General features: G+C 38.4%; 1 protein-coding gene across 1 annotated transcript; it reads right to left on the minus strand.

The window, feature by feature from the left end:
* Window positions 1-8855: 8855 nt before the first annotated feature.
* On the minus strand, window positions 8856-38856 carry LOC149141719 (peroxidase 66-like). Its single transcript, XM_089451312.1, has 4 exons — window positions 38647-38856; window positions 38337-38531; window positions 37967-38211; window positions 8856-8964 (listed from the first exon to the last, which is right to left on the minus strand). The coding sequence occupies exons 1-4, from the start codon at window positions 38854-38856 to the stop codon at window positions 8856-8858; spliced, it is 759 nt and encodes a 252-aa protein (XP_089307438.1).
* Window positions 38857-72089: the final 33233 nt, after the last annotated feature.

The raw sequence follows: 72089 nt of genomic DNA on the forward strand, positions 1-72089 counted from the left end.
CCTAGGAAACTTAAGCAATTTGATACTTATATCTTAGAAAAGCGCAACAAACAATCATTTCATGATTCTCATTCTAGAACACATAGAATGCTTGAACTCATGCATTCTAATTTGTGTGGTACAAGGCTTGTTCCTTTTTCAAATCGTAATAAACATGGGATGACAGTTATTGATGACTACACCAGAATGTGTTGGGTATATTTATTAAAGAACAAATCTAAAGCTTTTGAAACATTCAATAAATTTCATGCATGGATTTAAAATGTTTCACGGTCTCATATTGGGTCTATTTGTACTAATAATGGAAAATAATATACTTAAAAATAATTTGAAAGCTATATTCGCCAGCATGGGATCAAACATCAAACAACCATGCCTTATAATTCCCAACAGAACATAGTAGCTGAAAGAATGAACAGGACAATCTTAAATATGGTACGTCTAATGATGTTTTTCAAGAATGTTAAGTTGATGTGTTTAGAAAATGTAGTTCTATGTGTTGTGTATATAAAGAATAGGTGTCCATATCATGTTATAAAAAACAAAACTCCCTATGAATTATGGTATGGCCACATTCCTTTGGTGAGGCATCTCAAGGTTTTTGGTTCCACCTGTTATGCCTTGATACCTAAGGAACAAAGAAACAAACTTGGTGCAAGGAGTCATAAATGTATCTTCTTGGGGTACTGAGATACCTCCAAATCATACCATCTCTATGATGAAGTAAATATGAAGTTTATAATATCTAGAGATGTGTTCTTTCTTAAATCCTCCAATATTGCCAATGTTGTTGAGCAGCAACTTAATCGCTTGGACAAATTTGAGCATGCAAAGTCCTTTCAAGAGTTTGATGATGAGATTCCACATCTTCAAGGGGGAATCTCTATATTGGAACAATCTACAGAATCTCCTTCTGAGGCACTCTCTCCCCCTCATGAAGCTCTAGACACTAATCAATAAGACACTTTAAGTGATGTGATTGAGAGAATTGGGATGCTAAATCTTGATTCAAGCCCATCTCAGTCAACTGAGCAGCTTGCGCCATCTCAGAAAGGTCCTCCAAAATGGATCACAAAGACACTTGAAAGTGTTCTTTCTAATTAGGTTGGAAAGATGGGAATGCGAAGCTCAACTAGATAGAATGGAGGTGATGTAGACAATTCTGATTCACCCGTTGATATGGATGTTTCTTATGATTGTGAACTAAATTTTCCTATAGATTTCGAACCAACTTCCTTCAAAGAATTTGCTTCTCATGATGAATGGAAAGAAGTGTTATAGAAATAATATGATGCTTTGATGAAGAATTGCACCTAGAAGTTGGGTGATCCTCGATTGGGAACCAAACCAATAAGATGCAACTGGGTCTTCAAGAACAAGTATAAGTAGATGACTCACTTGACAAGTATAAACGCATGCTTGTGGAGAAAGGTTTTGCATAGAAGGAATGGGTCGATTATGAGGATACCTTTTCCCCCACAGCAAAATGGGCTACCATCTGGACTCTTTTTGCCTTGGAAGCTTAGAACATTTGGAAATTCCATCAAATGTATGTAAAAATTTCTTTCTTGAATGGAGATCTAAAAGAGAATGTTTTTATGTCGCAACCATAAGGACTTTGTGTGAAGGGTCGAGAACACAAAGTATGCAAGCTTGTCAAATCCTTGTATGGCCTCAAACAAACACTGTGTTCTCGGTACGAGAAATTGACTGAGCATCTTCTAAAACTCAATTTCAAACATTATGATCTTGATGATGAAACTTTGTTTATCAAGAAAGTTGGAAAAATAGTTGTATATCTTGTGCTGTATGTAGATCATATTCTGACGACAGGGAACAATGCGAATTACATTCCATCCATAAAGAAAGAACCAAGGAAAGGTTTTGAGGTGACATATTTGGGATATGTTCACTACTATATTGGTATTGAAGTAACCTAACATCGAAAGTTTATATTCCTCTCTCAGAAGAAGTACATCGGGGATCTGTTGAATAGGTTTGGCATGGTTGAGTGAAATCTTTTGACTAATCCAATGGAACAAAATTTAAAGCTCACATCCACAGAAAGAAAAGAATTTTAGGATGCAATGAAGTATAGATAACTCATAGGAAGTCTCAACTACTTGACTACTACCAAACCATACATTTCATTTGTTATTGGAATCCTCACTAGGTTTATGCAAAATCCTTGTGAGGGTCATTGGTATGTTGCAAAAAGAGTCATAAAGTACTTGAAGGGAACACAAGACTTTGGAATCAAGTATATATACATAGGTGGATGACTTATGTTATGAGCCTTAGATTAGGAGATATCTCCTGGAGGTCACACAAACAGTCAGTTCCAGCAGATTCCACAACTGAGTCAAAATATGTGGCAGCAACTAAAGCAACGAAGGAAATTATGTAGGTCGAGAAAATTATGGAGGATTTGGAGGAGAAACAAGTGCATTCAACTCCTCTTTTGATTGATAACACTTCTACAATAAAACTGGCCAAGAACCCAAAGTTCCATGATCAAAGCAAACACATTAATACAAAGTATCATGTGATTCGTTATCATGTTGAGGCCAAGACAATCCACCTAGGACATTATTTCATAAATGAGTAGATTGCAAACATATTCACCAAATCACTTGGAAGAGAAAAGTTTGAAAGATTCAGAATGACGCTTATACTCACCAACATCTGTTCAGATTAAGGGGAGGGAATGTTGACAACTAATCTTTGGGATTACAAAAAATCATGTAAATATTGTAAATACAAAATAAAGGATGTTGGAAGACGAAGAGACATTGGGAGATGAATCCTAATAGTCTCCCTCTCCTTGTATATATCCATGTTTTCTCTTGTTCCAAAAACACAATTCATTTGTGGAGGTACTCTCATGGCCTAACATCATTAACCAATCACGTCAATTTTAATTGATCCAGGATATAACCTTAGTTATATTAGCCCTAAATTTGTAAAATACTACATCATGCAAAAGAAAAAGCATACCAGGCCATGGAAGGTCCTGTTGCCCATGGGGGCTAGGAAGAAAGTAACAAAATTAGTGGAATCATGCCACCTAGAACTGGATGGCATGGCTACAACAATGAATTTCAATGTTCTTTCATTGGGTTCGTATGATGTATTTATTGGTATGAACTGGTTGGTGGCCCATAGAACCAAGGTGGATTGTTACAATAAATCGTGAGAATGCCTTGGTAATGAAGGCGAGGGAGGAGCATGGCAAGGAAAGAAGAAGCATATTTCTATAAGACATATTTGAGCATTATAGGAAAAGAAGTGTAGTTAGAAAGGGTGTACTCTATTCATGATTCAGGTTTATAGTATACCAGAGGACAACAAAATTAAACTTCAAAATTTCCCCATTCTATAATAGTAAAATAATGTATTCCCAGATGAAATATCAATATTACCACCTAAGAGAGACATTGATTTTCTATCGAGCTAATTCCTAGTTTTTCTTTACTATCTAAGACACCTTATCATATGAGCACCCACAAATTGATGGAATTGAAATTGCAGCTAAAGAATTTGTTGGATAATGGGTGCATTATACCTAGTGTGTCACCTTGGGGAGCACCGGTTCTATTTTTGAAGAAGAAGGATGGCACACTACGACTATGCGTCGACTACTAGAAGTTGAGAAAAGAAACAATAAAGACTAAATATCTACTACCAAGAATTGATGACTTATATGACCAACTAAGAGGAGATACTATGTTTTCAAATTTTTACTTAAGGTTTGGCTACAACTAAGTGAGGATAAAGGATGAATACATTCATAAGATAACTTTCACAAGAAGATACATGCAGTACGAGTTCTTTTTGGTGCCATTCATACTTACAAATGTGTCAGCCACATTTATGTGCTTAATGAACAATGTGCTCAACCAATACCTGGACAATTTTGTTTTAGTATTTGTGGATGATATTCTGGTCTACTCAAAAACCAAAGAGGAGCACAAAGAGCACTTGAAAGTAGTATTACAGTTATTGAGGTAACACAAGTTATATGCCAAGCTTAGTAAGTTTGATTTCTTTAAGACTTAGATTCAATATTTAGGGCACTTGATCTCAAAAGGAGTGGTTATGGACCCCGAGAAGATCAAGGCCATCATGGAATGGCCCAACCCCAAAAAATTCACATAAGTCAGATCATTTATGGGGTTGGAAGGATATTATTGGAGATTCATCTAAGAGTTTTTGAAAATTGGACATCCAATCAAAACTCTGCATACGAAAGGGGTAAATTTTCAATGGACATCAAAGTGCGCAGTCAGCTTTGAGAAAGTCAAGTATCTATTCACGCATGCACCGATCTTAATGATTTCATATCCAAAGAAAGACGTCTTTGTTTGCATGAATGCTTATAAGGAAGGATTGGGTGGAGTACTAAAGTAAAAGGGACATGTAATTTTCTATGAATCAAGGAAGTTAAATGAGAACGAAAGAAATTATGTCATCCATGACTTAGAACTCAAAGTAATCAATCATGCATTAAAAATATGGAGACATTCCTTGATTGGGCAGAAGTTTGTGTTGATGTCAGACCATGTGGGAATGAAAAATTTATTTGAGCAGCGTAAATTTAATGCAATATAGGCCACATGGTTAGCCCTCATTAGTGAATTTGACTTCGATATCAAGTACATCAACAATAAGGAGAGCAGGTTGGTTAATGCACTTAACAAAAATTCGTAAGTAAATGACTTGTCAGTGTTGGGTATGTGTTATATTCTTTGCACGACTAGCCCCATGTGCGATACAGATGCATTGGGCATGACAGGGGGTTGGGGCGTAGGGGGGTCATGAGGGGGATGGTGGCCCACCTTGTTCAGGTGGTTTTAGGAGGGCATATTTTTTTGTGACTATGGATTTTCGAGCGCATGGTGGTTTTGTCCATGTTTTTGTAGATCTGGTCAAAGGAGCTATGATTATATTCTAATCCAAGGTAAATGGATTGGGGGCTTATCAATGCTTCAACATGTATATAATGTAATGAAAGATTGAAAGGAATATAATGAAAAATCAATCTAGTTTTCCCGGTTTTTGGTTCCAGGAAAAAACTTTGTGTATATTATCTGTGATCACCATTATATGCTTTCTATTATTTTTTTGATAATTTGTTTGCAGGTGTTATATGTGTAGGGTTAAAACCTACAAGCAACGATAATTTCTTGTAATTATAGCATTAGGGAAAAGATCAAAGAGGCATTGGTACATAATGAACACTTCCAGTATGTGCAATATTGCTTGCGAAAAGTGCTATAAGGACCTTTGAGTAAGAACTACACATTCATAGATGATGGGACTCAAAATTTCAAAGCTTGGTGCTATATACAGGTAGCGTGGATGACTTGAAGAAGCTAATTCTAGATGAGTTTTATAAGATACCTTATTCAGTTCATCACGAATTTCAGAAATGATTACTACTCTCAAGAAGTATTAAAAATGAATTCATGGAGTACATTTCCAAGTGTCTGTAGTGTCAATAATTTAATGTAGAATGTAGGCACCCTGTTGGACTATTACAACCAATATCAATCCTGAAGTAGAAGTGGGAAGTCATATCCATGGACTTCATCAAAGGATTGTGCAAGACGACATGAAAACAAGACGCCATCATGGTGGTGGTAGACATGTTAAGCAAGGAATCTCACTTCATACCTATTAATTTAACTCACAAGGCTACACAAATATTCATGAAGGAAATATTCAGGCTACACAACATACCTAAGATGATAATCTCATATCAGAATGCCAAATTCAAATCCAAATTTTGGAAGGCACTATTCATTGGATTTGGAACTCAGTTGGCATTCAATACAACATACCATCATCCTCAAATGGATGGGAAAACCAAGAGAGTGAATAGGGTGTTGGAGAACATGCTTGAGAATGTATATTATGCACCAACAAAAAAAGTGGGAAGAATTCCTTCCCTTAGTTGAATTTGCATATAATAATGGTTATTAGGAATCATTAAACATGAGTCCCTTCAAAGCTCTATATGGAAGAAAGTGCAATACACCCATTAGTTGCGATGACCCAGTAAACAAAGTAACTCCAAGACTTTATATGTTAAGGGAAATGGAATAGGAAGTTATTAGTATCAGGCAAAAGCTTAAGGCAGCCAATGATAGACAAAAGAGTTATGTAGATTAATAGAGAATGCATAGAAAGTTTCAATTAGGGGATTACATGTATCTCAGAATTAAATGAGGGAGGAGCTCACTAAAAGTGGGGTCATGCGCTATGTTAGCACCTAGATTTTGAGAACCATTTCATATTTTGGAGCAAGTGGGACTAGTGGCCTAAAGAGTAGCCATACCTACCACCATAAAGGCACACAATGTGTTCCACATATCCTTATTCTAAAAGTATGTGCATGATTCTAATAATGTGATCGATTGATTTGTGATATAGGTGGAGGTTGAGGTAGAGTTCAAAATTGAACTTGTGTATCCTAGACAAGAGGTAGACGACACTTTGTAACTGAGTGATAGAACAGTTTAAGGTGAAATGGAAGCACTTTGGACCCAATGAGGTGACATAGGAGCATGCATATCATGTGAAATTATTGTACCCTCCTTTGTATATGTAATGGATGTAAAAAAAAAATAACAAAGCTTAAATGTTTTGTTGTCATTTTTTTTAGATTTTGTAAGAACACCAAGGATAATGTTCCTTTAAGGGGGTGGGGTTTGTGACACCCCGTCATTGATTATGACCTTCATAAATATTTTTTGTGTAATTAAGTATCTCAATGCAATATTTGATTGCTAGTAGAAACTTCGATTCTATATAATGAAAAATGGTGAACTTCACGTTTTTTTTATCATGGTGCCAAATTGCATGAATACTTTGTTTAATGATTAATCATGATTTAACACTCTAATCACTATCAAAGTTAAAATAAGCATATATTAATGCTCAAAATATATTAACTATGGATTAGTGTTTAATTAAACTACAATTAATTAATAACTCTATTGTTAATAATTAACTATTTAATGGATTATTATTAAAAATCCAAGGAGAAGGGACACAGGCCAAAGTCTGAGGGGATGGTGTTTGACGTGAAGTGACATAACTATCCCATATAATTTAATGTCAAATTTTCCCAGGAATGCAAGGGCCTCTTTAACCTGGTAAGAGCATTAATGCAAGGCGATGACATTTCAAATGGGTGCCCTTCTCATAAATCTAAAGCGTGGCATGTCCAAGAAGGCAATGCAGGGACAAAGAGTGCCCTCTCAACCATACTTTGGAGGCAACTCGAAATACCATAAGTACACAAGTAGATTAATCCAGGGGTTTGATTTGGATTATTGAAGAAGAATTCTTGAGTAAAATGGAAACAATGTGAATAGCTCACATGGAGCATCCGCCACACTAGATTGTTGTTACACATTTCTCAATTTATATCTAGTATCACCAAGCCTGAGCATGGAGTGGGGTTGAATTAACGTACTTGATGCTTGTTGGGGGTTGAAAAACCACTAGTGCTTGCTACGACTATTAAACCATTGTGCTTGTCTCCAGCTTAAAAATCCACCTGTAAAACAAGTCATTAGTGCTTTCTGAGACAAATAAATCATTGGTGCTTACTACAACTGATAAACCATTGCAAGTGACATCATTCTTATAGCTCAATGAGTGAATTGCCAAAAAATGCTAATGCTCAAATGAAATTGGCACAGGGGTGGCAAGTTATGAGATTGAGCAATGTAACTTCATATGCTTTCGCAGAAAAAGTGAAGTCCCTATCCAATCACCAATGAAATTTAATTTATACATATAAGTAACTTGACCTCACAATACTTTATTACATCAAATTCTAATGTAATTTTTTTGGTTTTTGAACACTATATGAAATATGTTATGTTGAGTATGTAAATATCTTAAGTTTTGGTCACGTTGATTTGTTTGTACAAAAACCAATCTTTATCTATCAGAATTTTGTCTATTGTTATAAATTTCTTATTAGTCCTTGCCTAGGACTATAGCATTAGATAGAACATTGACTGTCTATTAATCTAGGCATTGAATTTTAATATTATATGTCCATCGATGTTTTAACCTAAGCCGATAATATATTTAAAAAAAAAAAACCGTTTTATTGTAAAGGTGATTGGGCAATAAGGTTTGAGGTCTTATTGTGGATACTTTGGTAGAGAATTTTGGATAAATGAACTTTTATAAAGGACTTTCCTCGATCATTCATTCTCCAATGTTGAATGCATATCCAAAGTTTATCCCGGTATTGATTTTTTCTCTCTGATTACATATATCCTAAGGTTATATCCAATGCATCAAATAACTTTTTCTATTTTAAAGTTTAGACCATATTCACTTTTAAGTTTAATAGATTTCATATATGATTGGCACTTGTTGGCACTTAGCATGATTTGTTGATGTCGAATATTGTCCACACGTCTTCACAATAATTTTCCCTATATCACACTACCTCTTCCTCTACCCACAGAAATATTTCATTCACCTTCTGCCTCTTCCTGAAAAAATCATTCTTCCTATTCCCACAAAAATATTTCATTCGCCTTCCTCCTTTTCCTTCAAAAATAATTCTTTCACAGGAGAAGATACAGAAATATTTCATTCCCCTTCTAACTCTTCATCCAAAAATAAAAATAGTTTATTCCCTAGAGAAAATTAAAAATTCAGATGTGTTTTCATGCATCTCGCCTCTTTTTTCCAGATATGAGGAAACCCTGCTTATGGAAGCGGTATCTAGAATATTTTTCAGATATAACAACATAATCATGTCATGTGACTAAAACCTGAGTGAGGAGGTTATCATTAAACCCTCTCAACCACAAAGGATATCAACTACCCAGGATATACATCATTGACTGATACATCCTGCCTTTTCTTGCCTCTTCCTCTTCCCTTTTAGGCTGAAATAATTCATACGCCTCCTGCCTCTTCCTCTTCCTGCAAAAATAATTCATAAATTTTGATAAAGACATACAAATTGAGAGTAAGACAGACAAAGCAGGTAAACTAGCAAATTGACTCACCAAATTGAGATGCCAGACACATACAGGTCAGTAAACGAAAATCTGTCTGGGTAAAATTATATGGTTTCTTAGTATCGTATTATATTAAATAAAAATGTTCTATGAAAATTCTATTCATAGTTGTTGAGCAAGAAAAAAATGTTATATGAAAATGCTATTCATATCTATTTGTCACATTGCTAAATTTATGGTCACTGGATGGAGTAGTTACGTAGAAGATTTCTGACCATCTTTTCATTTTATTTATGCTATCCATGAAGCCATAATGTGCACATTGGTTACTCCCAAGCTTGACGCATAGTCCAAATACAAGCTCTAACGTAAGCCTCTAACTAAACTTCATTAGCTTGTATTGTTTCGTTACAAGGCCAAGCCTCCGCCAGATGGGAAATTACTTAGAAAATTACTTGGAATTAACAAGACCATTTATTTTTATAAAATGTCTCAATTATGCTTGTTTCGAAGAGATAAGATAAAAAGCATAATGAGTATGTTAGTTTTGACTCTCAATAAGTGAAACCATATAAATTATAGCTTCCCTTTAGTACTTTTTATATGAAGACATTCTAAATCCCACAAAGGAAAGAGGAAATAGTTTGGTTTTTCTCGTAAAGTTATTTTTTGTATTTAGATTTTTTTGTATTCTGCTAGCTATCAACATGTGCTCCAAATATGATAGTTCTGTCATATGATTTTATAATAAATACATATGGAGTTTTGCCAATTCTTCATATTGAGTATCTTTATGAGGAATTTCTATCTATTTATTTTGGATATGATGGATATTTCTCTCCATAAAGATAGCTAAATATAAGTTTGTCAAACCATGTTTTATTGCTTATGCTCCCACATGTTAATATGGAGCAAGAAGATGACTAATTCAACTCATAATTAGACCAAAGGCCTGATCAAGGAGGGAAATGCATGGGCATGTTGGACAAAGATTTATTATGTTTGAATCTGGGCATGAGTCTCAGCACAATTTTTGGCCCACTGTTAAACAAAATGCAAAGGGAGTAATGAATGTGACTCACCTTAGAGAAGAAGCCTCTAGTAGAAGACCCTGCCCAAGAAGGTTGCACATGGAGTATGAACTTGTGGTTTTGGAGAAGCTCATGAATAAAAAATAACCTACAAATAGTAAAGCTCTAGTTTGTAATTATAAGTTGTGCCTGCATAAGGAGTAGTCCAAGAGGTTAGTAGCACAGATATTTCCTACTAAATCTTCTGGTTTGGTTCCCAATTCCTTTTGATGAGATGTATTAAATTTTACATATGAGTTTATTAGAGGGACCAGTGTACTAAAATATCATTCACTAGTGAAAAAAATTCACTTGAGTTGTGCACATTCTAATGTGGGAAAAAATCACTCAGTTTCCAGTGAAATTTTATTTAGAAAAAAATTAACAAGATCTCCAAAGTGGAGTAGAACCCAACCTATGTGGCATGAGGTGATTGAATTCCATTCATCGCACAATCAAATATAATTCTTCTTCACAACATTGTAACTACATATGTGCTTGGATGCTTTACAGAATCTGCAAAAGTTGAAATCCTCGGGCATAGAAAAGTTGAGCTGAATCCCATATGACCATTCCCTAGGGTTAGTGATGGGAACCGAATTGTAAGCAGTGGCGTAAGAGTAGCACTAAGGCACGGGTGATTGAGGGAGCCAATGGAGGAATAAGGGATCCCACAACAGGGCGTGGGCCTTGGTAGCTCTGTTCTTCCTTCCAACTAAATCCAAGAATGAATGGTAGCAACACAGGTACGGGGACACGAAGTGAGAGGATATCGTCTCACTGTGGACAAGTGGTCAGAGGATGGACCCATGTCGTGGTGTAGTTGTGAACGTGTTCGTCTAGAGTACCATGTGTCCAAGTTGTGCCACCTAAAATAACATTTGTCACCTAAATAATGTCTAAAAGTAATCTAAGATTTTGTAATTTATGTTTAAAAGTGATTTAGCGGTCCTTGGAGAAGTCACTACCCCACGACTCATCAGTGATAAGCCACAACATTTAGCTCTATTGATATTGTCTCTTGTATGCAACATAAATTTGTGACAATGACACAAAGCTCTCTCTAATCACTACTGCTCTTGGAATGTCATCATGGTTGTATCTAGATGATTTCGTAGATTTGTAATTCCATTGCACCTTGAGTTGCTTGTTCATAGGTTATATCTATAAATGTGGGCCATTCAAATTTGTAAAATTGTTTCTTATGACAGCATTGCATGCCCCTCCTTGTGTTGACTGCTTGTAACTGGTTACAAAACAGAAGTAATAGCCTAATGTAGCTAGGAAATTGTTTATTTTTAATGGTGACTTGTATTTATCTTCCCTACATAAGATTCATCCTTGGGAAGTTGATACAGAGTTAACTAAAGAAAGAACATATTTAAATGGTGGATAGAAAAAAAAAATCCCTTGTTCTGTAATCATAGGTGTGTTTGAATTTTTTTTATTTTATGCAGATGATGCATGATGTTTATTTCTATGCATGCATAGTCATTTTTCTCTTGAAAGTGTTAGAATTAGTTTTAATGTTTATGAAGTAGAAATATTACTATTAGGCATTGGGTTCCAGAGTTGGAGGATTAGCATCAATAACCTTGTTGCTAAACTACTTGTATTATGTCATCTCTCTTGCTTTCTAATATTTTATCAGTATACAATCCTTTGGTGAGTTTTAGCTCCATATCGAGCAAAGAAATAATTGACCATCTGCAAAAAATAATCCCCTTGCAGAACTCTATAATCTGAGTTGTTGCAGAAACCATGCCATCAACAATATTTCCCAATTTGTATGGCTCTCGTGTTTTAATGAGTTTCCATCGCAAGGACTCGCTCTCTAGGAGACCGATGACTGAGAACTAGAGGGGATCGATGTGATGGTTGGGGCACCACATAAACCTAGGCGTTGGAGCCTATAGGATTAACACTAAACCATATCAGATTCACATCATATTTTTATGTGATTCAACCCTAACAAAATGGAGGTGTTCCCCTTGTTTAGCCATATTCTCAGTTATTGCACCTGAAAGATTGTCCACTGTGCACAATATGCCTAGTCTTATTCTCTTTTGAAATCATCAGTTATTGGAGAATCTTCTATTAAAATCAATAATCAATTCAATGCTAAACATGATGCCCACTGTTTTATTTCATTGACAACTACATTCGAAGCAATCGACTCACAGAAGAGATACCTACAACATTTGTCAATTTAAAGATGATGGGGGCATTGTAAGAAGCTTTATTAATTTTTTGTTGCATGTATGTTACAAATTCAAGATAGCTATAATCAACTAGATGGAGTTTTACAAACTTGGTATATGGTATCTACAAGGATTGTTAAAAACCCATGGAGGCATCCATGTGTGCATCTCATCAAAAGTTGGTATTGCCTATTTTTTGAAAGATTCTTCCCAGATATATTTCTTGGCTCATGGCCTTACATTTTCTGCCTCAAATCAATACCAATTGAACACCTCAATCTCAGGAACATAAATATGCCTCCTTGGACCAAAGAACTTTTGAGATTTCTACACTATTATATTTTGCAGGAATTTTCCATCTTTCTAGTAAAGAAACTCGAAGAAACAAACTTTGAAACTTGAACCCAAAAACAAACTAACCTCTTATGTCCTACTTGGAATTATTTTTTATGAACAAGAGTTATCATTTTACACTATTCTTGCCTCTTAGACTATGCTCCTCAACTCCAACAATGACTTATGTCACCTAGCAATATTTCCCATCCAAAAAAATCTTCCCAATACCATGGTTTTCCCTCACAATCCCAACTGAAACATGGACATCATGTCCTGCACCATTTTAGCTTAGAAATCATTTTGTTGTTTTGTTTGTACAATTAGCAAATCTATTAGGAACTTGTTATGAACAAGAGTTATCATTTTGCACTATTCCTGCCTCTTAGACTATGCTCCTCACCTCCAACAATGACTTATGTCACCTGGCGATATTTCCCATCCAGAAAAATCTTCCCAATACCATGGTTTTCTCTCACAATCCCAGCTGAAACATGGACATCATGTCTTGCATCATTTTAGCTTAGAAATCATTTTTTTGTTTTGTTTGTACAATTAGCAAATCTATTAGGAACTTGTTGTCTTGGCACTATCTTTCTTGCATCTTATTTTCTAGGATCTAAATGATATTGTAGACTTGGGAAGAGAGTTTCAACTTTGAAAATTTGCAAATGGTTTGGTCAAAATTTGAAAATTTGAAAATGTCTGTAGTTTTTTAATATCAAAATTAATCTACAGCTCAACTGTATATTGTGGTTTTGTTGTATACTACAGGTTTTGATCCACGGTAGAAAATCTCTCTAGAAATTATGTAGGTGCATGGTATCGTGGCCGAGATTCTATGGATCAGACGAGCAATAGAATCCATGTGTTAACAGTGTAATCATCATAATCATAATGTACACTAGAATCCATGTGTTGACAGTGTAATCACCATAATCATAATCTATGGACTAGTTTAATAGTCCAATCAACATGGCCATTATGTTTGGGAAAGAAATTTGTTTTTGATTTCTTGTCCATACTATGATCACTAACAATCTTAACATTCATCTTGCAACTTTGTGGGCTTTTGGGCTTGGGTAGATATTGTGAAGCATTGTTTGAGTGGGATATTGTGAAGCATTGTTGGATAGCGATCATGTATCTTCCTTTTGGTGTTGCACTTCATTACTTATAAAATGGAGCGTTTTCAGTGGTCCACACATATATTTCCTTGAGTGCCACTTTGACTGCTTTTCTCCCATCTATGGTTTAAAAAATATTTACCCCAAGTAACACACGATTTTTTTATGCATTTCTCAATAACTCATTGTCCTTTCATTTATTTTCATATCAAGTCCATGCAAATTCAATGCTATTGCCTATGCTACTAGCAAGCCTTTTGATTCTTGAAGAACCTTTTCTTTTCAAGTGTCTGACAATCAATTCCATGTTGTCCATGTACCCTCCTCTTCATCATGACGGATTGAACACGTGTTATATAGCTTTGCTATATCTATAACAAAATGTAGGTCTATGGCATCCATGGCTATGATCTGCCTCATTGTCCATTTTGGGCATGCCCTGCAAGTGTAACATTCCATGACACCACATCCTTTATTGGAAAACCATCAAATAATTCACATGTAATCTCCATACACCTTCATTTTGTAGACATGGCCACAAGGGCAGTTTTGACACATACATCTGATTCCAATGAACTTGTTACCACATAGTTATAAACGTCCTTCTCCAGTTACAGAGCCACTAGGTTAGTACATGCAGAAAGAACACTCAAAATGGTTACCTTATTGGGTTTAACATTTGTCAATTGCATTTCATGGAAAAGTTTCAAATCCTCATTGGCCTCTCCATTTCGCATATACCCTACAATTATTGTAGTCCATGAAACCATATTTCTCTGATGAATTTTTTCAAATAGTATGCATGCAATATCTATGCTTTTGCCTCTAAAATACATGTCAATGAGGGCAGTTTGTACAGCAATGTTCATTTCAAATCCAATTTTAATTATGTAGGCATGTATCCATTTACCTTGTTGCAGATCTGATAAATTGGAATACCCTGAAAGTAAGCTCACAATGTTAGTTGTGTCAGATTTGGTACCTGTCACTTGAATTTTATGAAAGAGATCCCATGTGTTTTCTACCCATCCAATCTACCCATACTTCCATCATACTCCATGTCACAAAAATTCTTTCAAGCATTTCATCACATAGCTACTGTGTGATCTCTATATTGCACATAAACAAGGAATCACTATAGTTTTACCCCTCGTCATTGTGCTCTTGTATCTGTTACAGCTAAAAAAGGAACTGATTTTCTCCTTGAAAATTCTAATCTAAACATATATCCTCTTTGTCATCTCAGTGAAACTTGGTCCATGCATTGGGGAAGACTAAATACCCTGATTCATACATATATTGGAAAAACTTTGAAGAAGAATACCATTTCTTTTGTCAGTTTACTGCAAATCTAATTGCAATGAATCATGCAGATTTCATTATCACTAGCACATATCAAGAGATTGCAAGATGGTCTGAGCACATATCAAGGGATTTCAGGAAGATCTGATATTTTCCTCCTATAAAGAGCGTCTAGAAACTTTTATTTAGTTTCTGATTTTGAATCTGCTCAATTATTATGGTGTTTCTCAAGGTTGTATTTTGAGTATGGAAAATCTGAAGAAAAAAAATATCGATATTTATTTAAAAAAAATTGAATCAATTGGAAGTAATCACTATTGTTAATACACACTATAACTATATAACTTTGTTGCTGCAACAAGGATACTATTGGACAGGATGAAAGAAAGAACATTGTTTCTCCTGGAGCAGGCAGGTAGATTAATTTCCCCTACATAGAAAAAGCAGCATCGCCTTTATTTCCCTTACCCTTATATAGAGAAGCAACAGCACCTTACTACTTTACATGTTTCAATTGAGGAACTGTTGTAGGTGCGTTATTTGTATTGGGCAAAGATAAAACTATTTATTCATTAACCCAATGATGATAATTCATATCCCATTTATGGTCTTCTTTGGAAGCTTAACTTTGACCACAATTTATTGATCTTTTAGTGTATTGAAATTAATCTTTTCTAGTAAGAATGTCTAAGATATTAGTAGATTTCCCATTTCTGTGCATTCACTATTTGTGACAGGTCCATAACAGGTACTTGGGTCCGTAAGGCTAAGTTTCTGGTTCAACAGGATTAATCATGAAGTCCCGACTTCTAAGTATATCACTACATGTACAAAGTTGGAGGAGGTTTTTTTTCTTTATATGAAGTAGTCATTTGTTTCATGCTTGCAATGTTTCTTCATATTGGGAAAAGGAGGCAGTAGAGAGTACAATTTCATATGATTGAGTAGAAATAACTGGTATTGTCTCATCAAAGACTGAATTGATAACTCTTATTGTGGATGCTAGGTTTAGTTATCTGCTACATATCTCTCCTTGCCTTTATGTTCTCATTGTTGCTCCTATTTTTGAAACATAAACAATTCTTATTTTCTTCTGCTATTGTTTCTCAAAGGTTATCAAGATATTTTAATGCTTTTATTCACTTTGATACATGGAATATCTCTACCAGTAAAATTCATAATAAAAGTGGAAAATTGATAATAGAAATGGAGAAAGTTTTTCAAACTTCTAAAGTATTATCTAGCAATTGTTGAGAGGGAGAAACTGGCTAGGGGGGCACTTCAAAAATCAAACAAATTGGGTGTTCATTCATAATCATAAGTCATTGTAGCTCTTTGAAGTAGTTTTGAAAAGATTCCCAAAAATGAGTGGTTTCTGATATTTTTGGGATTCCCACACAACATAAGAACTCATAGTCAAGACAATTAATTTGATCACACAAGGTTGCTGATTTGAAAAAATTGAAATTCATGCATTTTTTAATGTTTGCCTGGTCTTTATTGAATCCGTCTATGTTTTCCTTACTTGTTCCTTTATTTAGATTTTATTTTTTACCCTAATCAATTTATTCCCAGATCCATGATTTGCAACAATGGTTTGAATTTGCAATCACCATATCTTTTGGAAGCTTTAGGTTTTTATTTAGGCATATTATGAGCTTATATTACATTTGATTCTTGAATTAAGGCCTCTTTTTCTCAATTTTTCATAAGGGGGTTTTCTATAACCATAGGTTTTTACTTGGCCATTTGGTTTTTAAAGTGAATTGATTTTGGATGGGTATCTAATCTATTTTAAGAAACAATTTAGTGTCTTTCACTGAAAAGATATTGTTTCCTAGATGTGAACAAGCATAATGGCAAAAACGATGTTGTCTAGAAGCTTAAAATTAAGAAAACAAAATGGCCATAAAGGAGTGGGGGTTGTATGGATATAATGCACATTGTTCAGTTTCCACTTTGAATACAAGGGAAGTGAATAAAAGATCTATTGACGGGCAATTTGATCGATCTTTAACTAGCCAAAAGATTCTCAGTAGTGATCCTTGTTGGAAAGGCAGAGGAGACAAAACACAATTCACACATAAAACATGAGTTGTTTCTCTTCTATTGATCACACAAAACATGATGATTACAATGAACCCGGTGAAGGGTATTTAAACCTTTTTGACTAGCTAACTGCCTAAAATATCTTGACATGCAACTACATGCAATCACACACTCAAAGTTGTTTATCACTTAACTTGACTTGACTCAACATTCAAACACTCAATCATGCAATCACTTAGTTAACTGACTCTTTATGTTTATCTAACTCCCCATGCAGGAGTAATTATCTTATTTTAACACTGCCCCTTAATTACGACTGCTAAACTAAAACATGACTCATGACAACTCAAACATGCTTGCTGGTCTATGTCTTATCTATGCTTACAACACCCAAGTTTCTTCTATGAAACTCAAACACATCTTCTTCTAATGACTTAGTAAATATATCAGCCAATTGATCACTAGATTTACAAGGCTTCAAGTGAACTTCTCCATTGCTCACAATTTCTCTAATAAAGTGATATCTAGTATAAATATGCTTGCTCTTCTGATGAAACACACTATTCTTGGATAGTGCAATCGTTGAGGTGTTGTCACACTATATTGTTGTTGATCCTTGTTGTTTCTGCTTGATTCCATCAAGTACTCTTCTTAACCACACTGCTTGACATGCTACTAATGTTGCTGCTACATATTCTTCTTCTGCTGACGAAAGTGTCACAATGGTCTGCTTCTTAGATGCCCATGAAATCACACCTGAACCAAGGTGGAACACAAAACCAGAAGTGCTCTTCCTATCATCCAAACTGCCTGCAAAATCGCTATCTGTGTATCCAATCAAATCCTTCTTTTCTGTGCTTGCATACATTATGCCACAATCTCTAGTTCCTGCTATGTATCTCAGAATTCATTTTCCTGCACTCTAATGTGTGTCTTTTGGAGTCTCCATAAATCTGGAAATCAAACTCACTCCTTGCATGATATCTGGTCTTGTAGCTGTGAGATACATGAGGCTACCAACCAATCTTTTGAATAAAGTTGGATTGACATCTAATCCTTCATCATCCTTGCTTAACTTTGTACCTGTTGCAATTGGTGTAGGGACAGGTTTGCAATTTTCCATCCTGAATCTTTTCAACAAATCTTTGGAATATTTATTTTGACAAATAAAAATTCCTTTTTCAGATTGCTCAACTTCTATGCCAAGAAAATATTTCATGAGACCAAGATCTGTCATCTCAAATTCTTTCATCATGGCTGCTTTAAATTCATCTATGTCAAAATCACCTGTAAAAATCATGTCATCAACATATAAGCAAACAATCAAAATCTGTCCATGCTCATTTACCTTTGTGTACAAGGTAGGCTCAATGTTGCTTCTGCAAAATCCATTCTTGATCATGTAACTGTCAATTCTGCTATACCAAGCTCTAGGCACTTGCTTCAGTCCATAGAGCGCTTTCTTCAACCTATAAAATTTGTCTTCATTACTTTCAACTTCATATCCTGGAGGTTGCTGCACATAAATTTCTTCTTCTAGAATTCCATTCAAGAAGGTTGATTTCACATCCATCTGATATACTTTCCACTTGTTCTGAGCTACTGTGGCTAGAACTGCTCTTACAGTATCCAATCTAGCTACCGGAGCAAACGTTTCTCCAAAGTCTATTCCTAGTTGCTGCGAGAATCCTTTTGCTACAAGTCTTGCTTTAAATCTGTCAATTTCACCTTTCTCATTCAACTTTGTCTTGTACACCCACTTCACACCAATGAGATTTTTGTCCTTTGGTAAATCAACCAAATCCCATGTATCATTCTTTTCAATAGCTTCAATTTCTTCATCCATGGCTTGCACCCAATTTTCATCTCTGATTGCTTCTTCAAACGAAGAAGGTTGGAATGACAACAATGCAAAATTTGAACTAACATCCAAATCATCATAAATATCTTTCAAACTTCTCATCTTTCTCTTACCATTGCTTGATTCATCACCTGATTGATTGCTGGGAGAATCTTGATCTGTTGATCTGCTTGAGGATCCATGCTGCTCTGAAAATCTTGGAGTCCTTATTGGTGTGTCTCTGTTTGGTGTCTTCACCTGTGATTCTTGCTGCTCCTTTTCTGCTACATCATCTTCTTCCATCAGTGGCACTTGTGCATCAACTGTTTTGTCTACAGTTCCATTCCATGACTTGTGTTCCTTGAACACAACATCTCTGCTAATTATGGTCTTCTTTGTGATAGGGTTATACAATTTGTAATCTTTTGATTGCTCGCTATAACCAATGACTATGCATTTTTCACTTTTATCATCCAATTTTCCTCTTCACTCCTTAGGCACATATGCATAAGCTACACATCCAAATAATCTAAGATGAGATACGTTGCAATACATACCTGACCATGCTTGTTATGGTACTCTATTCATTACACTCTTTGTAGGAGATCTGTAGATCACATAAATATTACATGCAACTGCTTCTGCCCAATACTCATTAGACAATTTTCTTCCCTTCAACATGCTTCTTACCATGTTCATAATTGTCCTGTTTTTTCTCTCTGCTACACCATTCTACTGCGGTGTGTACCTAGCTGTAAACTGTCTTCTGATCCCATGTTGTTTGCAGTAATCATGAAATTCCTTTGAGTCATATTCTCCACCACGATCTGACCTCAATACCATGATCTATCGATCACTTTGGTTCTCTACTAAAGATTTGAATTCTTTGAACTTTGCAAAAGTTTTATACTTATGCTTCAAGAAGTAAACCCAAGTCTTTCTATTGTAGTCATCAATGAAAGTGAGGAAGTAGCAACTTCCACCAATCAACTGTGTCCTCATAGGTCCACACAAGTCTGTATGCACTAGCTCAAGAGGTTTCTTTGCTCTGTATGCAACTCCCTTTGGAAAACTTTCATAGTGTTGTTTTCCCAAGATGCAACACTCACAAGTACTAGTAGGCTCTTTGATGGGAGGTAATCCTCTAACCATCTGTTTCTGTTGCAACAATCTTAAACCAGAAAAGTGCAAGTGTCCAAATCGAAAGTTCCATAACCAATAATCATCAGAACATGCAACTGTAAAAGAACTCACCTGACCACTGTAATTCAAAATGAGAGGAAAGAGTCTGTTCCTCGTCATCTGCACCTTTGCTATCAGTTGCTTTCTTGGGGGCTTGTCATATATAACAACTTCTTGACCTTGAAAGATAACTCTGTATCCTTTCTGTGTCAATTGACCAACACTTAACAAATTATGTTTGAGACTAGGAACATAATATACCTCTGAGATTGTCTTCGGCTCCCCCTGCTTGGTCAGAATGTTGACCACTCCTTTGCCATCTACTTCCATAGTCTTGTCAGTCCCCAACTTTACCTCTGTTTTCACAGATTGATCGAAATTTGCAACCAAATCCTTGTTGCCTGTCATGTGGTTACTGCAACCACTGTCTAATAGCCACACACTAGCAAAAGGTTCATGCATGGTATGGCAAGCTAGGAACATGGAGTTAGTACTCTCTGTAGTGACATTAGCTCTCTGGTTCCCTTGATCAACTATTTTCTTCCTGCAATCACGAGCATAATGACCAAATTGTTGTTGGGAAAAGTATCTACTCAGAACGCCCCTATCCCACTCTAAGGTGTGACAGTGCCTTAGCAACAAACAAGGAAAACTATTTTCGTATTCTTCTTTATGAAATGTAAACGAAGAGGAAGGATGAACTAACCTGTGTCTTGCGCTAGTTTGTTGATCCAATCGCTCTCCTCTTTGTTTGCTTCCTGCTACCTACTCCCTTACTTGCCCAGCTTCACCAAGTTCCTGCAAGATCACAGAAGAGGAAAACTACACAAAGACATAGATTTACATTCATAAATAGCTTAGGATCAAATTTAAGCTAAACATGCAAATATAACAAAACATCATTGATACACAAGCATGTAGGAGAAACTCAAATAGTTTTATTGATATAATAAGAAGATCCAGGAGGAGATACAACCAAGTGAGTCCCGATCCAGCATCTACCTCCCAGCAAAGGAATCCCTTCTTCACCTCCAACAAAGCATAAATCACCCAATGCACTAATCTCAATCTCAAAACCAACAACGATTCTCTGCAAAGTACAAAATTCCAGCCTCCTAGATCTCTGGGATGAGGGATCCATATATAGATGTAAGCAGAGAGGATGAGTCAGCTTATGTTTTGACTTGTGGCTTCTCTCTGTCAGTTCTTGCTTCCACTTGGAGGTTGAGAGCCTCTTACTCATCCTTGGTCGAACTCAGTGAGGCAAGTGTCATTGAGGAAGATTCTGGAAGCTTCCATTGTCTGTCCACCTCGCGGAATGACACTGCCATTTGGCATTTCCCGCTCAGCGCACCCTGGTAGTGCATTTAGGTGCGTTGCAACGCACCTAGCTAGTGTACTGGGGTGCTATGCAACGCAGGCAGCTAGTGGAGCACTTGAAATGATCCTATTTTGACTGATTCTGAGTAGTTTTTGGTGGAGAACTTCTGGGAGAAGCTGTCATTGGTTGACCTTGTTCCTTTAGGGGTAGGAACAACACTTTTAGGGACTTTGGATCCCTTGGATTATGGACATTTCATGCTTAAAGCTTGTAAGGCACAAAAATGTCTATAACAGTTGCCCCCTAAAGTATGAGGCCGTTTATCGGGTGAAATGCTTTATTAGGAGGATCTGAAGTTCTTTCAATGCTGGGAGGAGACCTGTAATAAGATACAATACAATACATCATCTTCATACTATTTTCATGATCTAGCTGAGGCGGGCATTCCCATGCTCAGCTTTATAAATTCATTTTGATGTGCATAGGACAGACAATCATCTGATGGTAGACTGATGATTCTGATGAAGTCATCATCCTTTTGGTAGGATGATTATCTGTGCTGCAATGCTGTACATGTCAATGTTTTTATTTTTCCTGAATATATATCGCAGCCCGGATGGATGAAACTAGATCCGGGGTCTTCAATCTCGTCCGATCTTCACTCGAAGTACAAGTCGATCCATGTGAGAAATGTTTTGAAGTCGAACATGGAAAGACATCGCTTGATTACCAGTCAATGATGTAAACTGTTAACAAGCGCGAGAGGAATCACCGATAATGATAATGACCCTCAAGGTACTGGAGTACAATTCACATGGTGTGAATAAAGGACTTTCGGTCGAAGGTCATTGATGTATACCTGTCGCCAGAAGTGAGAAACTTGCCATTGAGGCATGCAAGCTTCAAAGTACTGAAGGGGTGTTCCTAGATCAACTTCTTCGATAATGAGCTGATGTCAACAAGAAGCGATCCATCAAAGGAGGGCCTTGATGAATCCCACATCAATGACACGGAACGGAGCAAATGATTTTGATGGAGGTGGAAACGATCTGATGATATATGGTTCAGGGTGGCGGTCATAAAGAATGAAGTATAATGTATGGTAGTGGATGGGACACGGGTGACTTCTCTGGATGACTTCTCTTGAACATGTCGGTGACACTTATATGATGGATTGGTAGCATTTACCCCAAAGGTGGATGGTATGGCGAGACCATGGTGATGTGACCGGTGAATGAAACAACCCAACCCGACTCAGGCACGGAGTGGAAGTGTCATGTTCAAGAGCGACTTGCTACCAATAAAGATTCTTTGAGTTTCTTCCCAATTTTTCCCCAGTCATTACTGACTAGTACCTCTTTATTTTTGTCAAGCTTGAGGAGGATAACATATGCTTGTTCTATAATTTGCCCTTCGGGCAAACCCATCGCTATGTTTTAACGAGCCTAGCGATAGTGAAACTCGTTCTCGTCTAAAGACAAGTTTGTCACTATTAATGTTTTTAACGAGTTTAACGACAAAGACAACTCGGTCATTTTCATTTTTAGAGAGTCTGAAAAGGAACGTAAAGGTAACTCCGGAAGTCCTTTTTCATCATCTAATCCCTTAAGTCCGAAAAAGTATAAAACAATACAGAAGAGATGAATTTTCGATAGTTTTAACGAGCCGAACAAAACAAGCGCTCGATCTTTTTGTGCAATAATCCCTCAGGTCCAAAAAGATTAAAATCTAGAGGAGGGATAGCACTTCCGGTCGCTTTAACGAGCTGGAAGGCCAAAACTCGGCAATCTTTTCATATTTTACGAGTCAGATGAAAAGAGCTTAAAGAAGACTCGTCTTTTGAGGAACGAGTGATACAAGGGGTAGCAGCTGATTCCAGGTAAGGGTTGGAATTTTCCAAGCACGGCAGTGTCACGAGGATGGCTAGTGAAATCACTCTTCGCAGCTGTTCCTCAAAATGGGTAAACAATCAAATGGAGGTGAATGATTGGCCAAATGAAAAGTGGAGGTGATGGTGTAAACACGACCAAGGCTTTAATGGCTGATAATGTTACATTCACGGTGGTTATTTACCGGAGGATAGTTCATTTTTTAACGAGCTTAAACGCGGATTGAAACACTTGCTCGGTCTTATGTTTATTTTTTAACGAGCATGAACTATGTGCTAAAACTGCTCGATCTTATGTTTATTTTTTAACGAGCATGAACTATGTGCTAAAACTGCTCGATAACATGGTCTAATTTTGATTCTTTACCATAAATAGCTTCGTCCTTTCAAAGATAGTACTGTACTTTCAATTGCTTCATCAAACTAGTTAGAAATGAACAACATTTGCTTGAAAATGAGATTAAAACGCTAATATTTTACTTTGAACTACGTAAAAAGCAATTAAAAAGTGTTTTTACCTCTCATTTTACCATTTCATTTGAACTTGGTTTGTTGGAGCTTTGGAGGTGCCTCTTCCCCCTTGATTTTCATCAGCTGATTCCAGGAGATTCTGTGGACGATTCTCGGCGCCGTCTGGACCAGGTAGGAGCTATACCTGAGCTCTTTCATTTCATGGTTTCCTTTCTGCATTCTGTGCTTCATTCTCTGTTTTTCTGAGCCCCTGGGGTTTGATGGGTTCGTTCTGCCATCAACGCACCCTGGGCATATCGAAACCTACGCTGAATGTTGACCATTATGAAGGCAGTTTGACATTCAACGCAGGTGGAACACTGTGCAGGTGCGTTGGGCGCAGAAAAGGAATTTGTTGCACAGTTTTTGATGAAAATTTTTGCCTGTTTCTCATCAAAATCAGGATCTAACTCCTCTCTTGTTTGTTTTTCAGAGATCTCGGAGCAAAATGACCCTTACATGGCGAGAATGAGAACATGAAGAAGAGGACATGATTGCCCTACATGATCCGGTTACAGTGAACGCGCTGCGGAACTGTGGCTTGCTGAAGTTCTTCCGCATCTCTAGCATGAGACAGCAGATCAACCTACTGCAGTATTTGCTCGATGCTTGGGATCCTATCAATCAAGTTTTCCAGATTAGGGGAAAATCTATCCCCTTGACTGCAGTAGACATTTACTTCTTGACTGGCTTGTCGAGGTGGGGTGCCCCCATCTCTTTGTCAGGTTCGGCCCGAGGGAGTGACTCTGTGAGAGATTATGTCTGCCAGTATTGCAGGGAAGGATCTCAGCCTAGTAAAGACGGCAAGATCATCATCTGTGATGTCACTGACAGGTCCCTTAGGTCTATCCTGTTTACTTTTGGTAGGATGGCCGGTAGTGCGTCTCTTCATGTAGCCAACAGATCCTATATGCAGCATGCCTTGGAATGCCTCCAACCGAAAATATTCAACTGGTGTGATGCAGTACTTCTTGTGATGAAAAGTCAGTTGACCAAGATAAAGGACGGGAGGTTGAAGAACTTTGGGTTCGGTTCTATTTTGACCGCCTTTGCCTTGGAGAAGATACCACTGATGCAGCCGCAGTACATTGCACTTGACTTACCTTCTCCTACTGAACCACGCATGCAGAGATGGGTTGACCATATGTCTAGGCATGCTGGTCAATCTCAGATTTCTTTTTCTGATACCTTCTTCAGGTGGTTTGATCGTCAGGAGATGGTCTATTCCGAGTATCCATATGTTGGCATGGACTTCCGGGGTGATCCGGATTTAGTACTGCCGGATGGCGAGCAGTGGGGCGCTATTGGTAAAATCTTTGACCATATCACTGTTTATTGTTTTTATTTATAATGTCCTTGTGCTTTATTCTATCAAGACTTTAATCAAACTCATATGTGCATGCAGATGTTGGTCCTGTTCGTCCAGTAGTTCGCTTGAGAGTGCCAGCCGTTGCCCCAGCAGGAGAGGCCGCCGGGAGGGTTATCCTTCGTGACCTTGATGTGGCCGAGACTCTCACAGCTGTGCAGGAGCAGGTTGAGAGCCTTACTCTCGGTATTCCAGATGTGAGGATCGACGAGCTACCTTTGTAGTTACAGCGGCATACTACTGGTGTGCCTAGACGATGGACTCGTCTCTTACGCATGATCGCACAGGCTGTGACTTGCTATCATGAGCATCATTAGACTAGGGTGCCCCCTAGCATTTTGAGTTTTTGGGTCATGTGACCGATTTTGTCTTGGTTACAGAACATTATATGTAAACCATAAACAGCTATATATATATATATATTTTGATTTTCGGGGTTTTATTCTGGTTGAGCTATATGATCCACATGTAAAACATTGATGATGTGTTTCTTTTTATAAATGTTGCAAATGTCTATCTAACACATAGTTTGCTAATGAGTCGGTTAATGTGTTTAAGTTTCTGGAAATATGTTGGTATTGAATCAAATCAAATTGTCTTTCCAAAATCTTAACCCTTAGGAACATGCGATAAATGGCTGGGTTTCGGACAGAATATATACCATTGAGTTGTAGTATTACGAGTTGTGAGTCTAGCCTGACGATTAGTCGGCGTATACCATGGGTAATGGCATCAGAGAGAAGTTCTATCAATGCGCTATACTCAGCGATGTTATTCGTTGATTGACCAATACATACACCTCTGAAACTTACTAACTCGTTGCTTGGATCAAAAATGGCCCAGGCTGCGGAGGACAGGTTCCGCGAACTACGACTCGCTCCGTCGGCATATCCGACACATGTCTCCAAAAAGTTTGACATCTGCAATAAATGTAAAAAGGTGGATTACTCGACCAAAACGAACACTTTAGCGAAAACAAAATACAACAAAAGCATATTGGTCACTATTTAAGCATAGTAACGCTTGAGGTACAACCCATTACGAGGTTGCGCCAGTGGAATTCCGTCATAATCCATTAACTCGTAGGCTCCTTTTGCTAACACTCGTTTAACAATAGAGGGGCCCATCCATAAAGAATTAAATTTACCTGCTCCCAATTTATCGGATTCTTGGTCGCAAAGCAAGACCAAGTCACCTTCTGAGAAGACACGGGGTTTGACATTTTTGTCGTACTGCGCCTTGACTCGTTTCTTATGGGCTTCGTTAGCCAAAGCGGCATCACGACGGGTTTCATCCAATTGGATTAATTCCAAGAAACGGGCCTCTTCTTCTGAAGTTCCGGGGAGGAGATCGATTGCGAGTTTAAGAGACGAGATTTCGCACTGGACTGGTAAGACTGCTTCCAGGCCATATACCAGTTGGAAGGGTGTGAACCCGATCGCATTCCTTACCGATGTTTGGTAAGCCCACAAGGCTGAGTACAGGATTAGGTGCCACCTTCTTTTGTGAACTCCGATCATCCTTTGCAACATACGCTTCAGGATCTTGTTGATCGCTTCAACTTGTCCGTTGGCTTGCGGATAATACGGAGTAGAGCTGTCGTGAGACAATCCTAGTTTGGCAGCTAATTCGAGCATCATGTGATTGCGAAAATGCGATCCATGATCCGTGACTATAGCCCGTGGTACGCTGAATCTGGCGACTACATGATTGAAAAAGAAAAGGGCAGCTGTTTCACCAGTGTTATCTAATGTAGGCATCGCCTCGGCCCATTTGGTAAAATAGTCCACGGCGACTATAATATACCCATGCCCCCCGGTCGAGGTGGGGTTACATGTCATGAAATCGATGCCCCATTTGGCGAACGGCCCAACAGCAATTATTGGTTGTAGAGGTGCGGGTGGTCTTCTGGTTTTGCTATCAAAAATTTGACAAGCATGGCAACTTCTGACTGCGGTTATGCAATCTTTGAACATTGTTGGCCAGAAGTATCCTGCTCGTAAGATTTTTTGTGTTGTAGCATATCCAGATTGATGCCCCCCACAGGCCCCTGAATGACACTCATTCAGGACTTTTTCGGCCTCCTCATGGGTGAGGCACCTTCTCAGAACTGTATCGATACCACGACGGTAAAGTGTATCACCGATGATCATGTAGTCTTTTGCTTGGTATCGTATACGTTTCTGTTCAGAGTGAGAGGTGTTAGGCCTAAACTTTTGGGTTTGGAGATAAATTATTATATCTCCATACCACTCATTGCTTGTAGATATCATAAACAAATTCTCATCCACGATTGATTCTTCGGATGTTTCAGCGTTGGACGACGATGGGAGATCACATAATAATTCTGCAAAAACTAGAGCTTTCTTTGATTTGGATTTTACAAATTCCAGATCAAACTCTTGAAGGATTGCTATCCATTTTGAATATTTGCCCCCCAGCAACTGTCGCGACAATATATAAGTCATGGGTTTGCAATCTGACAAAATGGTAGTTTTCCGGAAGAGGACATAGTGTCGAAATCTTTGTATCGCTTGAACAGCTGCAAGCGCTAGTTTTTCAACATAAGAATATTTGCTTTCTGTATCATTTAAGTTTTTACTTAAATAATATATAGGGTGTTCAATTCCATCGACTTTCTTGAACTAAAACCATTGTGATGGTTGTATCTGTTGCAGCCAGATACAGGTTAAAATCTCTTTGATAATCGAGGGCGTACATTAATGACGCTTTTATTAAGGAATCTTTTAAAGCATCAAAGGAAGCTTGCGCAACCTGATCCCAGACGAAGGGGACCTCCTTTTTCAAAATACGTGTATAACCTTTAGCAAGTTTGACGTAATTTGGAATGAACCTCCTCAGAAAGTTTGCTTTCCCTTGGAGTTTCTGAATCTGAAGCAAATTTGAAGGTGGAGGCAAATTTATGATTTCCTGGACCTTGCACGGGTCGAGACGAATCCCATCCTTGGAAACTACAAAGCCAAGTAAACGACCAAAACCGACGCAAAATACACATTTGTGCGGATTGAGTCGTATCTTGTAGTGTCGGCAACGTGGAAATATCACTCTTAAATGCTGTGGATGATCAGTCCGCTTTCGCGAATGAGTCGGAAGGTCGTCGAGGTATGGTTGAACGATGTTTTTGATGTCGTGGAAGGCATAATTCATTGCCCTCTGAAATGTCGCCCCTGCGTTCTTTAAACCAAAGGGTAATTTTCGATACGCGAATGTGCCCCACGGACAAATGAATGCAGTCTTTGACTGGTCCTGTGGGCGGATATTTATTTGATTATACCCAAAAATCCATCCATGAATGAAAAGATTTCGCATCCAGCGCATTCATCAATTATCTGGTCGATGAAGGGTGTAGGGTAGTTGTCTTTTGGACAAGCTTGATTTACATCCCTATAATCGACACACACTCTAATTGTCCCCTGTTTCTTCATAACAGGGACAATATTCGATACCCAATCGGTTAGAGGAACCGGGTAGATGAAACCAGCATGGAGAAGTTTTTCAACTTCTGCCTTAATGGCAGCGGCTTTCTTGGGGTGCACCTGCCTGAGCCGTTGTCGTACCGGTTTGACATCTGGATACATCTTAATTTCGTGTTCAACGATACTCGAGTCAATGCCTGGCATTTCATCATATGACCAAGCAAAGACATCTCTAAATTCGCGAAAAAGAGTGTTGTATATTTCCAGTTCTGAAGGAGAACAACATTTGCCAACATAAATATTCTCTACAACATCCGTTTTAGTCGAGATATTTATGGCTATAGTCTCTTCAATGTTGGATAAGTTTCGCTCGAAATCCACCGTATTTAAAGTATTTGATAGGAATTCAAAAACTGAAGGATGATAAAGGTCATCTTGAGTATCTTCTTCATAATCCGGAAGAAGGGAACGATGGTGGTAATCATTCCATGGGGCCCCTTCAATCAACATTGATTGTACAATTCCTTCGTCGGTTCCATGCACTCGCGACCAAGGATCTGAAGGGGTACCATATTCTCTAGACCTATCTACCCAAACGCTTGATGAGCGTTGATTCGGGTTTGCCTCCCATGCTAGAAACATTGATTGCTATAATATTTCTACTGGGCTTGGGGGCAAAATCATTGCATGATCCATGCTGATATCGTTTTCTGAGATCTTTGTGGAAGATATCATATTGCAGGTTCCTATTGACGCTACTTCTGCCAAATTGATTGGAGGTGGAAGAGCGAAAGTTCCCATCAGTATAGTATCTTTTAGTAGGCCTACTCCGATATTCTGAAGTGAATGGGGGCTTCCATGGATCATGGGAATGCTTCCTGTAACTTGTGAACCATTGGGGAGGAAGTTTTGTTGGTCAACGATTGTAATCCCCCCTGGAAGGGAAATGCAATCTTTCTAAAATAGGTCGACACAACAGCTGCCATGGCATATATCCACGGTCTTCCTAGTAGGATGTTGTAATCAAGACTCCCATCGATGACTTCAACATCTATTTCTACTGTTTTTCCCCCTAGTTCAACTTTCAAGTTATTTTGGATACCATATGGGGTATATGTCCTTCCGTCGAATGCTTTTAACGTTGTCGAAGATCGCGACAAGGTTGGAGATCCTAAAGTTTTCCAGCAACTCATCGACATAATACATGTAGATGCCCCCTCATCAATAATTGTTAGATGAACAGTTTTGTTGAGGGCTTTCACTTGAACAAGGAAAGCTAGTTGAGTTGGTAACTGAGGATCGTATCCTTTGTGGTCGAAGGATACAAGATTGGAATCCTTAGGATCTATCCCACCAATGGCTGATAACAAAGCCTGCCTTTGGGATGGGCAATTTTGTAAACTTCAAGAGTCGACATAGCGGATGGCGATTGGGCCAAATCTTCCACTATGTTATAATGTTGTGCCGCTCTAGCGCGAGGATTAAATGTCGACTTGTGTACTACTCCCTTCGGCGGTTTTATTGTTAATTCAGGAATGATGGGTGGTACAACTTCTGTCGAAGTTGTTGTCGAACTACTTGGTTGATCTTTATCCTTGTCGTTCGACAGCTGCGGATTCCCGTAATCTTTGTTCCTTGTCAAAATCAAAGCATCATTTTGCTGCTTCGAAATCGACAACATTAGCACTTGAGACAGGGAAGCATTTCCACTATCAACTAGATTTGTTCCTGGATTTGGAAACGGATCAGTTAACACTGCTGAGGTTTTCGAACTTTTAAAGAATTTCTTAAGCTCAGCTTTGTATGGACATTGTGAGGTCCAATGATCCTCATCGCATATCTGACACCCTGAGGGGGGTTTCCTATTTCCAGGAGGGTTTGAAGAAGGTTTTTCAGGAGATGACTCATCCTGTTTCTTCTTCTTCCCTTTGCCTTGTTTCTTCTTGCTTCCTGGTTGTTTGGTTTCTTTGCCTTTATCTGTTGATACGGCATTTACTTCCGAAGCAAGAATTTCGTCTTTTGCATTTTGATCTGAAATCTTACGGGCTTTCTTGGACGTAGCCTTTGTCAATTTCGCGTTTGTCGTGCCAATCACGCCATCGCCGGTGTGAGAGTCATTGTTTGATTTAGGAGGAGGAGGAATTGAGGATTCTGGTCTAGGGGCGTCGGGTATTTTGTCGTAGAGCGTGCCGAAATGAGTATAGATCAAGTCCAGATATTGTGCACGAGCTATAACTTGCTCTTCCGTTATGACTCCCCCCTTTGCCACATCTTCCGTGATGGAAGGTAGTAAAGACTTGATAAACCATTCAACTAATAGCTGATCGGGAACGTACGTTTTTACCATCCTACGACGACGTCGCCACTCGTGTATATGATCAGATATGTGAGTGTCCGTTGTCTATTTGAAGTTGGTGAGGAGTTCCGTTCCCGTTTCATACCTTATCGGTAATTGAAAATGGGTTAAAAAGGTTGTGGCTAAGGTACTGAAGTTGTCGAACGAAGCTCTAGGAAATTCAATATACCATTTTGCCGCTGGACCCGTTAACGTCCTCTGAAAAAGGCGAAGCCTTATAGAATCATCGTTTAGGGTGTTTGATGAACACCATAGATGAAAAGTCATCACGTGATTCGATGGATCTTCACCCGGATTTCCATTAAATTTAGGAATATCTGAAGGAAGTTTATGCGGAATCGCTGGCCACCAAGGGGCGTAAGCAATTGGATCGTTTGTTAACCAGTGTAAATCAGGTAACTCTAAAGTTGCCACGAATGGTAACTGTTGATTCAGGTTAGGTGAAGCATACCCAGGATACGATGGAATCGCCTGAGCAGTTGGCCTTTGCATACCAGCATAATGCAGTTGATGCTGGTATGACTGATACGGATGGTGGACATGACCATTGTAAAACAGTTGATTTTGACCGTTTTGAATGTACGGTTGTCCACTGTTCGCAAAGATCTGCTGCTCAGAACCTTGGTATACTTGTTGGAATTGTGGTTGTTGGTATTGCACCAGCCACGGTTGTGAAGCCATGTGTTGTTGCGCTATACTAACCGTCGGACCAAGGTGTGGGGTAATTGTACCCGTCTGGACCTGTGTCGCCCCACTAGTTGGCGATTGTGGTTGAGTCATACGGTCGAGGGGTTGTTGCATTACAACCTGAGAAATCTGAGGTTGGCATACAACAGGCAGTGTTTGAACCTGTGACACCGTCACAATAGCTGGTGTAGTTGGGATGTTCGACACAGGTACACATTGTTGCATTGAATATACAACCCTTGGTTGTTGGGGTAGTATAGGTACCCAACCACTTGATGTAACTCCAATATAACCTGAATACTGTTGTGAACTCCCGTATGGATATCCTCCCGGAGGTGGTAATGAAAGGGCATACTGCCCCCCATACGGTGGTAATCCGGAACTCAAGGGGATTGTCTGCCCTTGGGGACTGGATTGCCCAAATTGACCTCCAAATGGATCAATTTGTTGAGTCTCAACATAAGAGTTGCCGGATATTATTTCGGAGGAACAAACAGGAACGGACCATACTGTCGAAATAGCCCCTGAGTGGGCTCTTTCTAGCGGTTGAGAGCTAGTTGGGACAGATGGTATGCCGGCGAACATCGTCGAAGTGACGGCAGGGAGTTCTGTTGTCACTGTGTCAGTCGACACAGTCCTAGATGTTGACGGTTGTTCAGACATTTGTAGTCTATCCAAAAGATTACCTAGCGATTCTACAGGAACTTCCGTTGGGGGTAGACTAACTTCTGATGTCGAAGGAAATAGAGTGACCCCGACTCCAAAATGTGTTGGAGTATTTGCTTGCGGATCTTCTATAATTTTTTCTATCGCAATCAAACCAGGTGGAAGGGGAAGACCGTCAAGTCCGTAAAATATTTATGGTGCCGAAGAAGGGGTTGAATCGACAGCGATAGATGTTTGAAGAGCAAGACTCTCCGAACCGGTCGTAGATGGAACTGGTTCAGAAACACAAGTGTTTACTCTCAAACTAGGATCAGTATCACTGTCCCTCTGTGGCTGTTGAACTTCTTCTGTAGAGGCAGGGTTTCCAGAAATGTTTGGAGTAACCGGAATCTCGGATGTTGTTGGAACACTTGTTCTAACTTTAATAGGAGATTTCGAACCGGTTAAACGAGTTCGCTTTGTCCGTACTATTTTCGATTCCGGAGACAAAGACGGTTGACTCGTAAGCCTCCGCGAACGACGGGGTTTCAATTGACTTTCTTCCACTATCAACTAAAATAAAAGGGGGAAGTGTGTTTCCGAATTAAATGAATTTTAGACGCTTTAGACACAACTTGTTTTTTCAATTTTAAAGAGTCGAGAAAAAACAAAAGATGACTCTAGTCTCCTTCGATTTTTAATGAGCCTGAAGTGACAAGTGCTCAAATGGACCTTTTCCGTTAAGGAGTCTGAAAAGGAACGAAAGGGACTGCTCTGGAGATCTAGGTAGAGGGTGTGCCAAACCAATCGCAAAACCGCAGAATATTTTTTAAGGTACGAGCGGTCAATCTTCCCGAATGTTGTGTTCAGTGCATTGCGATCAATAGGGCGGCCGACACGGCTTCCTATGGATAAAGGTTTTATGCCTATAGGGGTCTCCCAATATATACTCGACGGTACGTGAGAGCACAATCCATACTGGCACTTATCGTCTCACAGTGGAGGAATCACCCAACCAACAGTGAGGACAACAGTTACCAGGCTTTACGACGCCAGAACACGTCTCTAGCCTAGACCTCTATGTTGTGCGTTAAGTTACAAAGCGTTGTTAAGTTCATTCAATTTATTTTAGGTTGATCTTTCTTAGAAGTTTGCCTTTTTGGATCACCACGAGATGTAGATGTAATTCCTAAATGCAGTCTAAAGATGATAAGCAAGCTTTTATCTCTTTTCAACAATGAAAATCCTAGCTACAAGGGGAAAAGAAAGACACAATCTTTTCTCAAAGAGCAAAGAGCACACTGTAAATGCACTTTTCCTAAATCAAGCCATACAAACTGTCAAAATGCAAATGCACTTGTGCATGTATTTGTTTTTCACTTTCTTAATATTGATGCCTAAAAAGAAAGTTGTTGTACAAATTTGAATTCGATTTCAAGTGAAAAACACAAACAAGCTTCTTTTCGAAATCAAAAAAGTAGAGACGATTACGACACTTTATGATTTTGAAGTAAACACTTGTTTCGACACTAGAAATTCACAAATTCAAACCAAAGACAAAAGTAAAAGCGTAATCAACTGTCAACAGCAAACAAACTTACTCCTAAGATCAAAACGACACTTACGACAGATCTAGATCTAAGGGCGACAGTATGACTAGTTTACTTTTGCAATGGGAAACTGTAAATGACGTAACAAATACACAAAAACAAATACAGTTTCTTTTATACAACTGAGGCAGAATTAAGGCAAAGAAAAGGGGTTGTCAGATGGGTACACACACTGATAACAAGCTGCAAAAATCAGAGATAAAACTGAACAAAATGAAGCAAAGAACCTCAGCTGCACAGGGCAAAGGCTGATCAGCGCACCTCTTGCACAGAGAAACTGAATTGCAGCGCAGGTAGCCCTCTAGGGACCTGCATTGAAATGCAGAGTCTCTTCATAGAGCCTGCGCTGAAGTAGAAACGAGAATTTTCTCTGGGTTCTAGGTCACGGTTTGCAGTTTAATCTATGGTTTTTGGCCGGATAAAAGCAATCAGTAAGGTACAATCAGAGGGATGATTTAAAGGAGGACTAAGATCTATCACAAAGGGCAATTAGAGCATTTGTGGATCAGCTGTTCAAATCATAAACAAATCCTAGTGAGCGGATTGAAGTAGCAGCTACTTTGCATTTGATAATGGAAAATGCAGTTCGATTGCTACTTCTGTGTTTATGAAACAAACAACAAGAGAAACACAAATAAACTAACTAGACACGATCCCCAGTGGAGTCGCCATTTTGTTGTTGGGAAAAGTATCTACTCAGAACACCCCTATCCCACTCTAAGGTGTGACAGTGCCTTAGCAACAAACAAGGAAAACTATTTTCGTATTCTTCTTTATGAAATGTAAACGAAGAGGAAGGATGAACTAACCCGTGGCTTGCACTAGTTTGTTGATCCAATCGCTCTCCTCTTTGTTTGCTTCCTGCTACCTGCTCCCTTACTTGCCTAGCTTCACCAAGTTCCTGCAAGATCACAGAAGAGGAAAACTACACAAAGACATAGATTTACATTCATAAATAGTTTAGGATCATATTTAAGCTAAACATGCAAATATAACAAAACATCATTGATACACAAGCATGTAGGAGAAACTCAAATAGTTTTATTGATATAATAAGAAGATCCAGGAGGAGATACAACCAAGTGAGTCACGATCCAGCATCTACCTCCCAGCAAAGGAATCCCTTCTTCACCTCCAACAAAGCATAAATCACCCAATGCACTAATCTCAATCTCAAAACCAACAGCAATTCTTTGCAAAGTACAAAATTCCAGCCTCTTGGATCTCTGGGATGAGGGATCCATATATAGATGTAAGCAGAGAGGATGAGTCAGCTTATGTTTTGACTTGTGGCTTCTCTCTGTCAGTTCTTGCTTCCACTTGGAGGTTGAGAGCCTCTTACTCATCCTTGGTCGAACTCAGTGAGGCAAGTGTCATTGAGGAAGATTCTGGAAGCTTCCATTGTCTGTCCACCTCGCAGAATGACACTGCCATTTGGCATTTCTCGCTCAGCGCACCCTGGTAGTGCATTTAGGTGCGTTGCAACGCACCTAGCTAGTGTACTGGGATGCTATGCAACGCAGGCAGCTAGTGGAGCACTTGAAATGATCTTGTTTTGACTGATTCTGAGTAGTTTTTGGTGGAGAACTTCTGGGAGAAGCTGTCATTGGTTGACCTTGTTCCTTTAGGGGTAGGAACAACACTTTTAGGGACTTTGGATCCCTTGGATTATGGACATTTCATGCTTAAAGCTTGTAAGGCACAAAAATGTCTATAACAGTTGCCCCCTAAAGTATGAGGCCGTTTATCGGGTGAAATGCTTTATTAGGAGGATCCGAAGTTCTTTCAATGCTGGGAGGAGACCTGTAATAAGATACAATATAATACATCATCTTCATACTATTTTCATGATCTAGCTGAGGTGGGCATTCCCATGCTCAGCTTTATAAATTCATTTTTATGTGCATAGGACAGACAATCGTCTGATGGTAGACTGATGATTCTGATGAAGTCACTCACACAATGTTGCTATACCAGTTGCGGCTGCAGATTCAGCTTTTCTAGATACTGTAGCTCTGATATCAATTTGTTGATAATCTAGCTCTGATATCAATTTGTTAGAAAGGCAGAGACAAAACACAATTCACACATAAAACATGAGTTGTTGTTCTTCTATTGATCACACAAAACATGATGATTACAATGAACCCGGTGAAAGGTATTTAAACCTTTTGGACTAACTAACTGCCTAAAATATCTTAACATGCAACTACATGCAATCACACACTCAAAGTCTTTTATCACTTAACTCTACTTGACTCAACACTCAAACACAAAACTGATTCTCTATATTTAACTAACTCCTCCACCCAGAGTAATTATCTGGTTTTAACAATCCTTGCTACTGGAATTCAATTGTGGTCCTGAACACTGGTGATCGATAAATGGGAGGGCTAGTATGGTGAGTCAGGATATGCAAATGGAGATTATTGAAGTTAAGAGTGATTATTTTAGTTGTCACGCAGTTGAAGAAAGCGAGGTGTGCTGTCGTTAATGGAGACGTCCTCACTGCTTTGGAATTCATTTCAAAATAATGGGAACTGTAGAGGGTCTTCCAAATGGAAAGTCAACTAGGGGACATCGTGGAATGGGGAAGCCAGTCCGGGCTTACGTGGGGATGAGCAAAACATTATATTGGGGAAGGTGGTACTAGATCTATTTAAGACAGAATGTTGACGAGCTTCCAAATGAATTTGACCCTTAAGGAACCATGCCACCTTTAAAGACTAGAGCATAGTTAGAACTTTGTGATCATTAGAGTTTCAATGGAAGAAATATGGCAAAGGTTTAGTATATGCAATGTCTAATTTTTCAATTTTGAGGTGGCCACCCTATATGACAGGTCAGGTGAGCCCAATTAGGCGCCCCCCTAAAATTACAAACAATGCAGTGTACCTTTTATTTTGACCCATGGCTTGTTTTAATCTTCAACCATGCATCTTCTGAGATTGCACAGTGATTTATGAAGACACTTTAGACTGACTTCCTTATGTAGCGGACATGAGTATATATGATGAATGTCACAGTATTTATATCGAATCAGTGTTTGCTATTCACCCACAATTCGATTATCATAACATAACAGGTGCTTGAACTGTTGCCAATGGCCATTTCTTAAGGTTAGATAATCAATAGTCAATGGTATGTAATTTGCCTCCAAAAACAATAGTCTATGATGTTAAGCAGTGTACTTTGTCTCCCAAAGCAACTATCAATGATGTTAAGCGGTTTTTCTCATACTATAGCATAGTAAAGAACATAAAATTACAACTCCAGCTATATTATGTTTTAGATACCAAATTTAAACACTCCAACATTCTGATTTGGTGAAAATTTTTCACCTATAACTAAAAATATGCCGAGCTATATATGTAAAACATATATTATACTTGAACAACATGGTTATATCCACATGACGATGATCAACCTGTGACGTAATTCATTCATGCATGGAAGAATTGTGGTATTTTCTTTTATTTGTTATATATAGCTATCATCTTTTGCATATATATATATGATGACAGTAGAAAATTTCGTTGTGTTATCTCATGAATATGTTTGTACCAAACTGGAAACAATATTTGGTGATGTTGTTACATGAGGATCTGCATCTTTCTTTTCGTTATTGGAATTTGCACTGTAAGCGATTTCCTGATATACTCAAATTTTTAATGTTTTTAAGATATTATTTTAAAATTAAATTATTATTATTTTCAAAATAAGTCACTAAACAGATATTTACATATAATGGTAAATTTAAAGCTATGAAAATGTGAACATAGTGAATTTCAAATGCTAACGTGGTTAGAATGTGAAAACATGTCCATTTTGATTATTGAAATTGAATAATCGGAGAATCATGTCCAGACGCAGTTAGTAAATTACAGGCATATATATGTATCATCTATGTCCAAACAAATGCTGTGAAAACAATACCATCATGATAGAGTAGATTATTAGCCATTGCTTATGATCAAAAGGTGAGGGAGGGTGAAGCGCTCATGTGTATGGGAGGATGGATAATATTATTGTTGTTGTACGTATTCACTTTCCTGCAGTTGATTCTCACGTCTCCTCCACTGGTCAACACTCCAACACTCCACATCTTGAGCATCGACGTTGCGAATGCATTGAAGAAGGCCTTCTCATCCCTCGCGAATCTCTCCACAATGGCCTTGCTTCCACCATTCTGCAAGAAGAGTGCCTGGTAGGAGGCAAACACCCCCTTTCCTTGTACGACTCCGTCCTTTCGCCCTTTGAGAACGTGCCAGTGTGGGCCTCCTGCCTGTTCAATTGTTTTAAACCTTACTGATCAATCAATACATAGATAGATAGATCCCCTATACCTTTGTTTTGTTTCTGTTATTGCGAGGAATATTTAGAGAAATGGATCAGTAGTCAAAGCGTTACCAGAACAACAACATCCCTGGCTGCTATGGCGAGAATGTCAGCACAGGAAACAGTTTGAGGGCAAATCGACTCGATCTTGGTCTTGGCATCGTCTATGACGTAGAAGGCGCGGAGTGAGACGTTGGGCGGTCCATCTTTCTCTGCTTCATTCTTTGGAGTAGTGGTAGAGTCTAGCAGCACCGATGCGTCACACCCCTGCAACACGTAAATTATTCATGATGACATTCACACAATAGGAATAAGTGAATGGGTGGGTGGTAAGAAAAGAAACAAACAATGAGCTAATATAAAAGTAATTCGAAAACATTACGCGAATAAAGCAGTCGTGGAAGTGCATGCGTAGAATGCGTGCAGGCATTTTGGGGTCGAAGAGGGTAGCGTTGCGTATGGTATCACTGATCACACTCTCTGCTGTTGGGCACGTCTCTTTGTAGTAATCATTGCTTAGACCTCCTCCTCCTATGCTACTACTTGTCAATACACCTGCAGCCGCTCCTGAGAATGATAATGAGAAGGCCATGCTCATTAATATTATGCATGATTGAAAAACACGGTTTGCCTTTGCTTTTGCATCTGTTTTAACCAGGCTACTTTGTTATCACGCACAATGCTTCGGATTTGCGTGAGCTCAAATGTACTGACTCTTCATATTTACTCGCTCTCATTTATGTTTTGTATGGTCCATAATATGAACACTCGTTGCGCTGTACTTCTCGTTTCATTCTCCCTTTCTAATATGGTGCAACTCTCCCTTGCACGTTGGTATTTATGTCCTTTTACGGATCATAAAATCAAGATTCTTTGTTCCCAAAGAAGCAATAACCACGTTTTAAACGTTTTAAAATATTCAAAAAAAATTCATGTTGAGTTACAATCCAACGAAATCTAAAGTAATGTAAAGTTACAATCTTGATGGAACTCATGAAGTTCCAATGAATTCTAAAGTAATGTAAACTTACAATCTTGATGGAACTAATGAAGTTCCATCAACACGGGATGAAAATCTTAAAGTTACCACACTTGCATATGGTTTAAAATAGTAAATCATGTTTAGTTGTTATTAATTATGGTTAATTATTGTTGAATATGGTTGATTTACTCATTGATTATGTCACATTAAAATATTCATCTAGGTTAACTTTGTTGAATTTCTATATTCCTTAATATTTATGTTGAATTGTGATGCTAATCAAGGGTTATGACACATTGACTTTGATTGACTTTGGTAGCACGTAGTTGATTATGGTTGACCATGGTTAAATATGGTTAATCATGTTGGACTATGGTTGACCATAGTTGATTATGATTGAACATAAGTAACCACAATTAACCATGTTTACTTATGATTGACTATGTTTAGTGTTTGACTATGGCCTCGAAAGAGGTAGAGGGCTCACTAAGAGTCATTTAGCTAGGAGGATATGTGGGATTCTCTTCAACCCTAAGGCCAAATAAGTATCATAGTATTTGCTCATTACAATGGAATGTGAGGTTTCCTTAAGCTTTCACAATGAAGCATTCACCCTCCTAGGCACAATTTTCTTAATGGTAAATTGGTATATATGGATAAACATCTTCCTTTTTTCAAAAAATATGCTCCTTAATGCCTAGATAATGAACAATATTCTTAATTCCTAGAATCAATAACATATCACATTAGATAAAAAATTCTTTTGATGTGACACATTGCGCATCCTCAAGCTTTCCTTCATCATGGAAAACGGCATATTGCACCTAAAATTCCTTTCATCATAACATATCAAATTGCCCCAAACTTTCCTTTGTTGTAACATATCACATCTGTTTCATATGTGTTATGCTCAAGAAAAGATATGGTTTGTTGTGTTCTACATCTTTTCTTCTTTTACTGTGACACACACAATGCCATAACCTTCTTCAAATCTCAGGTGAAATGCATATATTGTGTGCAAAACATATTTCATGTGGCATGCAATGAAGATTTTTTCATGGAAAGAAGAGTTTGGGAAAATGTGATGTGTCGCATGGAGGAGATCTTTCATAAAATGCAATTTATCAAAAGGAAAAAAAAAATTGTCAAAATGTGATGTATTGCATGGAAAACAACGTTGTATGAAAGATGTTGCAAAGGTGAAAATTTGTTCTATGCAAAAAAAAAAAAAAAAATTGATCCATGCAAAATGCCCCTAACACTCATTTTTTAAGAAACCTGATGATCTGAATTGTCATAAAATGAGCTAAAACCCCTAGAGCAACATTATGTGGGAAATGTTATTGGTATATCTGGCTTGTAAGCTATTGGATATACTCATGGTCTTATATTAGCAACTAGAAGGTTTGATCCTAGGCATCACCCGGATTACTCTCATGTGTTACCAATTCATCATGGTTTAAACGAAAAGAAAAAAATAACAACATTATGTGGGAAAGGCTCCTGAAATTGAGGTAGAACTCTAACTTCTATCAAATCTCTTACTAGATTTATGGGCAATTTATATTAGATATGGGGTCGACTATGAATACTCCTTTTCTTAGGCTAGGAACTAACTAGGTTAGACAACCAAACCTTTTAATATCAAGTGATGTGATTGTAGTGTATCAAAGATGTCATATGCTTGCATTTACAACAAAACTTTTAAGAGAGCAATGGACTTATCCAACAAAAGTTGTTTGTAAATTTCCTCAAGATTTAAGGAAACATATAATGATAATTGGGATTTCATATACCTATCAATTCTTGTACTCTAGTTGAATCATCCCATACTTACTATACATTATATTTGAGCGATGACTACATCTTGATTGAGTGGATACCCACTAGTTCTATACTTTATCATCCTCCTTCATTTTTCCATGTTAAGTGTAAGGTAGGGCATTGGAATTATGGTAATCTTCACTTTTTATTGTTCATGGCCATATACACTTAGTAAATGTATGATTGGGTTATCACTTAGTTGTCAACCTAGTCAATATTATTTACACTTTTTTAGGTGACTAAATTCACTCCAAACATTTAAGGAAGTTGATAAACCCCTCATAGAGGGAAATACCCCACCTAGTGTGTTGTGAATAATTAAAAAACTCATTCTTAATTTGTAACATCATCTTATGTTGATCTTGTGATTGATTGCCACCATATCTCTCTTGTTCATGGGTTAAATTTCTCTCCCTATTTTTACAGTCTCCCTATTAGTATGTTCTTTTTTTAGTAGTGTTGTTATAAATATGAAGTGTTCTACATTGTTACATTAGGTTATGCTAATTTTTCAAAAATATATATATAATTCCAACACTTATAAACCGTAATCCATAATGTGAATAATATATTTATAGATATCAACAATGATAAGATTATGTAATTGAGTATTATATAAAACATAGGATCATGTGAAATGATGAAATAATGAGCGTAATAAGATATATATATATATATATATATATATATATTATTATAATGTCATGCAAACATAAATTCTACATTATTCCTTTACAACAGAATTGCAAAATTTACATCCATATGATAAATGTATGCACAACATAGTGGCCATACATACAATGCACAAAAAGAAAACCAATATTTTATCTATAGTTGCATCACATTTCACCAAAGTCTGCATGGCCTTCACAACATAAGAAGTATGTCTAAAAGGAGATGTTTGTTGTGTGAACTTGCATTTTTGCATCGCAACATTTTACAATAAACTAGTTTGAAACTAAAAAGCACAAATCCTTTTAAGGATATAATTTTTACACCTTCAATAGGAATTTCGAATTTATTATTATTATAGATCAAATTAAGAAATAATAACTAAGAATTTCACTACATCATTAAGGTCAATTTTATGATTGCCATTCTAACTCCAATCCTTTTTTACAAAATTAACAATTAGAAGTTAAAATTAATATAAACATTTAAACTAAGAGAAATAAATGAATCCCGCTTACTTAAATTATTAATTTAAAAATTAATAAAACCTATAAAAACATAAAAATTGTAATTTTGTATTTTTTAAATGATTTTATTTTTTTCGCATACATATAATATTTATATGTTATAATTTCAAAAGTCAAACTCCTATATTACTAGTACAACCACATTAAAAATATAAATGTGGTTGATATAAGTCAAAGGCTTCATTTGTATCTACCATTGATAAATATATAACAATAATATTATAAACCCAAGAGAATAATAAACCCAAGGGGTTAATCCTAAAACCCCAAGGGATTATTACTAAAAACCATGGGGTTTATATTCCCTCAGGTTTTTAGTATTAATCCCTTGGGTTTATTATTCCTTGAGTTTATAATATCAATCCCTTGGGTATATTAATCTAAGTGTTTGTATTCCTAGGGTATAATATTATTCATAGGCTTATAATATTAATCCCTTAGGTGGTTGATAAACGTCGATAGGCATATATCAACCATATTTATAAATACACATCAATATTTATATACATTTATATAAACTTCCATATACAATATTGTTCATTTATATATATGAAATGTACATTATTGTGCATATTAGTATATTAATGTATTTAAATGTAAATTAGTATATTAATTTATTAAATGTACATTATTGTGCATTAATGTACTTTAGTGCATATTAATGTACTTAACTGTAAACTAATATATATTAATTAAACTACATTGATGTATAGTAATGTATATTAACATACATTAATGCACTACCAAAACCACATTAAAAATATTAATGTCATTGATATAGCCAAAGGCTTCATTAAAAACCCTGGGGTTTATATTCCCTTGAGTTTTAGTATTAATCCCTTGCATTTATTATTCCCTGGGTTTATAGTTGTATTAATTCCTTGGGTTTATAATCCCTTCGATTAAAATTATTCTCTTGGGTTTATAATCACTTCGGTTAAAATTATTCCCTTAGATTAATAGACCCAATGGATTGATAAAATAAACCCAAGGGAATACAAACCCTAGGGTGAATAGTATTAGTCCCTTGCATTTATTATCCCTTGGGTTAGTATGGTTGACCATGGTTTATTTCCATATCGAGACAATCCTTGTCACAATGCGACATTGGACCATGGTTGATCATGCTTGACCATGATTGATTTTCATATCGAGACAATCTTTGTCACAATGCAACGTTGGACCATGGTTGACCATAGTTCATATTGAGACAATCCTTCTCACAATGTGATGTTGGACCATGGTTGACCATGCTTAACCATGGTTAATTTTCATATCAAGACAATCTTTGTCACAATGTGACGTTCAACCATGGTTGACCATGATTGACCATGGATGACCATGTTTGATTTTATAAAACATTGTTGACCATGATTTACCAACATTGATCATGATTGACCATGGTTGACCATGATTATCATATTCAGACAGTCTTTGTAATAATGTGACGTTGGACCATGGTTGAGACAATGATTGATTTTCATATTGAGACAATATTTGTCACACTACGATGTTGTTCCATGGTTGACCATGATTGATTTTGTAAAATATGGTTGACCATGAGTATATTATTGAGACATTCTTTATCAAAATGTGACGTTAGAGCATGGTTGAGACAATGATTGATTTTCATTTTAACACAATCTTTGTCACAATGTGACATTCGACCATGGTTAACCATGATTGAATTTATAAAACATGGTTGACCATGATTGATATTATAAACCTAAGGGAGTAATATTAAACCCTAAGAATATGAACCCTTATATTAATAAACCAAAGGGATTGATATTATGAACCCAAGGGAATAATAAACCCAAGGGACAAAAATTATAAACCCAAGGTATAGAAACACTAAGATAAATATTATAAACCATAAAATATACATGGTTTACCATGTTGATTTCCACATGGAGACAATCCTTGTCATAATGCGACGTTGGACCATGGTTGACTATGCTTAACAATGAGTGATTTTCATATCGAGATATTTTTCACAATGCGTCATTGGACCATGGTTGACTATGGTTTATTTTCATATTGAGACAATATGTTTCGTAATGCGACATTTGACCATGGTTGGCCTTGGTTGGCTATGATTGACCATGGTTCATCATGATTGATATTATAAACGCAAGGGAATAATAAACCCAAGGGAATAATATTAAACCCAAGGAACTAATATTATAAAACCAATGTATATAAACCCTAACACAAATATTATAAACACTAAAATAAACATGGTTGACCATGGTTGTCCATGGTTGATTTTCATATTGAGACAATCCTTCTCACAATGTGATGTTGGACCATGGTTGACCATGCTTAACCATGGTTAATTTTCATATCAAGACAATCTTTGTCACATTGCGGCATTCAACCATAGTTGACCATGATTGACCATGGATGGCAATGTTTGATTTTATAAAACATGGTACACCATGGTTCCAAATTTGACCATGGTTGACCATGATTATCATATTGAGATAATCTTTGTAATAATGTGACATTGGACCATGGTTGAGACAATTATTGATTTTCATATTGAGACAATATTTGTCACAATGCGACGTTGGTCCATGGTTGACCACAATTAATTTTATAAAACATGGTTGACCATGATTATCTTATTGAGACAATCTTTGTCAAAATGCGACGTTAGACCATGGTTGAGACAATGATTAATTTTCATTTTAAGGCAATATTATTTTAAGACCTCAGGTGGAAGAGGATGTTGGAAACAATGTTAATACTAAGGGGGGGGTGAATCAGTATTAATGCTAACTTTCAATTCTTTGTTCCAATTTTCTTTTCTTATTCAAACTTGGCAACCATCCATATAATCAACAGCAACATATAATACGTCACTAATATAATATCAACTTACAAGCACACACCATGAGCATCATACACATGAGACACAAGGTTTTACGTGGAAACCCTTTCGGGTAAAAAACCACCAAATCTTGTTGTTGATATTGATGTAAAATAAGAGCACCTACTATATTACATCAATCTATTTTGTGAGCCACCACTCACAGGAAGCACCAACTTCCTATATGTAGGCTCCAACCCACACTCAATAAGGAACTCAATGTTCTCTATAATTGGCAGCCACTCTACCTGATATCAGCTTTGTTCTTCGCAGCCTTTGGCCCACACAGCACCCTCTGCACTCTGCTTGCTTTGTAGTAGCTCACTATTCTGCTCAACATCCAACATAGCACTCTATTATTCTTTGCTCTTCAACAACATCATATACTTCATATATCTTTGCCTTCTGATCTCAACAACATTCCAACAACACTTTTCTCCTTCTATCCATAGGCTCTCATGACCTCTCACTCAGCATAGGCTCACTCAACCTTCTCAAGCTGCATAGGCATCTTAGGCCTTTCTCACACAACAACCCACTCTCTCGGGGTCCCTTTCCTCTGCTTAGGCACTCTCATCCTTTTACAGTAGAATAGTCTCACTTCGCCTCATGCATAGCAGCGCACTCACAACAATGAACTCTCCACACAACTCACTCTACAATGATGTATTCCCCACCTTTTCTCAACTGGGCTTCATTGTTTTGTTTCATTGTTGCTCGTTGATTGATTCTTCCACTCATGTCATGTATCCACGTTACCCGAGTGTAATTTGGCATGGATTTTCCATTCTGTTGTTGCATCTGACTTGGTCTCTTCCACAACATTAAACATGAGAATGGCCACCTGATTATTTCTTCATACTGAGAACCAATTCTCAGTCCACCTGAACACTTCAACCAAGCATTGTCCTTTCTGTGGACAAATCTCATATAACTGAGGCTCTCCACACTTATTCATGGTTTCACACAGCTTGGTTGTACTTCAGCAAGGCTTCTATGTGAACCATTGTCTTTGTTACCTTGTTTCAGTGCTTTCTACAGATCCATCTGACTCTATAACCAACTTTGTCGATCTGCATTTATTCTTCTGCTTCTAACACATTCATCCATTTAACTCACTGAGGCATGCATCAGAGCACAGAGATGGCTTGTCTCACCTCAAAGCAGACCCAACACTCTTTTCTGTAGATCGTGGTCCTTGCTTCCTTGACCCAGTGATCTTTGACAAACGCCATTACTCCTAAGACCAACTCCTCTGTAATATCGTGGTCCTTGTTTTCGACTCATCCATCTTCCATACACCTTTGTACTGTCATATCAGAGCCACATCATATCGTAACTCATACAAGAGCGATGTTATGATATTTCTTAGTTCTGATATTGTTAGCCCCTTGGTGCTTAGCTCCTTTGGAATTTTCTTTCTCATAGGACCGGGACCTATGACCTCCATCTTAGAGCTATATCGGAGCCCCTTTGTATCGTAACTTTTGCAAAGTTCTAATTGCATCTTAGCTCCTTTGGCTTAGTCCTCATCAATTTTCACATCATAGGACCACCACCTGTGACCGCCAGTATCGCACTTAGGTGCCAAGCCTTCAGATTCCTATCGGGGGCATATCTCCCTAGGTTATAGATCTTCAACCTTGGTTCTTTTAACTTCTGATCAAACACTATCATTGCAAGGACAACTTTTTTAAGTATTTCAATCAATTTCTTATCTCAAGGTTCAATTAAGAAACACAAATAGGATTGAAATAAGTTTTATTCAATATTTTCTTTTGAGATTATCTACAAGAACTTAGTCATAACATGATATAAGTCAATTGTATTGGAATTTAATATAGGTCAATAAACAATATATGATAACATTTCTATAATTTTATATGATTTTATCAACTTTCCTAAATTTACTTAGATATTGAAGCATTTCAATCAATCCCTTATGATTGAGATAAGTTTTATTCAATTTTAAAAAACACAAACATGATTGAAATAAGTCCTATTCAATTTTAAAATATGTGGATATGTAAAAGTTACAAATAATTTTTATTTGATTTTATTTCGTCTGAGGTTATCTATAAGAGCTTACTCATAATGCACATTGCGAATAATTTTTTTGTGCTAACACTGAAATCAATGTACAATGTTAATTTAATTACCTTGAATTAACATACTCTATACATCTAGTTACATCAAATCATAAATCAACATCTTCACTAAAATCAATGCATCTAATGCAAGCATTCAAATAGGATGAGAAACCAACATTTACACTGAAATCAAATGCCTCTAATGCAAGCAATGAAATAGGATTAGAAATCAACATCTACATTGAAATGAATGCATCTAATGGTAGCAATCAAAGAGGATTAGAATCAACATCTACACTCAAATCAATGCATCTAATGCAAGCTCAACCAAACAAGAGTAGAAATTAGCATCTTTATTGAAATAGATGCATCTAATGCAAGCAATGAAATAGAATTAGAAATCAATATCTACACATAAATCAAATAGGATTAGGAATCAACATTTGTACAATGAAATCAATTGATCCAGGTAGCTCCAGAAAGACACACAGGACAAAGAGGATTCAAAAAAATCAAATTGTTTGGATTATGCTCGAACCAGGACCAGAGCGTAGTTCTCATCATCCTGATCTTGGAGGTGTGAACGATTCCTCAAACCAAGCTCGTATGCGAAAGATAGAGCTCTTCAAAGTTTGACATGACATGAGAAAGTGGGGCCCACAGGGTGCCACATGGCATCCCAGTAAGCAAGTGGGACCCACATGGCAGCCCATCGGCCATTGACACTTGGCATTCTCTCATTTGTCTCCTAAACCTGCATAAGAGACAAAATCATTTTTATATGGTTATTAAATAACCATATAACAAAATTTGTTAATATATATGGTTATTATATAAAACCATCAAACACATGGTTTCAAGATCGGCAACAATAAACCCCACTGAACCCTTTAAACAACCTTATCGCAATATAAATCGCATTAATAATATGGTTTCGGGATCGGGGGCAGCAACTCCCGCCGAACCCCCCTCCTCCACATAGCTCGCATATACATCACAACCATATATTATAACCATATTATAATGTATATCGGGGTGGGCGGGCCACCGGTGGTGGACCCGGCCCACACCCCATTGCCCCGGCCCTTTATATATATGTCAATTATTGCGCTGATATGTATATCGGCGAAACCCCGATAAAAGCGCCGATACAAATGCCATGCCGATCGCCGATTGTAATATCGTCGATATATATATCGGCAAAGTCCCGAAAATCACACTGATAAACGAGCCAGCGCCCGTATTGGTCATCGATTTGATATGTCGATCGTCGATTTTTGCGCCAACAGCAGTTAAGGGTGTGCCGATAATGCAACAGCGTGGGGTTTTCGGGGTTTGTGGTTATAAAATTATATATCTATGGAGAAGGCGGGATTTGATCCCCCGACCTCTCCTTAACCATAAGCCTCTTTTAACCAATGTGCCAACTACTTACATTGGTAAATCCACCGATGAGTTTTTATTTAAACTCAGTATTTTACCTCTACACATAGTTCAAGACATAAAGAGACTGTAGGCACAGATTTCGAGGAAAAATGCAGGCATGGATTTCGAGGCAGTGAATTAATTAATATTTTAATGCAGGAACCATGAATTTTGCAGGAGGGCAAAATTCACACTTTGTCAAAACTTGACAAATTTTATATGGTTTTTACACCTCTCATCACCACGAACGCAATGGTGTTGTTTGTTTCTTCATCAGAGGTCTACATTTTTCAATCATTTCTAGAATGCACGTGGAACCATGATTTCAGCAAAAACAGGGAGTGGAACCATAAGCCATGAAATTTTCCCAAGGAGGTAAAATTTTGACATTTCAGAATATAGTCAAGTTTACACTTGTTTTTCATGGTTTTCCGTAGGGATCACAATGAAAAGATTAGATTCGCCATCTAAGTTGCAGATTTATAGTGCATCCATGGAACAGAATCTTTGAGGAATCCTGGAGGAATCTAGAAGATTCCTTGAGCCCAGAATTCTCAACTTTTTAGAATTCAGATTTTGGACAGTCGATTTAGCACTACTCAACGCCACAAATCTAATGGTGTCTTCAGATTTTTTATTCTCTCATTTCTTCTTCTAGTCACTTTTCTAAGTGCCAGTGTAGATGTCCACATTCATGTGTGAGTAGCCATTTTCATATGATCGATGCCTTGAGAATCAATGGTCTGAGTAGCTTCAGCAGTGTGACATCCACTTCTTTAGATGGCCCTTGGTTGTGAGGTATATGACGTGTGCATGTACTTCGTCTTTCTGCATTATGTTGCACAGATCCTTGATTTATGTTGATGCAGGATCTTGTTTATTATATGTTGTCATGATTCCTTGCTTCATGTTATGCGGAATCTTTTATGTGATGTACCGGTTGTCATAACTCTTTATGCTATGCTTTGAGGTCCCTTGTTGTATTTTGCTAGGATACTCTTGTTGTCGTCATGCATGTGTTTCGCATAAAGATCCCTTTTGTGCCATGTTGGCGGGATGCTCACCATGCATGTTTTTGTGTCATACTGATAGGAGTCTTTTGATTGAGAATTCCTATAGTGGAATATCTCTTAGAGCCACTCTTGCGTGAGGGCATTTCTCCTAGTATGATCTAGACATCATCTCTGTGTACATCACCATTATTGACAGCACTTAATGCAGCAGCCTACACCATCTTGACACCGGGGCCTGGAGACGTAATCCCTCCTGGATGAACTCCATTATCAACGCTTATGTTTTCATGTGTTGATGATTGTTATGTTCCTCTTCTTTTCTGCATGTAGATGTATCAGTTAATGTTCTTTTAAAAAGCAATTTTAACACATCACGAAAGTAAAAGGTCTTGGAAGGGTCCTTCTTCACACCTGAACCTGGATCAAGAGGTATCAGAGTGGTCTTTGCGTTGATGTGAATTGCAGCGTGAACAATGATAGAGGATGAAAGAGCAATGTACAAGACCATGCTTAACATTTCCAAGAAAGTGGAAATCGTGTATGAAACTCTACAGAAAGAGACAGAGGAAAAGGAGCGGTTACAGCTTCAATTGAAAGCCACAAAAAAGGGCATGGAAGAACTGAAGCAAAACAAACATAATCTTCAAACAGAGAATGATGAATTAAAGATGTGCCTACATGAAGAGAAAGAGGAAAATCAAAGTTTGCTACGACAGCTACAAGGAAAGGACGAGGCCTTGGAAAAGCCAGAACGTGACCCATGCGAGGTAAAAGTTAGTTCTCCATCTTCATGTATGTTTCCTGATGATGATTTCATTATGTTTGAAAATCACACCACAAGAATTGGCTCCAAAATGTTGAAGAGAATGGGATATGAAGGGAAAGTCTTGGGCGTTCATGGCCAAGGCATTGTCAATCCCATCAAGGTAGAGGAATTACTGTGTCAAACAGGACGTTGGGGAATGCACTGAGACAGTTAGCGAACCACCAACGACGGATGATGAGAAACCCTCATCAGTTCCTTCCAAATCGAAAGAGAAGGTAAAATATGTTGATTTCCTTTCGATTTCACCCTCACATAGTATGATGTATGTTGGAGATTTGGAGATCCCCATTACAGGGACAAACATGAGGCTCCTTACAAGGATGAGGCATGAGGAAAAAGAAGGACTTGGTGCTAATAACCAAGGCATCACTCAACCTTTGGAGGTTGTGCATGAACATCGATTTTCAGGCTCGAGATACACTAAAGGAGAGTGCTCAAAGGTGTCAGATTCATCCGAGACATCATCGAGGAAAGAGTATGATGGGAAAACATCCCCATCATCCCATGGAAGTTTTCATTGCAGGGAGAGAGTTGAGGCAAGCTCTCATCGCCATACTGACATCAGAAACAACAAAGGAAGGTATAACCATTTTCTATCTTCGAATGTTCAATTTTATTATGATCATGTTGTTAATGTTGAACGAAGATCAAGGCATCGAAAAACATGTACTTTTTGTGGTTTACCTAACCATACATTTTCCAAGTGTTGGAAAAGTATGGTAGCACTCATGAGGCGTGAAAGACCCTCTCAACAACATGAAAAGAAACAGGTTAAGCAGATATGGAGGAAGAAAGCCTACTACAGTCATTGCGACAGAAATAGCCATCAAAGAGCCACTTGTTGGAAGCTCCATCCAAAGCAGCGCCTTAAAGACAAAGCGTCGGTGCGTGAACCAGGAAGAGCAGTTGTTCGACAAGCAAAACCACCTCAAGGAGGTGACCCATTCACATTGATAAGTGAAAAATGGTTTTTTTGACTTGTTGTCATTTCATGGTCATTCTTTTGTAAATCATTTGTTGCATTTTAAAGTGTAAAAGTGATGATGTGTTTTCCATCACTTGGTCAGCAACAATGATGTCTGGTCATGTTTTGAGTCGTATTTTGAGTTGCATGTTAAAACTCTAAAAGTGATGTTATGTTTCCATCACTTGTCAAAACAATAATGTTTGGCCTTATGTATGTAAATCATGTGTTGCAGTGATGAGGTGTTTTCCATCACTTTTTGAAGCAACAATGATAGGTTGGCCTTATTGTCATAGCTGGAGTATTGCGTCCATCTTGTTGTAAACTTGACCACCGAGTATGCGTTATAAACTCATGGCAAGTATGGGATGTTTGGGTCTTTAGTTGGTCATGTCATTCAAAGCATGTAATTTGCAAAACAATGTACTACAGGTTGCAGAGGTAGCAGGTGTCGGCTCATCGCTTAAGGCTCCGAAGAACAAAGGTGAAGGAGATGGAAGTGAGACCTTTTCAGGGCGCTTATGACGCGGATAGGGTACAGATAGAGGTGCAGATTATTTTTCATACTTTTGGAGGACCAAAAGCTCCTCAGTAGGGAGGATTGATCCAGGTGGCTCTAGAAATACACACAGGACAAAGAGGGCTCAAAAAAATCAAAGTATTTGGATTATGCTCAAACCAGGACCAAAGCGTAGATCTTGTCGTCTTGATCATGGAGGTGTGAATGGTTCGTCAAACTGAGCTCATATGCAAAAGATAGAGCTCTTCAAAGTTTGACATGACATGAGAAAGTGGGGCCCACAGGGTGCCACATAGCATCCCAGTAAGCAAGTGGGACCCACATGGCAGCCCATCAACCATTGACACTTGGCATTCTCTCATTTGTCTCCTAAACCTGCATAAGAGACAAAATCATTTTTATATGGTTATTAAATAACCATATAACGAAATTTGTTAATATATATGGTTATTAAAATAACTATATAAAACCATCAAACACATGGTTTCGAGATTGGTGGCAACAAACCCCACTGAACCCTTTAAACAACCTTATCGCAATATAAATCACAAATCACATTAATAATATGGTTTCAAGATCGGGGCAAATAACCCTCGTCGAACCCTCCTCCACATATCCCGCATATACATCACAACCATATATTATAACCATATTATAATGTATATCGGGGTGGGCAGTCCACCGGCGGTGGACTCGGCCCACACCCCATCGCCCCGGCCCTTTATATATATATATATATATATATATATATATATATATATATATATATATATATATATATATATATATATATATATATATATATATATATATATATATATGTCGATTATTGCGCCGATACAAATGACACGCCAATCGTCGATTGTAATATTGCCGATATATATATTTGTGAAGTCCCGAAAATCGCGTCAATAAACAAGCCAACGCCCGTATTTGTCGCCGATTTGATACGCCGATCATCGATTTTTGCGCCAACAGTAGTTAAGGGTGTGCCGATAATGCAACAGCGCGGGGTTTTCAAGGTTTGTGGTTATAAAATTATATATCTATGGAGAAGGCGGGATTTGATCCCTCGACCTCTCCTTAACCATAAGCCTCTTTTAACCAATGCACCAACTACTTACATTGGTAAATCCGCCAATGAGTTTTTATTTAAACTCAGTATTTTACCTTTGCACACAGTTCGAGACAGAGAGAGACTGCAGGCACAGATTTCGAGGTAGAATGCAGGTATGGATTTCGAGGTAGTGAATTAATTAATATTTTTACGCAGGAACCATGAATTTTGCAGGAGGGCAAAATTCACACTTTGTCAGAACTTGACAAATTTTATATGGTTTTTACACCTCTCATCGCCACGAATGCAATGGTACTATTCATTTCTTCATCAGATGTCTACATTTTCTAGTCATTTCCAGAATGCACGTGGAACCATGATTTCAGTGAAAACAGGAGCGAAACCATGAGCCATGAAATTTTCCCAATGAGGTAAAATTTTGACATTTCAGAATATAGTCAAGTTTATACTTGTTTTTCATGGTTTTCTGCAGGGATCGCAATGGCGAGATCAGATTCGCCATCTGAGTTGTAGATTTACAGTCCATCCATGGAACAGAATCTTTGAGGAATCTCGGGGGAATCTAGAAGATTCCTTGAGCCCAGAATTCTCAACTTCTCAAAATTCGGATTTTGGACAGTCAATTCAGCACTACTCAATGCCACAAATCTAATGGTGTCTTCAGATTTCTTATTCTCTCATTTCTTCTTCTAGTCACTTTTCTAAGTGCCAGTGTAGATGTCCACATTCATGTGTGAGTAGCCATTTTCATACGATCGATGCCTTGAGAATCGATGGTCTGAGCAGCTTTAGCAGTGTGACATCCACTTCTTTAGATGGCCCTTGGTTGTGAGGTATATGATGTGTTCATGTACTTCTTCTTTCTGCATTATGTTGCACAGATCCTTGATTGATGTTGATGCAGGATCTTGTTTATTATATGTTGTCATGATTCCTTGCTTCATGTTATGCGGAATCTTTTATGTGATGTACTAGTTGTCATAACTCTTTATGTTATGCTTTGAGATCCCTTGTTGTATGTTGTTGGGATACTCTTGTTGTTGTCATGCATGTGTTTTGCATTGAGATCCCTTTTGTGCCATGTTGGCAGGATGCTCACCATGCATGTTTTTGTGTCATACTAATAGGAGTCTTTTGATTGAGAATTCCTGTAGTGGAATATCTCTTAGAGCCACTCTTGCGTGAGGGCATTTCTCCTTGTATGATTGAGACGTCATCTTTGTGTACATCACCATTATTGACAGCACTTAATGCAGCAGCCTACACCATCTTGACACTGGGGCCCGGAGACGTAGTCCCTCCTGGACGAACTCCATTATCAATGCTTATGTTTTCATGTGTTGATGATTGTTATGTTCCTCTTCTTTTCTGCATGCAGATGTATTCGTTAATGTTCTTTTAAAAAGCAATTTTAACACATCACAAAAGTAAAAGGTCTTGGAAGGGTCCTTCTTCACACCTGGACCTGGATCATCAATGCATTTAGTGCAAGAAATTTTCTTCCCTTTTCCTCCCCCCTCCATCTATATCTATATATCCCTTCATATCTCCTTCTTTGTCTCTCTATCTTACCCCCCAAACACACATGCTCTCTCTCTTCATATCTATCTATCTATCCCTCCCTCTCTCTCTATTTCTCTCTTCTTCCCTCTCTCCCCCACCCATATATATATCTATCTCCATTTGTATCTCCTTCTTCGTCTCTCTATATCACCCCGCAAACATACACATTGTTTCTCTATATCTATCTATATCTCCCTCTCTCTCTGTCTCTCTCCCCCTTCTCTGCCTTTATCTCCCCTTCTATCTCTCTTCCCTCTTACTCTCCTCTCTCCCTCTCTCTCCATCTCCCTTGTCACTCCCTCTTCCTCTCTCCACCTTTCTCTCTCTATATGTCTTTCTTCTTACCTCCATCTCTCTCCCCCTCCAATTCCATCTCTATCTCTCCCTCCCTCTCAAGTCCTCTCTCTCTTCCTTCATATCTCTCCCTTTCTCTCCCACCTCCCTCTATCTCCCCCCCTCATCTCTCTCTCTCTTCATCCTCTAACTCTATCACTATCTCCATCCATCTCTCATTCTCTCTCCCCCTTCTCTCCGTCTTTACTTCTTTGTCTTTTTATCTCACCCCCAAACATACACACTCTATCTCTCTATCTCTCCATTGTCACTCCCTCTCTCTCTCTCCACCTTTCTCTCTCTATATGTCTTTCTTCTTCCCTCCCTATCTTTTCCTCCAACTCCATCTCTCGAGCTCCCTCTCTTTCTCCTCCACTCTCTATACTTCTCTCCCTCTCTCCATGTTTGTGTCCCCCTCCCTCTCTTTTACCCTTCTCTCCCTCTCTCTCTCCTCTCCTTCTCTCTTTCTTCACTCCTCCTTTTGTATGTCCCTCACTTTATCTCCATCTCTCCCTTGTCACTCCCTCTATGTCTCCACCTCTATCACTCTAGGTCTTTGTTCTTCCCTCCCATATATATTTGGAGCTAATATACATCCTAATATATTAATATATATTATAATATAACAAATTTTATATTATTTAAAGTTAATATTATATTAATCCAAAATTAATAAATTTAATAATATTAACATAAAAATATATTAATATTAATATCACATTTCATAATTTAATTTATTAATAATAATAATAATTTGTTAATATTAATATTAGATTTAATAGCTTGGTTTCTACACGACATAATAACAAAAATTATAATAAAAGTTGGAATTTTAATGTGGTAAAAAAAATTGTGGAAGGTAAATTTATTATCCATTCAAATTCAAGGTATATTATAAGATATATTTTGAGCACAGACATACATAATTATATATTTCTCCCATACTAGGCTATAGAATGTGCATCTCAGCACAATAACATAAAATAATTATAATGTTGTTCATAACCTAGATCTAGATGAATTTTCATTTTTGGTAAAATAATATCATATCAACTTGGTTAAATTATTAATGGATTAAATTTTAGATCTTTATTGATTCTAAAATCTAAAGTATGGGATTCACAATTTTTTTATAGAGGCTCGATCGAGCTCTATAGTTTGATTGAGCCATATAGCTCGATCGAGCCCTTGGTTAACCACATAAATGGCTCAATCGAGGGTTTAGGAATCCCTCGATCGAGTTATTTGAATTTAAAATTTAAGCGCTTGGTCGAGCATTCTAAGCACTCGATCGAGCTTCTGAAGTCCTAAAACCCACAATTTCAGCGCCCCTTCTGAAAAATTTTCTACAACACCATTTTGTACCCTAGTGGACTTAAGGAAAAATTTGTCCTTAGGTGGCTAAGGTGATCATGTTGGATTCACGAAGGGATCCTCTCTCTAATGGCATATGAGTTTGACATTTAGAATTCATATGGTATTTTTCATCGAATTTCTTGAAGGGGATCAAATTATTTTCTTTTGTTTTACGAACAAGGATATTCCTCCAAAACTTTCTAGGCTTCGCTTTAGAAAGGTGGATAAGATGCTCTTGCCTTTTAATAATATAGGACATTTTCTTCTTTTTGATGAGAGCTTTGTACATACTTATTTTTTCAAGCTTTGTAGTTTCGTTAGGAGCATCTCTAATCACCTTTCTGGAAATTTTACAATCATTTTCATACCAAGGATTGGAAGTTCTATTATTGAGAGATTTTGCAAGCGAAACTATGTGAAGGATATTTAATCTTGTCCAATGTTTCGGGTGGACACTCCACCCGTCGTTGAGGACCTAGTTCTATTATTATTTTTATACAAAACCTCGGTAGAGAATTTGTTAATGGTAGTGGAAAGGGTAGTTTTGAAATCGTGATATGTAAGATCAATGTTATCGTGATATGTTAAAAGACCAAGATCTCTTTTTAAATCTTGTAAGAAGATATCCAATTTAATTTTATCAAACCGAAAGTGCCTTTGAATTTCATGATTCTTTTCCACATGGTTGGTGTGCATGTCAAGATTAAGGGTTACGAATAGGGGTTTGTGGTCAGAATCAAGATCGTAGTCATTTAGGATGTCAAAATTTACCATATAGTTGAGAACATGGGTGTCGTATATCGCATAATCCACAACACTACTGCCCAACCCATGAATGCAGGTCATCTGGTCAGAGGTAGGCCACCTATTAATTCCATTACAAATAACCAGGTCTTAGGAATTACAAAGCTTGATAAACTCAACACCAAAAAGGTTCCTAGTTGTGTCTTTAGAATTTTTTTTAATCTATTAACTAAGTCATTATCCTCATCCAACCATAGGGGTTAGGGTTAGAGTTATTTCTTAGGAGAGTAGCTTGGTTATTAGCAGTTATAACATTAAAGTCCCCAAGCAAAAGGATATAAAATTCACTTCTAAGATTATGGATATTCTGATAAAGTGTTAAAGGGGCAATTCTTATCCAGGTTGTTTTTGTTATAGGAGGTAGAGTTAATAGTAGCGAAATAGAAAATTGCAAGAAAGATTGTATTGGTGTTAGAATCAGAAATTTCGATCCACATGTACTGACTTACGGGGTTGATCTTATGAAGTCGAATGTGAGAGGAAATATTATCTTCTATATAACAAGTTATACCACGAAAGCCTCTACGAGAGGATTTCATGCTACACATTGGCCAGAGGATGAATCCATCCATGTTTGGGACCCTAGATTCATTATGCTCTCAGGTTTCAACTAAGAAAATAAGATCAATATCACTCCGGATCCAACTTAACATAGGTCCTTTACGCCATATAAAATCACGACAATATAAATCAAATTGATTAAAAACCAAATAATTATAATCATTATGAAATTATGATAAATAATAATAAATTTAATGAAATATAATAAATTAGTGATCTTTCTCTTTATTTTAAATATGTTATTGCCTTTCCCTTATTAATTGACATCCAATAAAGAACAAGCTAAAAATGTTTTTTTTTCCTTAATTTAAAAGAATAAACATTAATAAGTAATAGAGTATGTATTATAAAAAATTGATAAATTTAATTATTAAAAAATTATTTTATTAAATTTTAATTTTAATTATATAAATTTATTTTTTAAAAATATTAAATTTATTAAATTAAAAAATTAATTTGCTTTTAAAAAATATTTAATTTCACTTAAAAAGCTTTATTTTAAAAATTATAAAATTATTTCATTCCTATTTTATTTTTATTTTTAATAAATAATAATAATATTAATAAAAACATAAAACTTTCCCAATTACATTATATTGAGTTTACTTACCCAATAATTCCCACTTTATTGCTAGGAAAGATGGATGAGGAAATGTGAAACAATATCATAAATCACTTACACTTGTATTTAATGATCGAAAATAAACATTTATATATATATATATATATATATTAAAAATAGAGCTGGTTGTTTTGTATTATATAAAAAAATGGAGTACATCTATAATTAGTAAAGGTTCGTCGCCAAGTAAATCAGAGTTTTCACTATCATGATATCAGGTTAATTGTCTTGTTGTCTAGCTATATAAATATGAGTAATCAAAAAAGATTGTTACTATTTATATGGCCAATTAGATATAATAAGTAGTAAATGAAAACTAGAAACATAAATAAGAGTTTTCACTATCATGATATCAGGTTAATTATCTTAGGCTGTTGTCTAGCTATATAAATATGAGTAATCAAAAAAATTGTTACTATTTATATGGGCCAATTAGATATAATAAGTAGTAAATGAAAACTAGAAGCATAAATAAGATAACAGATGATCGTCTTCCCTCCATTGTCAATTATCAAAGCACCATGTTGGATTCCAGAATGGTTAGGGACCCAGAAGAGGGATCAACTTTCTCGGTAAGATGAATAGGGTTAGATGGTATGCCTCTAGAGTCATGGGGTAGCTTCACTCTTGTCTATAGCATCTTGTACATAGACTTGCTTCACTAAAATGTTGACCCGAAATTCCCCTTTAAAAGACTTTGAACATGCCCTCAAAAGCACAAATCAACTCGTTTGGTACTTCTATATTCTTTCTTATAAGGTCTAGGAAATCATGGCTTTCACTAACCAATACATTTCCCCCAATCAAAACTTGGTTTTCTATGTGTGGGACTCGACAAGGTCCTTCATCCATCCTTCAACCTCATGCATAATTTGAACCTCACTCATCTATTTGTTTTCATTGCATTGTTACCTCAATTTCTACCAATTCCCTCTAACCACCCCTCATCAATGTTTCTTAAACTTACCCCTTCTTCCTTCACATCCTTCTCCACCCACATTATGGGTTAGAGCTAGAGGCCCCATGTATGGGACAAACATTAGGTCTCATCTTTCATGTGCACTTTCCCTTCATCTTTACCACTATAACACTATAAGAGAATATAGCCATTCTCTCCCTTTGCAAAGAGGGGACTAGAAACTATTTGCAGTTCTTTGATCGCTATTATGAGACAACGACTCCACTAAACTAAGTTGTGCAAGATGGGGAGTGAGGATACCTTGATAGAGTTGAGCATATACACCTCCTTTTTCAATTACAAGCTCAAGGGGGCTTACAGAGTTTCCATCTCCTCCCCAAAATTTGAAACAATGTTTGCTTATTCCTCTAGCTCAAGTTATAACCCTCACCTTGTCCTCAACGCACCATCATCATAGTTATCTATAGTCCTTGTATCATTATAGTTGTGCATTGATATTGTACCATGCTTGAGTTTGAGTAGTTTTTGTACATAATGGCTTCTACACCACATTGTCACCACTTTCCACATTAATGAACTTATTTGTAGAGTTTCTTTTATATGAATCTTTTAGAGTGTCACATCTAACTTCTATTGAAAGTAATGTTTCCATGTGTTTTAGGTTATTTTGAGTTTTCATTGTGTGTGCCTAGATAGCCATCTAGAAATTGTTATTTTCTATGTGAGTGAATTGTATATGAGTCATTGTAAATCATAGATCCACCTTTTCCAGATCTTATCATCTAGAAGTTAGTGATCTACAACTATATTTATAATTTATTATATATAATAATAATACAAGAGTGTGTGATTGGTTGTGTGCACAAACTCTTTTAATCTCCAATGTCTGAAGTAATATAAGAGCAGGTTCATCCTAGACCCTCTCAAGAGGGGTTGTGATCCTGGAATGTTGAACAATGCTAATTCTCTGTACATAGAGTAGGCTTAGGTGATATACTACTGTGTGAGAAGAGTAAATAGTTTAGTTTTCTGTGTGAGTGATTTCAGATGTGTGTTTGTACGTGTGTAAGTTAGAGAGCTGCCTACTTGCAGACAAATAAGATCAGAGCCAAGTGTCTGAAAAAAGAAGGGGCACGGAGCTTGTTTGAATTTGATTTGTTGCTGCCATATCGTGTATTTTTTAGGAAAAAAGTGGGGCGAGAAATATTTCACGTCTATTTAGAATCTGATTGAGGGCTCTCTGTTATTTGTTGGTTGTGTCGCATTTGTCAGAGAGCCGAGTGTATGCTCCTTGATCTGGTCCTATTCGTTGGAATCGCCGGGCTACGCGCAGAGAGGACGAGGACCATCAATGTCAAGTTTTTGGTCTATCCTGCCACGTTATTTCAATAACTTCAAAATTGCTTGTTCTAGTACATTATATTAATTTGGAAATGTTGTTGCCTCCAATTGACTGTGCACTCAGATTCATCCACACATCTACACCGTGTCTTCACTGTCATACCAAGAGGGATCTCTTCTTGATCAACACGAGCCTAATCGAAATTCTATGGTGTCTAAAAGAGACAGCGGTCTGGCACTTGTTATCAGCAAATTTTGCAGTAGAAGCGTAGACGTGAGGCAATTATCCATGAGCTGCAAATATTGGAAGCCTGTGTTGGAAACAATAACCAAAGCGCCCAGTCCTGTTACGATGTTTAATTTACCGAAAGCTCAAAAGGGCGGGCAGAAAAAGGAATTCGGCAAGATCGAATCTGGATGCACCAACAAAGGTGATGGGCATATTACATGCATCAGCTGGCATATCAGTTAGATGCTCGGGAGCAACATAGGTCCATGGACCAACCTATGTTTCTCTTCCCAAAGTATTTGTTCTTGGATAGATCTTTCTAACGAGATATTGTGCGCATCAAACAGAGATCGTATGCCAAAGTTACGACCCCGAGAAGTTGAGGTACCAATTTACCCAAATGGGGCCCACGGTTTGGTGTTTCATCTTCTAGGGTTAGATTTTTGGATTAGGGTTTTTCATTGTTTCTCAACAATAAATAGGCCTTCGAGCCTCATTGTAACACAGTTCAGAGGCATGTAGCGGCCACATCTCTTCTCAGATATAAGCTACCATCGCCCTAGCTGGTTTATTTCCATTGTTGTTTGTAAGCATATTTCAGTATTTTACATTAATGAAATGAGGTATTATTTCCGCTGCATCCCTGTGTTTATGGTTATCTCTGTAATTTGTTGCGTTCCTGTTTAAATACGGATCAGTGATATCAGAGCGATCTGCTTTTTTTCTCTATTTTTCTTTGCATATCCCCAATGAGGTCGGCATATAAGGAGTTAGGACTTGAACTGGTCAAACCTTTGCAAGACCACTCCCGCAAATTCCAACGGCCTCCCATGGCGGATGAAAAGAAAGACAAGGGGGCAAGAGATCTTATCAAAATGTTGCTCGAAGAAGCCCTCGAGCGACAAAGGAATGCGATGATGGATAGCTTTGGCCAGATCCTTAAGCGGCTACCCAGGGGCAACGCATCGGCTTCCAACAGCTACTCTGGAAATGCCACACCGTTTAAGGCACAAGTTAATTTTGAAATTCCCATATTCGAGGGTCAGATAGACGTAGATGTCGTCGATAAATGGTTAAATCTGCTAGAGGGTTATTTTTTTGTTCATGATTTTTCCAGTCGAGAAAAGATTATTTTCACTCTTCTCAAAGCAGCCCCCCACGTCAAGGACTGGTGGGAAACCTACTGTGAGCAGAAGGATGAAAGTACAGGCTCACTATTTTCAGCCGCACCCACTTGGGACTCATTCCGAGATGCCATCAAGGAGCAGTACTACCCTGTCGGAAGCTATGAGGATCAATACATAAAGTGGACCACGCTACGGCAAGGAAGGGACCGAGACGTGCCGGAGTTTACCAATATTTTCCATACCCTTCGCACAAAGTTAGGTATCAAGGACTCAAGGCAACATTTGGTACTCAAATACCGCGGCTGTCTGCACAAGTACATCCAGGAAGAAATAGAATTCCTAAACATCCCCTCACTCGGCACAGCATACCGATATGTCGTCAAGGTCAAGCAAAAGTTTAAACAGAAGAAGACAGACTTTGGATCTACGAATTTGAAGCAAGGGAAAGGTGCCCCCAAACCGTAGAACAAAGGACAAAGCCAAGGTGGGGCGGCCCAAGACAACCTGCCAAAGCTGCAAGCAAAGAATAGCATTGTGAAGTCGAAAAAGGACACGGGAAAGTGGTGTGAGTTCCATAAGAGCTCCACTCACAACACAAGTGAGTGTCGAGCCAAGCAGTCACTGGTGCCCGAGCTAAGGGTTTTAGAATCAGATGCATGTTCCGACTCTGAGTCAGATCTCGACAAGGGGAATGACAAAGGGAAGAAGATTATCGATGCGGAGCCCAACGCCATCATTTCCACCACGAAGATCCAGAAGAAGGAACCCGAAGATCCAGAGGAGGAGGAGCGTCTCTTCCACTCCCAGATGTAGGTAAACGGCTCCCTGCTACAGTGCATTATCGACAGCGGGAACCAAAAGAACCACATTTCGGCAGAGGTCGTGAAGCAGTTGGGCTTATTGACCATAGCACATCCACAACCGTACACCATCCGGTGGCTTCACCAAGGACGGAATCTTCGCGTGAGCCAGCATTGTCACCTTCCATACAACATCAAGCCCTTCACAGATGAGGTATTGTGTGACATTTCTCCCCTTGAAGTTTGTGATGTATTAGTAGGACAACCATACTTGTGGAAGAAACATGCTATGTATGAATCAAGGCCCCATGTTGTTATTGTTACTTTGGGAAATAAGTTGTACAGGATACCGGAGGTAGCATCGCCTACCGTCGTCTCTTTGGTTACTGCAAAACAATGCAGTAAGTTCATTCCAAAACCGGTAAATTTGTTTTCTTGATGATACGCCCTCAAGGAAAGAAGAAGACGGTGACCACGACCTCCAGACAGGGCCCCTCCGCACGACAACTACAGATGGACAAGGTCGTGGAGGAGTACGAGGACGAGGACATCTTCACCTCCCCAGCAGGGGTTCCTCTGCATTGTCAGGTCAAGCACTCCATCGATCTGACCCCAGGTGCGCCGCTACCCAAAGGACCAATCTATCAGTGCTCCATTCTGGAGAACGATGAAATCAAGAGGCAGATTCAGGAGCTGCTGTAGAAAGGTCACATCCATCCGAGTTCATCGCCCTGTGGGAGCCCAATCATGTTGGTACAAAAGAAGGATGGGACTTGGATACTTTGTATTGACTATCGGGCACTAAACAAGATCACTTGGCCCTTGAGTCAAGTCACAAGGGAGGAGCGAAAACAAAATTCTTTTGGTCTAAATCTCAACAGAAGGCATTCACAGAGTTGAAAGATCACTTCTGCACGGCACCAATGCTCGCATTACCAGACTTGAAACAACCATTTGTGATCGAGACAGATGCCTCTGACTATGTTATTGGGGCAGTCCTTACTCAACACGAGCATCCAATGGCATATCACATTGAGGCACTTTCAGAAACAGTCCAAAAGTATCCCACTTATGACAAAGAGATGTATTCCATTGTGCAGGCTTGCCAGCAATGGAAGCATCACATTTGGGGGAAGGAAACGGTCATCCACACAGACCACTGACCCCTGAGTTCATACAGACCCAAGGGAAATTGCAAAATGATCGCCATTAGAAGTGGTCCACATACCTACAACAATTCCATTTGAATATCAAGTATAAGAAAGGCAGCACAAATAATGTTGCAGATTGCCTCCCGATCATGGCGTTAACCACCGTGCTCAACTCTTGTGGGCACGAGACTTCTGATTGGCCACTTCTTTACAAAAGCAACCTAGAATTCAACCACACATATCAGAAACTCTTGGAGGGTCAACATGTTCCAGATTTTCACCTCCAGGATGGCCTGTTATGCTACCTGGGTCATCTATGTGTTCCTTCAATTAAGCATGCCAAGATGATTTGGGAAGCACACTACAGTCGGGCTGTTGGGCATTTCAGAGTCGAGAAAACGGTGGCAGTACTACAGAAGTATTTCTATTGGCCGAATCTTCGACAGGATGTCAGGAAGTACATCAGATCATGCACCGCCTGCGCCATTGCCAAACCGACCATCAAGAAGCAGGGCCTCTATACCCCGCTGCCTACCCCTAGTCGACCTTTGGAATCCATCTCCATGGATTACATGTCAGGCCTTCCTTCAATAAGCATGGAAACGACTGTGTTTTCGTGGTCATCGATAGGTTCTCGAAGATGGCCATTATGGCGGTCTACAAGAAGAATATCACAGCAGAAGCCACTGCTAAACTCTTCTTTGAACGAGTGTCAGCACACTTTCGGATCCCACAGTCTATCATCTCAGATCGGTACAGCAGGTTCCTCAGTACATTTTGGTCCAATCTCTGGTCGATGTTGGACACCAAACTCACTAAGTCCACAGCCTTCCATCCTCAAACTGATGGCCAGACAGAGGTTGTCAACAGGATGATCATACACATTCTGTGCATGTACAACTCAAAGCATCCATGCACATGGGACAAGAGCCTTCCCTATGTTTAGGACAGCTACAATCGGGCTCTCCATAGCTTGACCGGCCACAGCCCTTTTCGGGTGGGCTTGGGATTCCAGCCATTATGTCCCATTGACATGGCCATGCCACTTGCAGCTACTCACGCAGATTCGGCTCATGTACAGTCTGAAACAGATAAGGCAAACAGCTTCATTGAGAACATACAACATATTCGCCAGCAGGTCCATGATGTTCTAGAGAAATCAAATGCCAAGTACAAGCAGCGACATGATCAACATCGGGTGCCACACAAGTTTAAGGTGGGCGACAAAGTCTGGTTGCATTTTCAATAGGAACGCCTTACCGAAGCCTATCAGAAACTCAGACCACTCCAATATGGTCCTTACACCATTACCAAGGCTATGGGAGACAATACATTTGAGCTCAGCATTCCCCCATCCCTTGGCCTGCACCTAGTGTTCAATGTGGACTGCCTTTGGCCATACTTTCCACCATTACTAGACACATTCGACATTGCAGAACAGCTCACACCCACATAGTTAAATCCAGATTGCATGGAACAAGCTACAATTGATCAGATCATGGACACACAAACAAGCACACTTGCCAGCAGAATATCCAACTATATCGAGTTGTCAAAGCAGGCCAACTCCTTCACCAGGGACCAAGTTTAGCAGAAGTTTACTCATCTCATGGAAGAACTCAATGCAATGGGGACCATTGCTTCCTAAGGGGAAGGAATGATCCAGGTGGATATTGGTGGCCACCTGCCAAGTCCACTTGGACCCCCACCATTGTTTTTTTCAGCGTTTCAATTTCCTTAATTGTAGCACAGTTTACTATTTTTAGCAATTTTTTGGGTCCTGAACTTCTGGAGCCGTTTTGAGGCCCTAAACGACGTTTTTTGGGAAAACTGGGAGAAACATGGGTCCATGGATCAATTTTTCTCTTCTCAAAGTATTAGTTCTCGAATAGATCTTTCTAACGAGATATTGTGTGCGTCAAACGGAGATCGTATGCCAAAGTTATGACCCCGGGAAGTTGAGGTACCAATTTACCCAAACAGGGCCCACAGTTTGGCATTTCATCTTCTAGGGTTAGGTTTTTGGATGTTTAGGGTTTTCCATTGTTTCTCAACAATAAATAGTCCTTCGAGCCTCATTGTAACATAATTCAGAGGCATGTAGCCACCACATCTCTTCTTAGAGATAAGCTACCATCGCCCTAGCTGGTTTTTTTCCATTGTTGTTCGTAAGCATATTTTAATATTTTACATTAATGAAATGAAGTATTATTTCCATTGCATCCCTGTGTTTATGGTTATCTCTATAATTTTTTGTGTTCCTGTCTAAATCCGGATCAGTGGTATCAGAGCGGTCTGCTTTTTTTTCTTTGTTTTTCTTTGCATGTCCCCAATGAGGTCGGGATATAAGGAGTTAGGGCTTGAACTGGTCGAACCTTTTCAAGACCACTCCCGCAAATCCCGACAGCCTCCCATGGCGGATGAAAAGAAAGACGAGGGGGTAGGAGATCCTATCAAAATGTTGCTCAAAGAAGCCCTCAAGCGACAAAGGAACGTGATGATGGACAACTTTTCCCTAATCCTAAAGCGGCTACACGAGGGCAACGCATCGGCTTCCAACAACTACTCTAGAAATGCCACACCATTTAAGGTACAAGTTAATTTTGAAATTCCCATATTCGAGGGTCAGATAGACGCAGATGTCATCGATAAATGGTTAACTTTGTTAGAGGGCTATTTTCCTGTTCATGATTTTTCCAGTCGAGAAAAGATTATTTTCGCTCTTCTCAAAGCAACCCCCCACGTCAAGGACTGGTGGGAAACCTACTGCGAGCAAAAGGATAAAAGTACAGGCTCACTATTTTTAGTTGCACCCACTTGGGATTCATTCCGGGATGCCATCAAGGAGCAGTACTACCCTATCAGAAGCTAGGAGGATCAATACATAAAGTGGACCACGTTGCGGCAAGGAAGGGACCAAGACGTGCCGGAGTTTACCAATATTTTCCAGACCCTTCGTACAAAGTTGGGTATCAAGGACTCGGAGCAGCATTTGGTACTCAAATACCATGGTTTCCTGCATAAGTACATCCAGGAAGAAATACAATTCCTGAACATCCCCTCACTCGACATGGCATATCGATATGCCGTCAAGGTCGAGCAAAACTTTAAACAGAAGAAGCGAGACTTTGGATCTGCAAATCCGAAGCAAGGGAAAGGTGCCCCCAAACCACAGAACAAAGGACAAAGCCAAGGCGGGGTGGCCCAAGACAACCCGCCAAAGATGCAAGCAAAGAACAGTGCCATGAAGCCGAAAAAGGACACGGGAAAGTGGTGTGAGTTCCATAAGAGCTCCACTCACAACACAAGTGAGTGTTGGGCTAAGCAGTCACTAGTGGCCGAGCTAAAGGTTTCAAAATCATATGCATGTTTCGACTCTGAGTCAAAACCCGACAAGGGGAATGAAAAAGGGAAGTAGATTATCGATGCGGAGCCCAACGCCATCATTTCCACCACGAAGATCCAGGAGGAGGAACCCGAAGATCCAGAGGAGGAGGAGCATCTCTTCCACTCCTAGATGTGGGTAAAGGGCTCCCTGCTACAGTTCATTGTCGATAGCGAGAGCCAAAAGAACCTCATTTCGGTAGAGGTCGTGAAGCGGCTGGGCTTATCAACCACAGCACATCCACAACCATACACCATCGGGTGGCTTCACCAAGGACGAGATCTTCGCGTAAGCCAATAATGTTGCCTTCCATACAACATCAAGCCCTTCATGGATGAGGTATTGTGTGACATTTCTCCCCTTGAAGTTTGTGATGTATTAGTAGGACAACCATACTTGTGGAAGAAACATGCTATGTATGAATCAAGGCCCCGTGCTGTTATTATTACTTTGGGAAATAAGTTGTACAGGATACCGGAGGTAGCACTGCCTACCACCATCTCTTTGATTACTGCAAAACAATGTAGTAAGCTCATTTCCAAAACCGGGAAATTCGTTTTCCTGATTATACGCCCTCAAGGAAAGAAGAAGACGGTGGCCACGACCTCCAGACAAGGCCCCTCTGCACAACAACTACAGATGGACAAGGTCGTGGAGGAGTATGAGGACGTCTTCACCTCCCCCACAAGGGTTCCTCTGCACTGTCAGGTCAAGCACTCCATCTATCTGACCCCAGTTGCATCGCTTCCCAATGGACCAATATATCAGTGCTCCGTTCTGGAGAACGATGAAATCAAGAGACAGACTCAGGAGCTGTTGTAGAAAGGTTACATCCGTCCGATTTCATCGCCCTTTGGGAGCCTGATCGTGTTGGTATAGAAGAAGGATGGGACTTGGAGACTCTGTATTGACTATCGGGCACTAAACAAGATCACTTGGCCCTTGAGTCAAGTCACCAACGAAGGAGCGAAAGCAAAATTCTTTTAGTCTGAATCTCAACAGAAGGCATTCATAGAGTTGAAACATCGCCTCTGCACAGCACCAGTGCTCGCATTACCAGACTTGCAACAACCATTTGTGGTCGAGACAGATGCCTCTGACTATGCTATTAGGGTAGTCCTTACTCAACACGGGAATCCAGTGGCATATCTCAATTAGACACTTTCAGACACAGTCCGAAAGTATCCCACTTATGACAAAGACATGTATTCCATTGTGCAAGCCTGCCGACAATGGAAGCATTACATTTTGGAGAAGGAAACGGTCATCCACACAGACCACCGACCCCTGTAGTTCATAGAGACCCAAGGGAAATTGCAAAATGATTGCCATCAGAAGTGGTCCACATACCTGCAACAATTCCATTTGAATATCAAGTATAAGAAGGGCAGCACAAATAATGTTGCAGATTGCCTCAGTCGACCATCGATCATGGAATTAACCATCGTGCTCAACTCTTGTGGTAACGAGACTTCTGATTGGCCACTTCTTTACAAAAGCGACCCAAAATTCGACCACAGATACCAAACACTCTTGGAGGGTCAACATGTTCCAGATTTTCACCTCTAGGATGCCCTGTTGTGCCACCTGGGTCACCTGTGTGTTCCTTCAAGCGAGCGTGCCAAGATAATTTGGGAAGCACACTACAGTTAGCCTGCTGGGCATTTCAGGGTCGAGATATCGGTGGCAGTACTGCAGAAGTATTTCTATTGGCTGAATCTTCGATAGGATGTTGGGAAGTACATCAAATCATGCACCGCCTGCGCCATTGCCAAATTGACCATCAAGAAGTAGGGCCTCTATACCCCGCTGCCTACCCCTAGTTGACCTTGGGAATCTAGCTCCATGGATTACATGTTAGGCCTTCCTTCCACTAAGCATGGAAACGACTGTGTTTTTGTGGTCATTGACAGGTTCTCGAAGATGTCCATTATGGCAGCCTACAAGAAGAATATCACTGCAGAAGCCATTGCTAAACTCTTCTTTGAACGAGTGTCAGTACACTTTCGGATCCCACAGTCTATCATCTCAGATCCGGATAGCAGGTTCCTCAGTACATTTTGGTCCAGTCTCTGGTCGATGCTGGACACCAAACTCACTAAGTCCATAGCCTTCCATCCTCAAACTGATGGCCAGACAGAGGTTGTCAACAGGATGATCGCACACATTCTGCGCATGTACAACTCAAAGCATCCACGCACATGGGACGAGAGCCTCCCCTATGTTCAGCATAGCTACAATCGGGATCTCCACAACTTGATTGGCCATAGCCCTTTTCAGGTGGGCTTTGGATTCCAACCACTATGTCCCATTGACGTGGTCATGCCATTTGCAGCTACTCACATAGATTCAGCTCATGTCCAGTCCGAAACATATAAGGCAAACAACTTCATTGAGCACATACAACATATTCGCTAGTAGGTCCATGGCATTCTGGAGAAATCAAATGCTAAGTACAAGCAGCAACATGATCAACATCGGGTGCCATACAAGTTTCAGGTGGGCGACAAAGTCTGGTTTCATTTGCAAAAGGAATGCCTTACCGGAGCCTATCGGAAACTCAGACCACTCTAATATGGTCCTTACACCATTACCAAGGCTATGGTAGACAATGCATTTGAGCTCATCATTCCCCAATTCCTTGGCCTGCACCCAGTGTTCAATGTGGACCGCCTTTGGCCATACTTTCCACCATTACTAGACACATCCGACATTGCAGAACAGCTCACACCCACAGAGTTAAATCCAAATTGCATGGAACAAGCTACAACTGATCGAACCATGGACACACAGATCAAGCACACTCGCCAGCAGAATATCCAACTGTATCGAGTTTTCAAAGCAGGCCAACTCCTTCACCAGGGAAAGTGGTTCACTAGGGACCAAGTTCAGCAGAAGTTTCCTCATCTCATGGAGGAACTCAACGCAATGGGGACCATTGCTTCCTAAGGGGGGAGGAATGATCTAGGTGGATATTGGTGGCCACCTACCAAGTCCACTTGGACCCCCACAATTGTTTCTTTCAACTTTTCAGTTTCCTTAATTGTAGCACAATTTACTATTTTTAGCAGTTTTTCAGGTCATGAACTTTCGGAGCCGTTTTGAGGCCCTAAATGACGTTTTTTGGGAAAACTGGAAGCAACATGGGTCCATGGACTGATGTTGCTCTTCCCAAAGTATTAGTTCTCAGATAGATCTTTCTAACGAGATATTGTGCGCGTCAAACGGAGATTGTATGCAAAAGTTACGACCCACGGAAGTTGAGGTACCAATTTACCCAAACGGGGCCCACAGTTTAGCGTTTCATCTTATAAGGTTAGGTTTTTGGATGTTTAGGGTTTTCCATTGTTTCTCAACAATAAATAGGCCTTTGAGACTCATTGTAACACAGTTTAGAGGCATGTAGTCGCCACATCTCTTCTCAGAGATAAGCTACCATCGCCCTAGCTAGTTTTTTTCCATTGTTGTTTGTAAGCATATTTCAGTATTTTACATTAATGAAATGAAGTATTATTTCCACTGCATCCTTGTGTTTATGGTTATATTTGTAATTGCTGCATTCCTGTTTAAAATCCTAATCAATTATGTACCTAGAATGTTATCCTAGATAACTGATGAAGGTTGCGGAGGGTCATGGATTCAACAGATGGTGGCAATTCCATAGGATGGTGCAGTATCGAGACTAACCCATTGTGCTTCGGAAGGTTGAGAAGTGTCAATTCTGCAAAGTACGTCAACAATGGTATGAAATGGTTATGTCTTAAATGGATCAAGTGGGAAGCTCAAAAGTGTGATAAAGAAAAGAGTGAAAGCCGTGAGATTTCAGAGTGGATCTGAGTATTAGTAATGACCTTATCAAACAAACATGACAAAGATGTTGTAATGTGTGTTTTCAATATTTGTTACATGTAAGCATTAAAAGAGGGTATTGGAAGTAATGCTTATGTGTTTTAGGTTGTTGTGATTTGTCATTACATGTCCCGAGATGGAAATCTAAAACTCATAGATCCACCTTTTTTTGATCTTATCATCTAGAAATTGGTGATTTACAACTATATATGTAATTTTTTATATGCTCAATAATAATACACTTAGTGTATAATTTGTTGTGTAAACAATCTCTTACTCTCCAACTTCTAACACTCTCCTTCCTCATTAGATCATTAAACCCTAATCATCCCTTTGCCCCCACACATGGTGGCTTGCATCAGAAATTAATTGATTCTAGGATGTACTATGTGTGTTCCCTCTTATTACCAAACACTCCCTCTGAAGAATTCTCTTATTAATCACATTGATTTTAACTAAATTGTAAGTTAACAATGAAATAAATATGTACTCAAATACAAAATATATCGTTTTATTATGTAAACCATATATCATCCTGTTAAGTTGAATTAATATGTAGTAAACAACATACCAAGCATTATTTTAAATGCAAAATCTATTATTTAAATAATATATTAAACTAAAGAATAAAATAATTTAACGAGATATCAATATATTGATAAGGATATTAAATCATCACCACCCCAATGAAACAAACAAAGTAATTATCCAAGATATCACAATGTTAATAAGGATATAAAATCATCACTCCCACAACGAAACAAAGTTAACTAAAAGAAGGAAAAAAAGGAAAGTTAGGAATGATTAATATGGTGTCAAAATAATGTGGAAAACAAAAACAAAAGAAAAGAAAAAAAGTAAGCAAGGACAAGTGAATTTTGTCGTAGACATGTGCTTTATGTGTGAATATTGAAGATATAGATTTCTCAGTGTTTTTTTTTCGGTCTCCTCTTTTTCAGGTAGATATCTTTTCTCTTTCTTTTTTAGTC

This window comes from Pinus tabuliformis, chromosome X (genome assembly GCF_031772625.1).
Source record: "Pinus tabuliformis cultivar Carrire ecotype Pingquan chromosome X, CPIR1, whole genome shotgun sequence".
In the NCBI taxonomy this organism is placed as follows: Eukaryota; Viridiplantae; Streptophyta; class Pinopsida; order Pinales; family Pinaceae; genus Pinus; species Pinus tabuliformis.

Bases quoted from the DNA above. Each gene is read 5' to 3' on its own strand.
- LOC149141719 (XM_089451312.1), bottom strand. From the start codon at position 38,856: ATGGCCTTCTCATTATCATTCTCAGGAGCGGCTGCAGGTGTATTGACA. The intron at 38,212-38,336 runs GTAACGCTTTGA...ACAATTGAACAG, and splicing joins CCAGGGATGTTGTTGTTCTG to GCAGGAGGCCCACACTGGCA. The intron at 8,965-37,966 runs GTACAACAACAA...TTATTTTTGCAG, and splicing joins AACTGCAGGAAAGTGAATAC to GAAGAGGAAGAGGCAGGAGG.